The sequence below is a fragment of the Balaenoptera borealis genome (genome assembly GCF_965194805.1).
Source record: "Balaenoptera borealis genome assembly, chromosome: 1".
Taxonomy (NCBI): domain Eukaryota; kingdom Metazoa; phylum Chordata; class Mammalia; order Artiodactyla; family Balaenopteridae; genus Balaenoptera; species Balaenoptera borealis.
This window is the reverse complement of record NC_138860.1, coordinates 33,407,965-33,474,312: the sequence shown is the minus strand read 5'-3', so window position 1 is coordinate 33,474,312 and position 66,348 is coordinate 33,407,965. Positions and strand designations below refer to the sequence as shown.

At 53.3% G+C, this 66,348-nt stretch overlaps 1 protein-coding gene and 1 long non-coding RNA gene across 6 annotated transcripts; one reads left to right on the top strand and one right to left on the bottom strand.

Annotated features, from left to right (window-relative positions):
* Positions 1 to 27,303: 27,303 nt before the first annotated feature.
* On the bottom strand, positions 27,304 to 36,176 carry LOC309634199. Its single transcript, XR_014247899.1, has 3 exons — positions 36,088 to 36,176; positions 35,291 to 35,409; positions 27,304 to 34,934 (listed from the first exon to the last, which is right to left on the bottom strand). It is a non-coding gene; the product is annotated as an uncharacterized lncRNA (long non-coding RNA).
* On the top strand, positions 35,953 to 61,350 carry CDK18 (cyclin dependent kinase 18). 5 transcript variants are annotated; one of them, XM_082404091.1, is made up of 16 exons: positions 35,953 to 36,221; positions 52,119 to 52,269; positions 52,533 to 52,609; positions 53,176 to 53,301; positions 54,133 to 54,189; positions 55,017 to 55,131; positions 55,319 to 55,413; positions 55,640 to 55,702; positions 56,178 to 56,301; positions 56,417 to 56,537; positions 57,522 to 57,619; positions 57,844 to 57,949; positions 58,079 to 58,121; positions 58,795 to 58,885; positions 59,128 to 59,205; positions 59,884 to 61,350. In XM_082404091.1, exons 2-16 carry the CDS (start codon positions 52,146 to 52,148, stop codon positions 59,916 to 59,918), a joined length of 1,353 nt encoding a protein of 450 aa, XP_082260217.1. In that variant the 5' UTR covers positions 35,953 to 36,221; positions 52,119 to 52,145; the 3' UTR covers positions 59,919 to 61,350. The 5 variants fall into 5 exon arrangements, 4 of the variants coding, with proteins under 4 accessions (XP_082260217.1, XP_082260215.1, XP_082260216.1 ...); XM_082404089.1 differs by having other exon boundaries at positions 52,470 to 52,609; XM_082404090.1 differs by lacking the exon at positions 35,953 to 36,221 and adding an exon at positions 49,227 to 49,375 and having other exon boundaries at positions 52,470 to 52,609.
* Positions 61,351 to 66,348: the final 4,998 nt, after the last annotated feature.

The window sequence follows — 66,348 nt, the reverse complement described above, 5'->3', positions numbered from 1 at the left end:
TTCTACAAACCTACACCACTCCTGAGATTCACTGCCTCCTCATTGCAGTGGATGACTTTGTTTTCTATTTCACAGAGAAAATTGAGGCCTAGACCAGGAACTCCTGCCTTTACCTTCCCTTTCCTGCCTACCCTTCTAGAAAGAGTGTAGCTTTGCGTTTAAGCAGGATGTGGGTGCCAGCCCTGGGTCTGTGAGAACTGGGGACAGATCACGTAACCCACGAGTCTCAGTTTCCTCATCCGTAAAATGGTCATAATGACACCAGCCTCATTAGCTTATCCTGAGAACTAAACGACATCCTATATCACATGCCTGTCTATTCATAGATGCTCATTAAATGTTTCATTTCCTTCCCGGCCCCTCTCCCCGACACCCTATGAGGTAAGTGTTATCGTTCCTGTTTGACGGATGGAGGAACTGAAGGCAAGTCTACTGATGTTCAAGTGTGCTGTTTAATTTACCCACAGTCACACCCTGCTAAGTGGCAGACCCCAAGTGAAATCCCAGATCTCCGAATCTGGGCCCAGGGCTTCTTGCTCTGCTGCAAGAAGCAAACATAAAGACAATCTTGTGACTTTTTAATAAAGCCAAATTAATTCAATCTAAAGGATCGTCCTTCAGTCTGACATTTTGTCCTCTCTCTTCTTCTCTCCTTTAGTGTTAGAATGTCCTTCATCTTAAGAAATTATTGTTGTATTTTTTTTTCTCACTTGAAAAGAAGCCAGCTACACACCACCCAATGCCACTAATTACAAAACTGCCTCAAATATGCCACGTAGGTGGCCCCTCACTCCCCTCTGGCAGAGGCGTTCGATGGGGCTGAAGGGGATAGTTTGGTTGGAGGGAGGGGGTTTAGGAATGGAGTCGAAGCTCGTTGCTATTACCTTTGGTTTGGAAAGATTAACGGAGATTTCAAGAAGTTAGAGTCCCACCCCGGCCACCCCCTGTGACTGCGGTGTCACGCTTACACAGGCACAGACCCTTCTGAGGAGGAGCGCCAAGCTGCTTGGACATGCTGCACCCTCCCTGCACTCCTCCTTCCCTGGCTGGTCCTGGAATGGTCTCTTCCTTTTTCCTCTGAATATTTTCCAGCCTGCCCCATGGGGAAAATTTTGGATTTGGATGAGGAGCATAAAAATGTAGTCAGCATATTGGCCCTGGTATTTTATTTTCTTTATTCCAAGCAACCGACCCCCGGAGGTGACTGACAAGTTGGGCAAAGTGCACAGAAAGCCCGGTCTCTGTGAGCCCATAACTCCTGAGCCGCACAGACCCCTGAGGACCCCACAAGAGGGCAGAGAGCCATAAATCCAGCAAGCTGGAGGCTGGGAGCTCACTGATTGCACTGGGGAAAAAGCAGCCCTATCTGATTGCTACGTGAGCTGGAGAGAGAAAAGGTGGTAACTGGAGTGCTGGAAATACAACCCCTTTGGAACAAAATGAAGCAACAGAGGGATAGCATGGGGGACTGTGGTTTTTTCATCTGCACAACAAAGGGGCTGCATTAGACTGCATCTAAGGCACTTTCATCACAGAAATTCTGGGTTCCACTTTGCAACCAAGGTCAAGTGTGATCAAGCAGATGTAGGAGAGGTCAGGGCAGGAAAGCAGGATTGGGGGACCCAGAGAGGCCAGAAGGAGGCAAGGAGGAAGAGGAGACATTGTTAACCAATTACTATCACTTTTAATCCCCCAGATAACAAGGAAGTTAGATACAGTTATCCCCACTTTACAGGGAAGAACCCTGAGGCACAGAGGCTAAATTAATTTTCCAGGGTCACATTGCCAAGTGCTCTGGCTGGGATTATAGCCCAGCCAGTCTGACCCAGAGCCTCCCCTCCTGGGCATGGAGCTGTCTTGCCCGAGTATGTGGTGTGACCAGGAGAACACTGGAAGAAGCATGTTATAACCCCTGCTTCTCCACTCTGCAAAAGAGGAATGGAAAACAGACAGCCACCAAGGAGTGGGCTGTCCAAAATGTGTGCTTGTCTTCTAGAGGACAGGAGTGTGAGCGTGTGTGTGTGTGTCTGTCTGTCTATGAGGGATATGGCAGATAGAACCCAAATGATACAGGTGAAAATATTCAATAGGGATGAATGTAAACTTCTGTCCCTGGGCACAGCATCCCTATTCTATAAGAATAGGATGGGGACGTTAGGACCAAAAAACATCAAGTTAGGGGTTTCACCTGACAGTGATCTCAAACTGAGCCACCAGTGTGGAAAGGCATCCAGAAAAGCCCACCATAGGGCTGCATCAACAGAAGGACAGTGTCTTGAACCAGAGAGGTGAGAGCCCCCGGGAGCACCCGTGCTGGGTTGAGTCCCAGACCCCTTGTTGTAAGAAGGGCGGGGATGGGCTGTGGAGGATGCAGAAAAGAACTGGGACCAAGATGGATGCCTAAGGAAGTGGTAAAACACCCACCAGTTGAAAGAACTAAGTGACCTTGTGCAAGTTATGCAATATATGACAGTCCCAGTTTTCTTTTTTTTTTAATTTATTTATTTTATTTATATTTATTTTTGGCTGCGTTGGGTCTTCGTTGCTGCGCGCGGGCTTTCTCTAGTTACGGGAAGTGGGGCCTACTCTTTGTTGCAGTGCGCGGGCTTCTCATTGCGGTGGCTTCTCTTGTGGAGCATGGGCTCTAGGTGCGCAGTCTTCAGTAGTTATGGCACACGGGCTTAGTTGCTCCGTGGCATGTGGGATCTTCCTGGACCAGGGCTTGAACCCGTGTCCCCTGCATTGGCAGGTGGATTCTTAACCACTGCACCACCAGGGAAGCCCAGTCCCAGTTTTCTTATCTGTAAAGGGGTTTAACAGTAGGAGTGGCATAAAGAATAAGTGAGGTAATACATGTAAAGTGCTTAGCTCAGGGCCTGACACAATAAATGTTAGCTGCAGGAGCTGTTATTAAACACTGGGCATGCTCATCTCAGACAAGGGGAACCATCAGAGACAGGCTGGAGGGTCAAGGACAGGGGTCTCCATGTCATCAGTGTGTTCAGAGACACTAGCTTTGTGGAGTAGATGAGGCTATCCAAAGGCCTGGGGTCTTGTTTCTCATCTTCTGACATTAGTCCTGTTAAACCTCAACAGCCCATTCTTCTTTGCGGCCTGGCGAGCCCTCGTGGTGATTAAAGCAGAGAGGTGTCTAGGTAGCAGTGTTCCCTCTTTCCAGGCAGGCTGTTTGGGTGGGCAGGGCAGTGGGAGGGCATGGGACCAGCAGGCAGCCAGTTACTTCCAGGGTCTGAGTGCACCTCCTGTTTGCCCACTCAGCCCTTCCCACCCTGGTCTCTCCCCATACCCAGCCCACTGCCCCATCTCACCCTCACCCCCGCCCTCCCCACTTTCCTGCTGGGAGCAAGGACAATGTTGCTAGTCTACTCTTTGGCTAGTCCCCTGAGCCCTGGCTGAGCGTCAGTCTCCTACACTGGCAAGAGCGAGGCACACAGTAGGCTCATAATGACTAGGAAGATGGAGACTGAATGCTTAGGAGATGGAGATGTATGTTACAAGCTGTCACATTGGAAACACCTATGGGATCACCTAGTTTCATCCTTAGTCTGGATGGTTTTCTAACTTTACAGAGCATAGGATTATTTGAAAATATTGTTAAAATGCAGATGCATGGCCCCCACCTGCCTCCTCTATTGAAATACAATCTCTTGGATGGCTACCTGGGAAGGTCATTTGTAACCAGCTCCAGCAGGAGGTAGTCCATGCAGCTGGTCTGGGTGGATACTATGAGAATCACTGCTCTGATTCATGACTCCTCTCTGTATTTCTACTACATACCTGGACCCATGGGGAAACCATAGCAGCTACAAAAGGCACCATCCCCAAATGGTTCACAGTCCAGTTGGATAAAGAAGACAGCCACAGGAGCAAGCAGTGCTAAGGTCCTGACTGATGGTAACTGCTGTGAGAGTTTAGAGGAGGCAGAGTTTGAGTGGGACAAGGACAACCAGGTACAGTTTCCTTCCCCGAGCAGCTAAGATGTGTTCCACCGTGGAGGTGCTCAGCTAGCCACACTCATGAATTCCGTATATCTAGCCTGACTTCCATCGTCTCCCCCTCCTCCCTTCAGACGGGGCCCTCTGCTCCTTGGGACATAATTACAATATCCGGCCTGTTTTCTTCAGGTCTTTTGGTTTTTTTTAGGCCGCACCTCAGGGCATGTGGGATCTTAGTTCCCCCTGACCAGGGATGGAACCCGAGCCCCCTGCCTTGGAAGCGCAGAGTCTTAACCACTGGACTGCCAGGGAATTCCCTATCTGGCCTGTTTTAATGAAAGCAAACATATTCAGTATCTGTATGTGGCTTCTCCTGTGTTGGAGAGGGTTGGAGGGGGCGGGGCAGGCAGTTCTTTGGGAGAACGAGAGACTGATAACCCCACCTGACCCTTCCATCAAGCATCTCAGTTCACGAGCCCCATTCACATATATCTTCTTTTTTTTTTTTTTAACTTTTCATTTTGAAATAATCATGGATTAAAGAAAAGTTGTAAAAATAGTACAGAGAGTTCCTGCATAATCTTCACTCAGCTTCCCCTACTGCTAACAAATTACATCACTACAGTATAATTATCAAAACCCAGACGGGCTTCCCTGGTGGCGCAGTGGTTGAGAATCTGCCTGCCAATGCAGGGGACACGGGTTCGAGCCCTGGTCTGGGAAGATCCCACATGCCGCGGAGCAACTAGGCCCGCGAGCCACAACTACTGAGCCTGCGCGTCTGGAGCCTGTGCTCCGCAACAAGAGAGGCCGCGATACTGAGAGGCCCGCACCGCGATGAAGAGTGGCCCCCACTCGCCGCAACTAGAGAAAGCCCTCGCACAGAAATGAAGACCCAACACAGCGAAAAATAAATAAATAAATAAATAAAAAATAAAAATAATGGAATTCTTTAAAAAAAAAAAAAAAACCCAGAATTTAACATTGGTGCAATAACTAAAAAACTATAGACTTATGGAGAATTTTACTAGTTTTCCCACAAATGTCTTCCTGTCTTGGGATTCAATCTAGCATCCCACATTGCATTTAGTAACCGTATCTCCTTAGTCTCCTCCATCTGTGACATTTCCTCAATCTTTTCTTGTTTTTCATGATCTTGATACTTTTGAAAAATAACAGCAAGTTATTTTGTGAAATGTCCCACTGTTTTCTTTCTTTTTTTTTTTTTAAAAAACAACCCCTAATGTCTTTTTATTTATTTATTTATTTATTTATGGCTGTGTTGGGTCTTCGTTTCTGTGCGAGGGCTTTCTCTAGTTGCGGCAAGCGGGGTCCACTCTTCATCGCGGTGTGCGGACCTCTCATTATCGCAGCCTCTCTTGTTGCGGAGCACAGGCTCCAGACGCGCAGGCTCAGTAATTGTGGCTCACGGGCCTAGTTGCTCCGCGGCATGTGGGATCTTCCCAGATCAGGGCTCGAACCCGTGTCCCCTGCATTGGCAGGCAGATTCTCAACCACTGCGCCACCAGGAAAGCCCTCTTTTTTTTTTTTTTAACATCTTTATTGGAGTATAATTGCTTTACAATGTTGTGTTAGTTTCTGCTGTATGACAAAGTGAATCAGTTATGGATATATGTGAATCAGCTATGTATACATACAGCTGATTCACATATATCTTCTCATCCACTCCCCCACTCTATCACTGTGGCCAAGCATTTTAGAGCCATTTGTGCCAGCAACATGTGCCCACATGGTTTTTACAATGATGTTGAAGTTACGTCATTTGAAGTAAATCAGTATTTCCATCTCAATTAACTTTTTTAGCTGGGAGTTCACATACCAGGACATGGGTTAACTCACATGACCCCATCATCAAAAATAAATCATTAAGGGGGCTTCCCTGGTGGCACCGTGGTTTAGAATCCGCCTGCCAATGCAGGGGACACGGGTTCGATCCCTGGTCCGGGAAGATCACACATGCTGCAGAGCAACTAAGCCCGTGCGCCACAACTACTGAGTCTGTGCTCTAGAGCCCACGAGCCACAACTACTGAGCCCACGCACCACAACTACTGAAGCCTGCACGCCTAGAGCCCGTGCTTCGCAACAAGAGAAGCCACTGCAGTGAGAGGCCTGTGCACCACAACAGAGAGTAGCCCCCGCTCACCGCAACTAGAGAAAGACCACATGCAGCAACGAAGATCCAACTCAGCCAAAAATAAATAAACAAATAAAATAAATTAAAAATAAAATAAAATAAAACAAGTCATTAGGAAGTCTGTTTTTACTTCTCTTATTGTTTATAGTGATATTCACCAGCCTCTGCCTAGCATACTATGCAAACCTTGGACCATTGATTGTAATGAACACAATTATTTTACAAACCACTAAGAAAATAAATAGCACTGCCAATTACTACACAACTACTGGTTGTATGATGCGTGTTGATCTCAAAGATACTAAAATCTGAAAAATAATGCATGTTAAAACCAGTGAAATGGAATGAATGACAGAGAACACAACAGTATACATCAGTCCATCCAGCCTTGGCATATAGATTTTTTTAATTGACCATGTATCCCAAATTCAATAGCAAATGGGTAGTGGGTACAGGAAGAGAGAAATGAGAGGTGGTGCTTCCCTGGTGGCACAGTGGTTCAGAATCTGCCTGCCAGTGCAAGGGACACGGGTTCGAGCCCTGGCCCGGGAAGATCCCACATGCCACGGAGCAACTAAGCCAGTGCGCCACAACTACTAAGCATGACCTCTAGAGCCCACAAGCCACAACTACTGAGCCCACGTGCCACAACTACTGAAGCCTGCACGCCTAGAGCCCGTGCTACGCAACAAGAGAAGCCACCGCAATGAGAAGCCCGTGCACTGCAACGAAGACCCCACACAGCCAAAAATTAATTAATTAATTAATTAAAAAAAAAAAAGAAATGAGAGGCAGTTTCCAATTTTTCAAGCTAAAGGACCAGCTCATTTTTCTTATCCTCTGAAAGGACATGAGAGATTTAAATATTTACTGTTCCATTTTACAGGTGAAATTGTTAAGGCTCAAAGACATTCCATGGCTGCTTAAGGCCACACAGGTAGGAGTGGTATGGGACTCAGTGCAAGGGCTTCTGTTTCAAAATTCAGTGCCTAAACAACCCATGTCCATCAGCTGATAAACAAAATGTGGTATAACCGTATGGTGGAGTATTATTTAGCCAGAAAAAAGAATGATGTACTGCTACATGCTCAACATGGATGAACCTTGAAAATATGCTAAGTGAAAGAAGTCAGATACAAAAAGGCACATATTGTACTATTTTATTCATATGAAATGTCCAGAATAGCAAATCTATAGACACAGAAAGCAGATTAATTGTTGCCAGGGGCTGGGGGAGGGCAGAGAGACTGTTAATGAGTATGGGGTTTCCTTCTGGGGTAATGAAATGTTCCGTAACTAGTGGTGATGGTGCACAATCTTGTGAATGTACTAAAGGTCTCTAATGATAAATTTTTATGTTATATGTATTTTACCACATTAAGAAAGAAAGAGAGAGAGGGAGGGAGGGAGGAAGAAAGAGGTACAATCAGGCAAAAAAAAAAAAAAATCTGTTCCCTTTCTTCCCTGGAACTGCTGTAGCCACAGTATATAGGCTGGCATGGCCAGTGCCTAGCACATAGTGGGCACTCAGTAAATTGTGATAGAATGGGGAGAGGGGGTGGCTTCTATTTATAGAGAGTTGCCAGGGGACAGGAAACCCCAGAGAGAGAACTGCACGCTGTTCTGGAGGCCACAGTCAGGGAGGCTGGGGATGGAGGGGGCAAAGAAAGAGAAAAGGGAGAAGGGAGAGCTGCAGAGAGGTGGGCAAAGGGAGAAAAGGGGAAGAGAGAGGAAGGAAAAGTGGAGAAAGGGGAAAGGGACTCGTCCCAAGAGTAAGGAGGGGGCAGGAAGGAGAGGAGGAAGGACTAAGGTGAGAGGAGGGCGGGGGCGGGGGCGGGGGGGGGGTGGCAGAGAAGGAGAAAGGATGGGGTGCAACGGGCTAGCCACAGCGCCAGAGCAGAGGGCCTCCCCCACTCTCCCCAGGCCACTTGGCAAGCCCTCCCCCCCTCCCCCCACCTGGTTGTAACTCTCCCTCCTCCAGCAGGAAGATGAGCTGAGCTGGCCTGGGGTCATCTGTCTTCATTACACCATCCCCACCAGCTCCGTCACTTCTTGCCAGAAAGCTCATCAATATTCCCCTGTGGCTTGGCAGACTCAGGCCCCTCCTCCCCTGCCCCGACTCTGGCTCCTCCTCCCCCTCCCAGGCTGTGTGTCTGGAGCAGCTGAGGAGCACAACCCAGTCTTCCACTCTGGGGTCCCTCTGCCTCCTCGGAGATCCAGCTGTGCCCTCCCTCCAGCTGCGAGGTCCCTGGATACATTCTCTGGAGGCGGGGAGGAGGGTTCCGGGAGCCAGGCTGAGAGTGCTGTCTCAGTGTTATCAGCCCCTTCAGAAGCCATACTGACCCTTCTACTTGAAATATCTAAGCCCCCCAGCACTCTGTATTCCTTGTGTCCACTTTTCCCTGTAGTCTAAAACCTTGATCATTTTCTAATGTTATATGTTTATAACTTATAGTACATATTTACGTTGTTTACTTGTCTCCTTCTATTAGAATGTATGCTTCGTGAGGGCAGAGCTTAGGTCAGATGTTCACTGCTGCACACTCAGAGCCTAGACCAATGCCAGGAACTAATAAGTGAATGAATGAATGTTTGGGGCCTGGGTTTGGATGCCCAACAGTAGGTGTTAACACCTTTGGGAGCCTAACAGGCTCACTAAATGTTGGGTTACGCAGTTACAATACTTCTGGAACCCAATGGCTTTGATAGAAAGAAACAAGTGTAAATTAGGTCAGAATTCTCCTGCTCTCACCCATTCAGTGGCCTCTGTTTACCCTTAGGACAAAATCCAAAATTGTTTCCCAGCTTGGCCCCCGGCTGTATCTCTGTTTCTTCCTACTGCTCTCTGTCTGCCTCGTTCACGCCGAATCTCTTGCTGTTCCTCCAGCACGCCAAGGTTATTCCCCGCTCAGGGGCTGAGCACTGGCTGATCCCACGGTCCAGATTCCAATGCTCTTTCCATCAGACATTTAACTGGCCTTCAGATAGCCTGTCCCTCGCTTCATTCAGGTGTCAGCTGAAATCTCTTCTCCTCTGAGATGCCTGTCCTGACCACCTGAGCTGACACAGCTTTCCTCATCCCCCTCCATCCCCTTACCCTGCTTTATTCCCCTTATGGTGCTACCTATGTACTACATATATTTGTTAATATCTCTCTCATTGAAGGGTAAGCTCCGTGAGGGCTGGAACTTTGGTTCACCCAAGGGAGCAGGTGCTGTCGATGCCCTTTCTTCCCTACCACCATCACTGGCCAGCAGGCTTGACTCCAGCTGCCAGCATCTGCATTTCTTTGCTTTCTCCTGCTGCACTTGCTTTGCTTGCTTCTGCATCAAGCAAAAGGGAATTGACAGGAAATTCACACACACACACAAACACACACACACTCAACCAAGGCTGCTGGGAAGTGGTGTATACATACCCCTTCCCCCTTGCTCCTCAGGTGGGATGACTCTAAAGTGCTAGTTCTGTACTGACTCCCAGACTTACTTGAAATGGCCTTAAGCTTCAATTACTCTCAGTGGTAATTTGCTTGATAATGATCCTTTATTGGCTGCCTTCCTTTCTTTTTTCTCCCTTCCCTTTTTTCCTACTGGTGTTTCCTGGGACCACTTTCCAAATAAAATCTTGTCTCAGATTGGAATGCTCATGCATTGATGCTGGGGATGTAAAATGGTACAGCTGCTTTAGAAAACAGTTTAGCAGTTTCTCAAAATGTTGAACATGGAGTTACCATATGACCCAGAAATTCCACTCCTAGGTAGATACCTAAAGGAACTGAAAACATATGTCCACACAAAAACTTGTACACAAATGTTCATAGCAGCATAATATGTAATAGTCAAAAAGTGGAAACAACTTAAATGACCATCAACTGACGAATGGACAAGGAAAATGTGGTCTATCCATACGAAAGAATGGTATTCAGCCATAAAAAGGAATGAAATGCTGACATATACTACAACATGGGTGAACCTTGAAAACATTATGCTAAGTGAAAGAAGCCAGTCTTGGGACTTCCCTGGTGGTTCAGCGGTAAAAAATCTGCCTTCCAATGCAGGGGACGCGGGTTCGATCCCTGGTCGGGGAACTATGATCCCACATGCCACGGGATAACTAAGCCCATGCGCCATAACTAGAGAGAGAGAAAACCTGCATGCCACAACTAGAGAGGAGCCCGAGTGGACCGCGCTGTAATGAAAAGATCCCGCATGCCTCAACGAAGGTCCTGTGTGCTGCAGCTAAGACAAAACTCAGCCAAAAAAAAAAAAAGGAAAATAAGTAAATATTTTTTTTAAAAAGCCAGTCTCAAAAGACCACATACTGTATGATTCCATTTATATGAAATATCCAGAATAGGTAAATCTATAGACAAAAAGTAGATTCATGGCTGCCATTGAGCAGGGAAAGAGGAAAACGGGGAATGATTGCTGATGGGTATAGGGTTTCTTTATGGGGTGATGAAAATGTTCAAAAATTGATTGTGGTGATAGTTGCACAACTCTGTGAATACACTAAAAATCACCAAATTATTCCCTTTAAATGGATGAACTGTATGGTATGTTAATGATATCTCAATAAAGCATTTTTATTTTTTTAAAGCCCTTGTCTCAATATCTACCTCTTGGGAAAACCAGCTGAGATCCCCAGAACCTAGAATTGTGCCTAGTACATAGTAGGCATTCAGTCAATAGGGAAATACATATTGAATGATTAAATGAATGGAAAACAATTGCAAACACAGGCTGGATGATAGTCACACAAACAACTTCAAACAGAACTACAGCCACCATTCCCTCAAGCTTGTCCTCGGCTATCCCTTCCTTCCCCACTGGAAACAAGCTCAAATCTCACAGGCATGTCTGGAATTGTCTCAGCATGTGAAGGGGGCAGAGTGGTGTGTGTATGTGTGTCAATGAGATGGTGAGGGTGCGAAAGGGGTGTGTGTGCAGGTGTTTGTGTATGTGAGTGGAGGTGTGCGCATGTATGTGCATATGTGGCTGTGTAAGTGTGTGTGTGTGAGTGTGTGTGTTTGCGTTACAGCGTGTGGGGTGTTTATGTGTGCATCTGTGTGTACGTGCATGTGTGTGGTGATGCAGGAGTAGCCATCCTAGCGTAGGAGTTGCCAACAGAACCATGGATGGTGGTGAAGGAAATCTCTGAGCAGCAGGAGACCACTTCCTGATACCTTAAAGTCAGCCAGCGCCCTCCAAGCCCCCTTCTTGTCTCCCTCTGACCCATGAATTGCGTCCTATTGGAGTCCCTGCCCACGGGGATGTTTGCAGCAGGTCACTGTCACTTCTGCAGGATGTTCCCAGCCAAACAGGGGCTTGGTCAACATTCCCAGCTGTTCATTGCTTGGCTGGTCCCATCTATAGGGGTCGAGGACTAAGAGGAGAAAAAGGAGCCCAACTTTGAGCAGGTTTAGAGAGCAGAGGGACACCCCCCTCCACCCATAACCCAACACTTCAGGCCTTTTCTTGTCCACTAGCAATAAAACTAGTTCTTAGTCGATTAAGAACATAATCTCCATTAGGATGTGCTTCCGATTATCTGTGACTCATCATCCCACTCAGCTGAGTGAGGCTGTCAGGGTCGCCTGCTCCACCTGTCCAGGGCTCTGCTGAGCTTCAAGGGCTGAGGTCCAAGAGGCCCTTGTGCATTCTGCAAGGCTGTGTGAAAGGGTTGGAGCACACCAGTGACCGGAGTGTGAGCCCTGGCCCTGCACTGAGCCCTGGGAGGCACGGAGCAGGCCCCAGTTTCCCTACAGTGTGGTCAGGGCATAGGGCTGGGCATCTGTTGACCATTCCTGTCCGACACGGGACAGCTCTCCCTTCCATCTTGGTGGTCACCAGGACCACCCCCTCTTTCTTCACACCCTTGGCCACTTCAGGGGTGCCCCATCCATTCTGCAGGGCCACGTGGACTCCCTCTAACCATCCTCGGTCCAGGAGCTCAGTGGCAGAAGCGTAAATCCTCTAGGCTGGCTCCAGACTCTACCTCCCTGGGCACCTGCCCTTCCTGCCCCCAGCAGATGGTCACAGAGCCCTTGGAGGCTGCGAGCAGGAAAAGAAGAAGCATAGCACCCGGACCAGGCGTTCCCTGACGTTGCCTCCTGCGACTCTGGCAACTTCCCTCAGGCCCCTCCCAGACAGAGAGCCCCGCCCCTTCCTGGCAGCTTAGTCTCTCTACCCAGCCCGTCCCAGCACTCCTACTGACCTTTTAGTCAGTCGTCACTCTACAAATATTTTTGGCCTGTCTGCTCTGAGCCAGGCTCTGTGCCAGGTCCTGGGGATACCAGGATGAATGAGGAAGTCAGAGGCTCCCTGCCCTCAAAGGCTTCAGAAGAGGCAGACAAATAGCACACAGTACATCATGGTAAAAGCAAAGATAATGTTCATAAAACACGGAGAGCTTATCATGTGCAATCACTGTTTGTTTGTTTTTCTGTGATTACAGTTTTGAGCACTTTACATATATTGTCATGTAATCTTACATGCGTGGATATTACAAATACAAAAGCTGAGGCTCAGAGAGGTTAGGTAACTTATCCAAGGTCACACAGCTAGTAGTAAATGGGGTGAGGAGGGATTCAAACCCAGGCAGTCCAGCTCCAGAGTGGAGCTTTTGAACAATGCTAGATTGCTTCTGGATGAGTCCAGAAGGGAGAAGCTCAGGGCCCGGGGTGTCCCAGCTGCCTGGAGGGGTAGTGGAGGATCGTGGATGGTCTACCTTCTCTTCCAGCCATCTTGAACTACCTTAAACTTGGGTCTAAACACAAGGGACTGGAAGGAGACTTTGAGCTTCACAATATTAAGTCCTAAAAGGTCAAAGCTCTTTCATGCACTGAAGGGCAGCAATGTCAGTCCTTGGCATGGGAGGGCAGGGAGGCAGTAGGATCATCGTGCCAGAAGCCTGTGACCACAAGAGACCACAAGACCCCATGTCTCTGGCACCAGTTACCACCAGGTGAGCAGAGCAGTCCAGGGACCCCTAACGAGGGCTGCCCCCATTTATTTCATTCCTTCCTGTTATACTCTATTTCTCAGTCGTAACTCGCCGCACTTCAACTTCGTGGTTTCATCGTCTGTTTCATAACTCTCCAAGTTCCCCGGGAGCAGGAACTGCGCGTGTCTTAAGCAAGGTTGTGTCCCCCACAACCAGTGCCATGCCTGGCATGGAAAATATTTATTAAAGTTATTGAATGGCTGGCTGGCTGGCTGGCTGGCTGAATAATAGGTGAGTGTATGAATCTGAGCCATTCAATAGATACTCTGGGAAGGTGGAGTAGCTATTATTATCCCAATTTTATGGGGTTCGGGGCAGTGGCATGGCAGAGCTATGGGACCATCTCCTTGATCTGACTCCAGGAAAGGGAACTTTGTTGGGTCACACTAGGGACAGGTCCCCAGAGTCACAAGAATCCCTGAAGACCCAAGGAAAGTTGGGGGACAGCAGACTTCTCGCCACCTCATGTCCTGTTATCCTTTTTCTTTGCCTCTTCCCTCTGTTGGTCCCCTCCAGCAGCACATCTGTAGACCCCGGAAGGTTCCAGGCCCTTCCCCGGGCTTGGACCATCGTTGTGTTTTTGATGCCCATTACCGTGTAGTAGACGTGCCTGGGGGAGGGACACAAATATTGAGGTGTATCTCTGGGACCATGGTGACATCGCAATATCCCCTTACCTGAGCACCCCTCACTACGATGAATACCCAAACCCAGCACTCTCGGGGCAAAGGTTTCACTCCTTCATTCAGTCAGCACACATTCCTTGGGGGCATGCTGGGCGCCATGCAGAGTTCTAGGCACCAGGGACCCAGGCCTGCCCTCAAGGGGCTCTCAGTGCAGCTGGGGAGACAGACAGGAAATCAGGCAAACAAGCCAGCGAGACAAGCAACAAGCATGGTAGGCGCACTGAGGTGGGGAAGAGGAAGTTACCTCTTTGAAGGGCCCAGACGCTGGGATGAGAAATAGCACGATTTGCCGGCAGAATTCTTGTAACTAATTCTACAAGAGCCCAGCTGCCGAAGCGAATGCGTGAGGCAGGGAACGGCAGAGAGGAAGGTGGAGGAGGAGGTGGTAACAATCCCAGCTCTAACTGCTTTGCACAGAGAAACGCACTTCATCCCCACAAGTGTATGAGCCGGGTACTCTTCACATTCTGATTTCATAGATAAGGAAATGGTGGAACAGAGAAGTTTAGTAATTTGCCCTTGGTCACACAGCTAGAAAGTAGCAGGCAGGATTTGAACACAGGAAGTCAGACTCTAGCAGCTGTGTTTCTGCACTGCTTTGGCAAGATGGAGTCCAACCACCTCCGTCCTTTTAGTCATGCTAAAGAGCCCAAGATGATCCCTTGGGATGGGGAGACCCTGGAGATTTAAATGGAAAAACTGCTCAGCCTGGCCCTTTAGGGGGACGGTCATGGAGGCCACATGGAGGATGGATTTTTTTTTTTAATTAATTTATTTTTTATTTATTTATTTTTGGCTGTGTTGGGTCTCCATTTCTGTGTGAGGGCTTTCTCTAGTTGTGGCAAGCGGGGGCCACTCTTCATCGCGGTGCGCGGGCCTCTCACTATTGCGGCCTCTCTTGTTGCGGAGCACAGGCTCCGGACGCGCAGGCTCAGTAATTGTGGCTCACGGGCCCAGTTGCTCTGCGGCATGTGGGATCATCCCAGACCAGGGCTCGAACCCATGTCCCCTGCATTGGCAGGCGGATTCTCAACCACTGTGCCACCAGGGAAGCCCGAAGGATGGATTTTAGGGGCAAGGCAGAGAGAGCTGTTAGGAGACTGTTACTTTGCTCAGGTGAGAAGAGAGCAGAGGGGGCTGGTTGGAGAGCAGGGGGTGGTTTTGAGAAAAACTGAGAAGGTAAACTCGGCAAAAACGTGGTGACTGGCAGGAAGAGAAGAATTGGGAAGAGGGAGGCATGAAGGTGGACCTGATTTCTGGCTAGATGCCTGGGGTGGTGCTTCACTGGCCAGGATACAGAGCCCAGGAGGAAGGTTGTCAGGGTGATGAGTGGGCTGGGACAAGTTACCTTTGAGGTGACTGTGGGACACCCAGGTGGAGACGCACAGCAGTTACGTAGGAGTCCCATAGCCCTCTGCCTGCCTCTCAGGCGCCACTTCTCTCATCCACCCTGCCCTCTCCCCCTGCCGCCCACCGCCCAGCGCTGCCTTCCTCAACCACCCAGAGCCACCGGCTTGCTGGAAAGCCCCAGTGTTTACTCTGGGTTCCCAGGGCCCCCTCCCTGCGGCACAGACACTCCCCCATTTCCGGGGGCCCTCAGAGACTGGGATGGGACTTTTCCACTCTGGTTTCCCCTGGCAGTTGCAAACGTTACCTGCCTCCATGTGACATGACCATGGTCTGTGACTCCACCCCTATAAGTGAACCAGCGCCAAACTGAGAAAGGCCCTGTGCCACTCTACACCTGGGAGCTGCCAGTCACCCATCAGGGTTCCCAGAGAGCAGCCCCTGGGTCTGCGGTGGGAGATGGAGGAGAATTGAGTGTGAGGGGCAATGCTTGGGGTGGAAGGACCCCAAGGCACACAGGAGTGAGCACTCACAGGGGGTCAGGAGACCTAGTGCTAATCCTGACCCTGCTACAGACGTGCCGTGAGACCGTGGGCCACTGACTCACTTGCATGGGGCTCCTCCATACTATTTAGGCTGAAGGACAAAAGCTTTCAGCTGTGCACTTCAGCTCTCACCCTCCTGAAGGGCCGCCTCTCCCACCTTCAGGAGGAGAAAGCCCTTGGCCCCAGAGTTCTGGAGCGGGAGGGGCACCGGCAGAAAACTCTGCAAGGTGTTTTAGCAACAAGCAGGATAATGGAGCGGCTTAGGGCTGGGAGCTTATTCTGCTTATTTTCCCGTCTGTGTGTCAGGACACGCCAGCGCTGGGTGTCTACATTTCGGTAAGCCCCTCGTTACAGTAGCATTCTCGGCAGCTTCAGTCACTTAGACCGCAACGGTAATCCACTCAGGAAGAGCCTGGCCCTGCCACAGCGGCCGGTGGGTGTTTGGGGCAGGGTGCCCTCCTTCCCCTGCAGCCACTCCTGCCTGCCTGCCTCCTCTCTCCCCGAGCCCTGTGTGTCACCTTCAGTTGCCCTACAGATCCACCAACAAGCCCTGGTCAGTGGGAGGGCTGACGGGTCCTTCTCAATGGAAAGGAATTGAGTTAGACACTAGGAAGAACTGTCCCAGTGTTGGCGTGGTTGAGTTAGGAGCCATGTGGTCTTTCTTTGTCTAAAGAGAGTTTAAAAAATATGAGATATTTTCTTGTCTGAGGTCAAAGTTAGATGAGTAGAGGTTTGGCATGAGGGCAGGGAAATGGCCATTAAATCTCCAGAACTTTCTGGAAAGGAGTGGGAGCTGGGGGGGACTACACCAAAGCCATGGGTGGGGAAGATACCCTGGAATAGCTCTCCAAGACATAGCTCCCCTTTCCCTCTTGAGGTAATGAATTGTGAATCCCGAGTCCTGGGTGTGGGTCTGACTACAGGAACCTCTGTGACCCACTGTTTCCTCTTCTGTCACACAGTTTTTGGTCAGTAAGACATCTCTGACCTGACACTCAGCATGTGATACTATTCACTTCTCCTTCCATTTTGAAGTCTTCTCCTCCCTCAATTACCAAAAAGTGACTTTCTTCAGGTTTTCCTTCTTCCTTGGTATGAGTTAGGAATATTCCATTTGCAGGAAACAGAAAACTCTACCTCACAGAACAAAGGGCAGTTAGTTGTTCACCAGTGGTTCAGGCGAGGACTGATGGAGCAACTCAGGGATGTCACCCAGGGCTAAGTTTCTTTCCATCCCTGCCTCTGTCTTCCTCAGCCTAAGGCTGGCTCCTCTTGGGGACACAGAAACTGCTTCCTTGTTCATGTACTGATGGAAAGAGCTTTTTTGTCCATCATGTCCATCAGAAGTGCTGTAATTCTCTGACTGGCCTGACTTAGGACAAATGTCCCCCCTCCACCACCCAATCATGGTTGCTAGAGGGGTGCCACGTGTTCCACTCGAGAGCCTCTGGGATGGGATAGGGGGTGCCCCAACATACACTCTTCCCCTGGGCCACCTCTTCTAGTTCCTCTCCCTCCCCGGCTGCCTCAGCCTCTCTTCAGCCGCTCACCTGGCACCCAGACTCCCTCTCACGGATTCAGAGATCATGTCCATGTGACTGATTCCCTCCTTTGCTGCGTCTTGAGCTCTGACTCTCTTCTAATATCTCATGCTCTATCCTGATGTATTCACAGAGCATTTCTACTTGATGTCCTCAAATTCATCCTCATAGAAAAAGAATTAACCATTTTCCCTACTGTCACCCACTCTCACACATACACACCTTAACTCTCCAGTTACTCCCATCTTGGGCTAGTCCTTCTCCTTCAGCCTCCCACATTACATCAAGCTTGACACGCTGGCAGTTCTGGAACCCATGTCCTCTCCACTGTGTCTACAGTCACCTCAAGCCTGGACCACAGAAACATCTTCTTCTGCTTCCTTCCCAAGGCGCCCAGTCTCCTTAACACTTTCATATCAGCCTTCCTAAGACACCATTGGGAATTCCTTGGCAATCCAGTGGTTAGGACTCTGTGCTTCCACTGCAGGACTGCAGGGGGCACAGGTTTGATCCCTGGTCGGGGAACTAAGATCCCGCATGTTGCGGTACGGCCAAAAAAAAAAAAGGGACCCTAAGACACCCTCCTTCAAAAGCCTTCTATGTCTCCCCATTGCCCACATGACCAAATCCACTTCCCTGAGCCTGGCATTCAAGGCTCCTTGTGAAGCAGCCTCCTCTAACTTTTTGGGCTCACACTTTGCCCTCTAGTCTGCTGTCTGGTACACACTCCTGTCTGGTTCACTGCTTACCCTGAAAGACCGTGAGCATTCCTGCCTCTTCACTTGCCTTCCTGCAGCTTCCCAAAGGCCATCCTCCCAGCAGCCTTCCCTGACTACTTCCGCCCAGCAACCTCTCTCTCACTGTCCCCTGCCAGCACACATCTGGGTGTGTATGTGCCCATCTGCCCTTGCGTTCCTAAATGCATCAAAGCCCCTGGACAGAACAGTTGCTGCTGCCCTCGAATCCCCTGGGAGAGCCTGTTCTCAATAGAAATGAGCTCACGTGTGTGGAAGCACTTGGAACATTCCGAGTTCTGTTGGGTAGACGTGTGCTTTGGTGTTTCACCAGCCTGGAGGGCAGCGGCAGTGACACTGGAAGAAGCTGCAGAAGGTGGAGCCTCAGGGAGAGCGTGGTCGTTAAGGACAGCCTGCCAATCCGGCGAGAGCCACACCCAGCACCAGAAGATGTGACATGAGCTACAATCCCAGCTGGCCTGCTAACTAGCTGTGGGATTTTGGGCAACTCACTTAACCTCTCTGAGCTTCAGTCCCCTCACCAGAATGAGGGGCATTATTCCACGGCTCTGCCTGCATCCAGGGTCGTTGGGAGGATGATGTGAGGTGATGTACGATAGACTGGAGGAGTGTTTATCCAGTGAGTGACCTGGTCTCAGCCTGGCCTGCCTCTGAGGGACAAAGAAAGGGCAAGAAGGAAGCCTGGGCCCCCCTCCCCCAGCGGGAAGCTCTGCAACAGTCTGGCCCTCAGCAGGCTGTGGGGAGAACAGGAGCAGATCAAAGGCCAGGGTTGTAAACAGCAGGGCAGGCACCTCTCCCCAGGCAGGAAACCTGCGGACCAACTCCATCTGACACCCTCCTGGCCGCCAGGAGGGCCTTCCTGCCCTCTAGTGGACACAGTTAGGAGGTGCACGCACTTATGAAGCCGAGCTGCAGGCAGAGTTGCCTACTCTTAAGAGCAACAAGGTCTTCAGAAAGCCACTGTGTACTGAGCTATAAACTTTGTCATCTTATAGAATTCTCAACAGTCCTTCAAGGTCTGCCTTATCATCCCCATCTTACAGATGGAGATCCTAAGGCATAGAGGTTATGGAATTGCACAAGTCCACACGGTTCATAATGGTGGAGCAGGGATTCCCAGGCCAGAAGGTATGTGGAAGGGTCTGGGACCCTCTAAGACCCACCCTGGGGAGAGCTGGCTAGCGGCTGGAAGATACAGGTTTATTGTCGAGGAGTTTTGTCATGGGAAAATCAGGGCAGCTGGCTCTGCAGAGGCCTCCTGAGAGCTCCCTCCGTCCCTTCTGCTCCTTGCTTGCCCCTCTGTCTGCAGCCTCAGCTTCCCCCAGGCAGCTTCCCCTCCAATAGGGGGGCAGATCCTGTGACCCAGGGCCCTTTTTCTTTAAGGTAGGGGTCCACAGACTTTCTGTTAAGGGCCAAAGAGTAAATATTTTAAGCTTTGTGGGCCGCATGGTCTCTGTCTTCACCCACTCTGCTGCTGTAGCAGGAAGCAGTCATAGACGATACATAGTGAATGAGTGCGCGGCTGTGTCCCAATAAAACTTTATCTGTAGACACTGAGGTTTGAATTTCATGTAATTTTCAGGTGTCATGAAATATTATTCTTCTTTTGAAGTTTTTCAACTATTTAAAAATGTAAAATAACATTCTTAGCTTGCAGGCAGCACAAAAACAGGCAGTGGGGCCTTAACGACCCTGCCCCTGCTCTAAGTTGAAAGTCTGTCTCTAAAGCATTCGGGCTTCAACTCTTCCATCTGATTGCTCCTTCTTTGTCCATTGTTCCATTTCCCCTTCTGATCCCTCAGTGAGGCCAGAGCCCAGGAGCCCACCCCTCCTCCTGTTCTCTCTCTGTTCTTCTCTCCCACCCCTCCCCATGGACCCTCATTCTTGCCTCTTGTGTCTCCATCTCCCGAGTCCGGGGCAGGGAGTCCCAGCATCAACCCCTTTCCCCCTTCTCCTCAGCCACAAAGCCTTTGTCTAGCCGCCCTGGATTGCTCAACCCCCTTCAGCTTCACACTTCCTTACCTGTATGTTTTAGAAGGCTTATCCCTTCTCCAAACCCCCAGCAGTGACATGGAATGCTCCAGAAAGTCCCCCCGCCCCCCTGGGTATTGCTGCCACCCTGGCGTGGGTCTAAATCCTGACTCTGGCACCAGCCAGCAAGTGATCTTTGTCTTGTCCTTCTCCAGACCCTCATTTTGTCTGTGTTTTCTGCTGCCTTGTTGAAGAAACAGTGTGGTGCTGTGATGTAAGAACTGAGTCAGGAGCCAGGAGCCCTGGGTTCTAGTGCCAGCTCTGAACTTAGGGGAGTTACAGGGTGTTGGGGTACGAGAGCCATACACATCAGAACACACAGACCTGGGTCTCAAAAGAGATATAGATTTGGGCAGAGAGTTCTCATCACCAAAAAAAAAGTTAACTATGGGAAGTGTTAACTAAAGGTATTGTGGTAACCATTTCACAATATGTATGTATATCAAGTCATCACCCGTGTATGCCTTAAACTTACACAATAGTGAGATATATATATATATATATATATATATATATATATATATATATATATATATATATATATATATATATATATATCTGAATCACTTTGCTATACACCTGAAACATTATAAATCAACTATACTTCAGTTAAAAATGGGGGAAAAACCTGGTGTTGACAAGGATTTCTAGATTGTGTTTCAAGCTACGTTATGAGTCAGTAAACATAATCCAATCTTTAAAAAAACTTACACAATGTTATATGTCAGTTACATCTCAATAAAGCTGGAAAAAATCTGGAATAACAAAAAATATATATATTTGGGAATCAACAGCTGAAAAACACCCACAGGGGCTGTCTTAACACTCTGTGGCCAGAAGGTGGCAGCATAGGCCACTAAGGGGTGTTCTGAGGGGCAGGAAAGAGGGGCTCGAAGAGAGAAGTAGCTCCCCCAACTGTAGATTTACCTCCTGGTTGGACAACAGTGCCTGTCACCCAGGTGTGGGAGGAAAGGGGAGCTGAATCAGAGGGTAAATGTATATGTAAATAGAAATATACATAGCTTTTTCTAACTAAAACCCTACTGGATGGGGATCAAGCAGGTGTTACACTGCCAAGAGCACTGAACTAGGAACCCAAAGGTAGCACTCATCTGGGGAGTGATGGAGGAGCACAGGCTACCCACTCCCAGGCTGCCTAGGTTCAAATCCCAGCTTTACTGTTTACTAGCTTTGTGACCTTGGGCAAGTTACTTAACCTCTCTGTGTTTCAGTTTCTTCAACTTTAAAATAGGGACAATGGAACTTCCCTGGTGGCACAGTGGTTGAGCATCCACCTGCCAATGCAGGGAACACGGGTTCGAACCCTGGTCCGGGAAGATCCCACATGCCACGGAGCAACTAAGCCCGTGAGCCACAACTACTGAGCCCACATGCCTAGAGCCCGCGCTCCACAACAAGAGAAGCCACTGCAATGAGAAGCCTGCGCACCACAGTGAAGAGTAGTCCCCTCTCGCCGCAACTAGAGAAAGCCCGCACGCAGCAATGAAGACCCAACGCAGCCAAAAATTAATAAATAAAATAAATAAATTTAAAAAATAAAAAGAGACAATGAGAGTATCTATCTCCATAGGGTTGGGTAGGTATTAGATGAATTGATACATGAAAAGCTCTTAGAATGGTGCTGGCATATACTAAGTGCTTAGTATATATTAGCAATTAATGTTATTATCTTTAAAACCCACACTAAATGGGAAACTTTCCAGGTCCTTCCTTCCCATGAAGAGGCCCCAAGATCTCAGCCTGGGGACTCAGAAAGGTAGCAGCCTTGTCAGATCAGCCACTGGGAGAAGGGTCCTGGCAGAAGCATAGCACATCATGCCACCCCAAAGCCTCAGATTCAAGAGGCCATGCCAATGGTATGGTCAGAGGGCACGTACCTCCCTACCCTGATGCCCTTTTTACCTGACCAGGGTCTAGCACCTCCCTTTACCAGTCTCCAGGAGGAATTAGTGTTTGTTTGTGAATATGTGTGTGTGTGTACAGAAGATGAGGGGAGCTGTCTATTTTTTTCTCTCACTACCCCAATTTGTTTCTGAATCTGAAGACAAATGATGTGATGGAAAGATCCCAGGCTGGGCATTAGGAGACCCAGGTTCCAGTCCTCACTGTGTGACTTTGGGTGACTTACTTTCCCTCTCTGAACTCAGTTTCTCAAAGGTCCCTTCTGACTCTGATATTTCACGGTCTTTGGGTGGGCTTATGATTCCTCTCCCTGGTTGTGCAGCTGCACCCCAGACTCCTCTTCCACTATCTTCTCCCTCATCTTCCCTCACCCTGCTCCAGCGTTCTTGTAAAAGGCTCCTAGACCTAGAAATGGGGTAAGTCTTTTGAGAGCGAATGAGAGAAGACAGACAACCTTGCAGCCGATCAGTTTCTATTTCCCCTGCAGGATGCTTCTCAGAGTTCAGAAGGTGGGCCCAGGCTGCCAATTTAGCAAACAGCTGGGCCCCTGGGAACTGGAGTCTAAAAACAGCTAAGGGGCAGAGCCTTGGAGGTCAGAAGCCTCGGAGCAGTCTGCACCGAGGGAGGGTGGCCTCTGGCTCCACCTCGGGTTCCAATCCTGGGAACTGCCATGTCTGGAGGCCTGCCCTGCCCATCATTTCCTGACATTGCTCAGAGCTCTACTTCTGCCCGGACCAGCGGCCCACGCCCCAGGAGCTGGGTAGGGGATTAAAGTTCCCAACCTTGCGGAGCTTTAATCCTAACAGGGCTGCTGGCATCAGGGAGACGATGCTGACTCCCAGGAGCCCAGGCTCACGGCTCTCCTCGGAACGAGGAGGGGGTGACCTTCTCCCACCACCCTAACGGTGCTGGAAACCAAAGGGAGACACGGTTCTGTCAGCTCTCTCTGAATTTCTTGTAAGCAACAGCACGGGCAGAAAGGGTAGGCAGAGAAATACTTCCCGGGGCCTAGAAAACCATGAAATGATGAAACGGAATTTTGTTCCAGAGTGTGGGATCCAGGAAACTGAACCCAGACCAATAAGCAGGATTGGGGGACCCAATACAACATGAAAATGCTGGGTCCCTTATTCAAAAAGTATTAAAAATTTCAAGAAGGCAACAATAAAGCATTAAACCAAGCATGAGCCTCCTAAGTGTGGTGCCATTCTGAGCACAGGGCCCCGTGAGATGCATGATTACATGCCCGAGAAGTCAGCCCTGCCAGAAACTATCATTTATTAAGCACCTACTGTGTGCTAGACTCTTTATATCCAGTATCTCATTTAATTCTCAAATAGCCCTATGAGGTAGCCATGATTAGGTCCTCTTCATGGATGAGAAAATTTAGGCTCAGAGAAGTTAAACCACTTGCCCAAGGGCACAGAGGCTAATGAGTGGTATCTGAATCAAGATTTTTCTGAGGCCAGAACCTGTGTTCTTCTCTTGAGTGGTGCTGCCTCTGATGTACAGTCTCTGGGGGCTGCCGGGGTCACGACATCTGAGTGTGGGCGCTCTGAGGTGTGGCAGAGACTCCCTCCCCTGGTTTGACATGCCCTGTTCTGGACTGTGTTATCTGGAGGGCACCTGGAGCCTGGCTTGAGCATCAAGGCATTGCAGAAAGCACACATGCTCTGGACTCAGTCAGACCTGGATTTGTATTCAGCTATGCCTCTCACTAGGTGACTAGGAAGGTCACTCGAACTCTCGTAAGCTTCAGTTTCCTCATCTGTAAAACGGGATAACAATATCTACTTAATGTTATCATGAGGATTAACTATGATCTACATAAAGTGCCTGACACACAACAGGCACCCAGTAAAGTCAGTTCCCATCAGGAAAACACACTGGCGGCCACCCCTACCCCACCTTTTCTTTCTTCAGCAAGCCCCCCAACCTTGCCCCCCTCCTCGCCCTCTTTGAAGCAGCCTAAATTCACTCTTCTCTCTAGGGCTTCTCCTCCAGGCCTGGCCAGTGAGGGAGATCTCTCAGCTCCTCTTTCTTAAAGAAATTGGCGGTTTACATCAGGTTTCGAGGTTTATTGCTAATCATGCCAGGGAGAATTACAATGCCTAATGTGGGGAAATTACCAGGTTTCTGGACTCTTACAGAGTCTCGGTGGGTCTGACTCCTTTCTGGGGCGGCAGCCCAGCCCTGTTGCTCGGGCACCACCTACTTCCATTCCTCAGAGGGGCCTCACCCCAGTCCCCTGCTTTCCTCTTCCCCGTCCCCTTTCAGGGAAAAGCAGGCTGACCATTCCCTGCAGGGAGGCCTCCTTCCATGGAAGCCTCCCACTGGGTCCTGGGCAGGACCTGGGGGCCTTCTTGTCTCAAGGGAGAGGTTTGGGTTTCTGACAGCTCCTGGCTGAGGTCCCTCATCTACTCAACTTTCACCCTCTTAGGGACATTTCCCTGGGGACAAAGTCCCCTTCCAGTCCCTCCCAGCCCATGCCAGGAAGAGGAGGGAGATGGTTGCCTGGGGGCACACCTGAGGTCTGAGAAACCCTCTGGTACCCAAGTAAAGAGAGCACATCCTCCCTTCCCCTCCACTTCCCTCCCCCAGAACCCAGCCAACTGCAGCTTCAGCTGCCTAAGGTGACACCTGCCCTTTTGCCCTCTCTCCAGGAATAAATATTGGATCAGGTTCAGTCACCAGCTGTTTAACTAAGAGTGGAGCCGTGGGTTCATAAATGGCTGGGATCCTGAGGAAGAAATGCTGAGTGGTATTAATGTCTCAGAGGGACCAGGGGCAAACTCACTGGGGCAAACAGTAGGCCTGAGGGTCCAGACTGTTCACAATCCCTTCCTTCCCCTGGCTGCACCAGACACTGCCAGATACCAACCTATGAGTCTGGGCTGTCACCTGGAGTAGCTGGTTCCCTGGAATAGGTCTTTCTTGCCAGGTCATTTGGCACTCAGGTCTGATTTGGGGCAGCCTGGTATATTCGGGTATTGTACCCAGTCACACCTGTTCACAAGGAGAGACTTACCATCAGTGCCTGGGCACTCAGGTGCATTTTCACCTGGTAGTACCTGGCACAGTCAGATGTATTTTGATCAGACATTCCTGTTCATTCAGATGTAGGGGCCCTGGACCCAGCTGATCATTCAGGTATACCTGAGCTGAGCAGGTCTAGTATCTGCTCCATCACTCAGACAGCGTGTGTTCCTGGGAGGCCCTGCTAATCCACACCATTCTGGTCATGGGCTCACCCCAGAGAAAAAGGGATTGTGAGTATAACTCCCTACTTCTTCCTCACTCCTCTAGGCGTGCCCCCCAACCCGGGGCCTGTCCAGATTGCTTCTGGTTCCTGACCCATGCTGACCCTTCCTGTCTGCCTGGCTCCCCTCCCAGCCCTCAGGCCACACCTGGCTGCTCTGGAGCCCCAGCCCCTCCCAGGCTGCAGGAAAAGGGGAAGCGGGCCTGGGAGGAGCCCCCAGGAAAATGAGCTGTGGCTCCAGGGAACAATGGTCACCGGGCTGGGTTCACAAGGTGTGGTGGCAAAGGGCTCCCAGCTGGTCCCGGCAGGATAGGCTGGGTTGGGAAACATGGTTCCTCCAGGCTGAGGTGGGAATGGGGCAGCTGCTTTCCCTCTGCCCTGGGCACCTGCCCCAAGCCTGGCCCAGGGCTGCTGATGTGCTGGGATTCTGAGAGGGGGTGAGAGGAGCACGGCCCACCTTGGCATTTCTCTGGGCTGTGCCAGCCTCAGAGGCCAGCACTGTGAGTCACCACTGCAAGGCTGTCCTCACCCTCCTGCCGTCCCCAGACTGGGGAGGGCTAGAGGGGCAGCAGCCTTGGTCTGGGGCCAGTCAGAGCCAGGAGAACCACCACGGGGGAGGGGCCGGCCCGGGGCTTCTGTGCACTCTTCTGACTCTCAGCAGAGTTAGTTCCCTGGGCTCTAGCTGGGCACTGGCCACCAATCCAGCTGCCCAGTTTAACATGAAATGCCTTGCAGATGTATGCCAAGTGGCATCTACCTCTATTCATGCCCCAGTTTCAGCAGCTCTGGCCTCTGGGTCTCCCTGTCTCTGGCCCCAGTGAACTGGCCATCTTGCCTGTGCTAAATGTTTTCTCTATGGTGCTGTCCTTCTCCATCAGGATCCAGCTGCCAGAGCTGGAGCTTGGAACATCACACCATCCAGGCCCAAGCTGCTCAGGCAGGGGGAGAGGGGAGAGAACTCTAGGGGGTGTGGTGCTCCCCTCCCCAGGCCCCAGGCAGCTGCCTCCTCTCCAGTCTCCTCTCTCCTGCCCCATCCTCACTCTGGGCCCTGCGCAGCAGCGTGGGAAGAAGTGCTACAGGCACCTTGGAGCGTCTTCTCCATCCTTCGGCTGGTGGTCGTGGTTGGCTGGAGACGTGTGGGCGTCCAGGGCAGGCCGGTCAACTGGCACCCCTTCATGAGGATATCTCTTCACTTGTTCAAAGTGGATTTAGAAGAGAGGCCAGGGGCTCTGTGGGGGTGGGCAGAGAAGAACTGCTGGGACCACGCTTGGCCCCTCTTGCCTTCCCAGTTGGTCTGTGCTCCCCACTCAGCAAAGCAAAAGCTCTGCTGTTTAGCCCACCCCACTCTCTTGTCACTAGAGCCTTCTTGACGGTGAAGGGTGCTCACCTGTGCCCTAAGTGGCTTGTCAAATGATTTCTCCTACACATATCTTGTTATATTTCCATCTTGTGCACCTGTCTGCTGGCCCAGCCGTTACTCCAGTTCTGGCTACAAGGGCCTCTGGGGGCCATATTGTCCCCCCCCCGAGTCCTCCCCTGCCCCAGCTACCATCCCCATCAGTCCCTGGATGACTGAGAACCAATGATGTGTGTGTGTGTGTGTGTGTGTGGTGTGTGTGTATGTGTGTGGTGTGTGTGGGGGGGGTGTGCGTGTGTGGGGTGCATGTGTGTGGTGTGTGTGGGGGGGTGCGTGTGTGTGTGGTGTGTGTGGGTGTGTGGTGCGTGTGTGGTGTGTGTGGTGCGTGTGTGGGGTGCGTGTGTGTGGTGCGTGTGTGGGGGTGCATGTGTGGGGTGCGTGTGTGGGGTGCGTGTGTGGGGGTGCGTGTGTGGGGTGCGTGTGTGTGGTGTGTGTGTGGTGTGCGTGTGTGTGGTGTGTGTGTGGGGGGGGTGTGGGGGGTGTGTGTGTGTGGGGTGTGTGTGTGGGGTGTGTGTGTGGTGTGTGTGTGTGTGTTGTGTGTGTGTGGGGGTGTGTGTGGTGTGCGTGTGTGTGGTTTGTGTGTGGTGTGTGTGTGTGGGTGTGTGTGGGGGTGTGTGTGTATGTGTTGGGGGGTGGGGTCCTTAGATGTTTTCAGACAAACCTGGAGCAAAGACTTCACGGCCACCCCCCACTCCCTACCTTTCCCAGACTTGCCTTCCAGAAGTCCAACTCAGAATCTCCTGGGAAGCCAGTCTGGCCCATTTGCTCTCGATCCTGGGTGTCCAGGTAGAAGGTGGGGTCCCTTCCCTTGTTCCATGCCCTTTCACTTCCTTTCCCTGAGGACTTCTCAGATCTCCTCCCAAGGTCATGGGGGGGCCTGGGACTCCCCACTCACAACTCATGCCCCTCTAGTTTCCCTTCCCCTGAGCAGGGCTCATAGCCAGGCCTTGCCCTTGCCCTTGCCCTGCCCTGTCCACTGCCTCCCTATCCCCCAGGAGGGGCGGGCGGGTGCCTTGAAGAGACTGGGATTTTGTGTTTAATTATGGAGCAGGCACTTGGCAATGAGGCGGCTCCCGGCAGGGCGTGCAGCGTCTCTGGCACCCTGGCTAATGAGATAGTGCCGAGCCAGCTGACAGAGGAACGCTCTGTAATTTACGGGGGCCTAATTGCTGTGGAGGCTATTGTTTTTTAATGTGATCAGGAGCAAAGGCCTTCTTCTTCTTTTTTTTCCCCCCTTTAATCCATCCAACTGGGAGAAAGGAGTTCTGGTCTCTCCTCACATGTTGTTCCAACCTGAACATGCTACTCAGTGGCCACAGGGGGTCCATTCAAAGTCTTTACTCCTGAGCCATTGTTTAGAGCAGGGTCCTGAGCCGCTTGGTGCTTGGGAGAGGCAGAGAGGAAGTTCAAGGTGCCCTGACTGCCCCTCAGACTAATGCCCCTTTAGCACCTGTCACAGCATGCCCCACTGTCAGCACAGGGGTCAGCCTCACCCGCTGGACCACTCGCTCTCGGTCTTTTCTGGATCATAGAACCCTTTGAGAGTCTCACAAATGCTTCTCTTGCTCTCTTTCAAGAAGAATAATAGCTAACACTGATTGTCCTCTTATTCTGTTCCAAGCACCGTGCTAAGTTATTTACATACATTTCCCATTAAGCCCTCCCTCAGTATGACCCTATGAGAAAGGTACTCTCTGATCACCACCTCATAGATTAGGGAATTGAGGCACAGAGTGGAGGATAATTTGCCACATCACACAGATAAGACTTGAATCCAGCAGATTGACTCCACTTGAATACATTCATTTGTAGAGTTTCTCTCTTTAAAACCGTGCAGTCTCTGTCTCTGACACACACACACACACACACACACACACACACACACACACACACACACAGAGTCAATATCAGCCTATAACAGTATGGATTTTCAGACTCTCTGAAGCTCTCCGCTGCTCCAGGGTATAACATTCCCCACATTCAGGAGCCCTGAACCCAGACTGTGAGACACCTGAGAGCAGCAACTGTACCCATCATCATGACTGCTGGAGAGGCAGCACTTAATTAGCGTTTACTGAAGGAAGGAAAGGGGGAGGCAAGGGAGGCAGGGAGGGAGGACGTGATCCCTGCCTTCGAGAAGTTCAGCATCTAATTAGTTGGACAAGATACCCAAACGCAAAGAAGACTTTTAAATAACAACTCAGAAGAAGAGAGGAGCCCCGACCCATCCATGCAGGACCCATTGTGCTCACTGGACAAAACACACAGACACAGAGAATGGGAAGCTGCTGGTGCTGCAGGGATCTCAGGGTGGTGGAGGACCAGCTGGGTGACAGAGGTGGCAGGCTCGGAGCCGCTCAGGAAGAAGTCACCAGATGCCCACAGTGCTCCTGACACCAGCTTTGTTTGCTTTCTCTCCAGAGTGGCGGCACCAGGAGAGCCCCCCAGGCTCCTCCTGCTCCCCACTCCTGCACAGCCTAACAGCTCAGCAGTCGCCAGTACCCCCAATCTCCCTTCCCTACCTTCCAGTCACCCCTCGGCCCTCCACATCAGGCCCCATCCTCCAGAACTGCCCTCGTCAAGGTCACCAATGTTGGGTGACCAACTACCTCCATTTGCCCAGGACTTTTCATCCTACAACTAGACGAGTCCCAGGAAAACTGGGACTGTTCACTTCCTAGTTGCCAAATTCAATGATGCCTTTCAGTCCTTAACTACCTTGACCTCCAGGCTCCTCCTGATGCCTCTTTCCTTCTTGACACCCTCTCTGCTCCTGACTCCTGGCTCGTTCTCCACCTCCTTTGTCAGCTGTTTCCTCTGCCAATTCCGTTCCACCGTTTTGGTTCTCCAGGCTTATTATACACTAGGTACTGGGAATACAAAGGCTAAAGATGTGATCCTTGGCCTCAGGAAGCTCATACCCCAGTAAAGAAGACAGATGCAGAGTCCCCATGTATTGGGGGGCACTCAACGAGAGAAGTGTGTAGACAGAACAGAAGCGCTTCAGACTGCTGAGTGATTAAGCCTGTCTGGACAGCATCGAGGACCCTGTCAAGGAGGTGGTGACTCCTGAGCTGGGCTTTGAAGAATGAATAGGAGTTAACTAGATACCAGGAGGAAGCCCCTGTAGTTGGTGAGAACAACATATGCAAGTCATGAAGCAGTGAAACACAGTAGGTGTGCAAGGGAAGCTCATGCAGCTGGATGTGGCTGGGCATAAATCAGTGGGGGAGGTCAAGATAAGCTGACGAGGCAGGCAGAGGCCGGGTCACAGGGGACTCATAGGCCATGCCTCCACAAGCAACTCCATGAATGAGATTGAAGAGGCCCAGAGCTCCCAAAAATGAATGAAAAATAGTGTGCATATGTGTTTTTGATTCTAGGAAGGAAGTTCCTCGGCGTTCGTCAGATTCTGAAGGACGTCTTAGGGGCCCAAAGGCTCACTGTTGAGGCGCTATCAGATGCAGCTGGGCAGAGGAGCCCATTGTCAGCTTTCCGTTTTTAACTAAGATAAACGCTCCGGTAGCTGAAAGGAGGATTCTGGGGTATGGAAGCGAGAAGCCAGTTTAGCAGTGGGGCACACAGTGTCCAAGCCTCAGCTTTCTCGTTGGCCCTGAGCAGAGTCTCCCTAAGGCAGTCTGCCATCCCTACCAGCACCTGCCTCCAGGTCCACCCAGCGGGTCTCCTGGACTTCCAGACTTCTCCACCAACACGCTCTGCAGGCCTCTTAAAGTCCACCTGGCCATAGCCAAAGTCAGCATCTGTGCCTGGCAAACGGTAGATACCAAGTAAGTGTTTTCAAGTTGAACTGAGTTCCAACTCTATAATCTACCCATGAGCGGAATTTTAGGGTTTGATTTTAGGTCTTTCTGGGGACCAATCAACTTTCTTTTTCTCAGAAGATTCAAAATTCTTCAGGTTTTCTGAAAAGAAAATCTGTAGTTCCCATCCTTATTTATTAGTTGAAAAGTAATTACATGCTCTGAGCACATACTATAATACAAGCAGGAGCCTCTGACCCCGTCTATAGATGAGCAAACTGAGGCCCATGTCTAAAAAAAAGCTATTTAGAAAGCCTAGGTGGACCAGCTGCCTCTCTTCTCCCTCATCCTGCAGGGGAACCCTACTCAGTGACCTAACCCCAGCCAGTGTTGCCTGCATTCTCACCCCAGTGACTGTCAGTCTCGTTGCTGAGGAGGGCCACTTTCCCATTTTCTCAGCTCTGGGTGGTGGTTTCATTGTCGTGATAATGCAGCGACCTGAAGGGTGTGTGTGTGTGTGTGTGTGTGTGTGTGTGTGTGTGGTATGTTTGGGAGGCACTGCTGGATACAGGGGTGGGGTTCTAATTGGTCTGATGGTTGCTAGGGTCAACAGGGCTGTGATTGGCTAACTCTGTTTATGTGTCCACCCTGTCCTAGAACCCTCTAGGGATGCAGCTGTTGCCCGATCTGAGGTCTGGAGTGGTCGTGCATGGGGGGCAGTATGTGTGTGTACATGTGTACACACAAACAGTGAGGAGAGGATGCTTGGTGCAGTGATAAAGTGGAAACTTCCAGGCTCTCTACTGGAATTACAATGGAATCAGGTAAATGATATTTTTCTCCTACTCATCCCCACTCTCCACATATCACTGGAAAACAATGGCCTGGGTTTCTTCAGTGGAGGAGTAAGAACTGGCTGAGTCCAGCCACATCCTGCTTTTCCAACTGACTAGTACAGCCTAAGGAGCTAGGGCATAGGGGATTGATCCATGGGCTCAGGTCTCTGCTGCCACTTTCCCTCCTCCCTGCCAAGGACATACATGCCCTTGGGGAGAGTTTCTCTCTGTTCTTACTTAGTTTCTCATTTCTCTTGTCTTCACTTGTCTCCTAGAACCCTAAGAAGGGCTCTTTGGTCAAACACTAATGATCTCACACACATGCAGATTTTTTATAGTTTACAAAGCACTTTGACATTCACACTCTCATGGAATCCTCCTGAGAGTCAGGCATTCACATTATTCCCATTTTGCAGAGGAGTAAAACTGAGGCCCAGATAAAGAAATGACTCCTGCACCTTAGGGGCAGAGTCAGGTCTCTGGGCCTTCCAAGGGTTCCTGCAGTGCTCCTGGAGACTGTGCCTGCCTGGGTGCAGGAGGGGCCAGAAAGGAGGAGAGCCTGCAGCAGTGTTGCAGGAAGGAGATTCTCTGTTGGCTGAACTCTCCCTGTCTGGATGCTGCGCCTCCCAGGAGAAAGTGGGGCGGGCTTGAACTTTGGTTTTTCAGAAGCTATTCAAATGTGCTGCCCGCACAGTCTGTGAGGGAGAGCTGTTTCCAGCTTCCCCACTCAGCCCTCAGGCACCCAGGGATGCCTGTCCTATCTGCAGAGCAGCAGCATGTCACTGGCAGTGGGGAGGAGGGACAGGATCAGAAGGAAGAGTGGGTTGGGCTGCCCCTGGGGCCCCCATTGTCATGCTGCTCAGGCCTGCCAGCCTGTTGTGCTAGGGCCACCAGAGCCTCCCAGGAATGCCGCAGACCCTTTAGGCTAGCAGAGGGGAGGGGCCTGCAGGGGAGAGGCCCCAGGAGCTGGGGCACCAGGGGAAACCCCCAGCTGAGAGAGTCTTGTCTGACCCTCTGCAAGGAGGCAGTTATTGGGCTGCAGGGAAGGGAAACAAGCATTGATAGGCGCTAGGTTTACATCTCATGAAAACCTCACAACAGCCCCAAGAGAGAGAGACTATTACCATCTCCATGTTACAAACGGGCAAACCAGAGATGTGAGTAACTGCCCAAGGTCATACCATCTACGTGACTTTAAAGCCTGAGGTTTTGGTTGGTGGGGCAGCAGCGTGGGCGTCCCTCCTTAGTGGAGGACACAGGTAGTGCTGCTTCTACTAAGCTGGGCTTGTTGAGAGATGTATGGAAAGAAAATTGGCATGGAAGAAGGGTGGGGTCACCAAAGGATTTGGAGGCAATTTTCCGAAGGGCAGAGAAAGGGAGCAGAAAAATTAGGATGAGCCAAACACACACACACACACACACACACACACACACACACGTAGGCTCTTTATCCTGCTAGCAAGCTCCACCCACATGCCTATGGTCACTCTTACCTGGCTCCCCCTTCTACCTGTCCATTTGCTCATGCCCTTCCCTGGGGCTCCCAAGGCTCCATTTGCCATACAGACTCCATACAGACACCCATCTGCAGCCCATCTCCCTCCCCCAATCCCAAGGAGCAAGGCATTGCCTTCAAAACTGAAGATGTCAAAGACTCTGAAATGCAATCCCATGTCAGGGGGTGGGGGGCTGATGTGATAGTCTCTGAGCAGGTAGCTGACCCTACATCATTTAAGCTGTCACCTCTCCTCTGTGAAGTTGTCCCTGATTCTCCTGGGCACAGTTAAGGGATCCCTCTTGGAGTTACCTTTGCCTTGCTAGGTAGCTCTTCCTCTACACATCTCTCTCCCTGGGATGCCGACCTGCATAAGAATGGAGACTGATTGAAATCCCAAGGATCCATCCGGTACAGACCCTGGCACATAGCAGGTGCTCAATAAATGTTTGTTGAATGTATAAACAACAGTAATTACATCTACTATTTATTGAGTCCCTGTTACAAGCCAAGCCCTGTGCCTTGGCATACATTATCTTTAATATGCACAACAAGCACACACATCAATTTTAGTACCTTTGTATACAGATTGCAAAACTTGGCTCAGAAAGTTTAAGTCACTTGCCCAAGGGCACACAGCCAATACAAGGAAGTTCTGGGAATCAAGGCATCCCTAAGGAGCTCCCAGCTTGGCCTATCACACCAGTGGTTCCAACCTTGACACTCTCCACTCCCTTAACTTCTAGGTGCGAAGTTCCGTGACCCTGTCTCCTAACTATCTCTCCTCCTCTCCTCCCTGCTGCCACTGCACTAGTCTAAGCTTGCATGATGTTTCACCAGATTCAGCCTAGAAATTGGGGTTCGCATGTCTAGATTTGACCCCACCATCAATCCTCCACTTGACTGCCAGAAGGATTGTCCTAAATCACAGACCTGGTGATACCGCTTTCCTCTGAAATGCTCCAGGTTGCCTTGTATTGTCAGGAGAGGGTCCTGGCTCGTTAGCCATGGTGTACGTAGAAGGGTCTTCAAAATCCAGCACCTGCCTCCCTTTACGAAGTCACCTCCAGCCCCACCAACTCTAAGCTCTGACCTCACAGAGCTGTGTAGCCATATTTTCTCACCCCTGCACTGTGTACATGTTATCCTTGCTGGAAAAACAGAAAAGCCCTTCCTCCCCTCCATTGTCCTCTCATCCTGTAACCCTCAGTTCAAGCAGCAGAACCACACCTCCAGGCAGCCACAGCTCTAACCTTGGCCCTCCAGCCCCGGAACTGGTCACTTACTGCCCCATGAGACAGTGAGCTTTCGGAGGGGGAGGACTGCATTTCATTCTTCCCTCGTGCCCAGTAAATTGGCCGTTATTTGGCATATAAGAGATGTTCAGAAAACTTTTGTTGAAACCTCTTGACCTCATCCATCCCCCTGGTTCCTTTGGCTTCATTCTCTCTCATCCTCTAAAATACAGTTGCGTAGCATAGCTCCTTCCCTGCCTCCGCATGGGCTCCTCCCTGCACCCCTAGTACGCTTATCACACACGTGGATTATGGAGCCAAGAAGGTTGCTTCCTTTCCTGAAAGCCTGGAGGCTCTGGATCCATCCGCTCTCTGCAACCCTTCAACACTCAGCAGTTTTATTCTTAAAGTGCATGTGCCTAGGAAATCTGCATGCCCTGGCAGGGAAAACATAGGTAGCAAAGAGTTGGGAGGCCCTTTGCCAGGTGGCCCTGCAGACTCCCCACAAGTCACTCTCCTGATGGGCCCAGTGTCTTCCTTCTCCCTCCCAAGTCCAAGCCCTGTGGAGTTGCGAGAGATCTTGTGCTACAGGTTGGATGCAGGCTGACGTTGAAGGGCAAACCTCAGGCCCATGTCTTCCAGAAAGAAAATTTTCCTATTCTCAACAACTCAGTCTCTCTCTCTAGGGAAAGGCCTCAGGCTCAAAGCCTAGGACTTAAGAAGTGGCATTCACTTTTTTTTTTTTAATTAATTAATTAATTTATTTATTTTTGGCTGTGTTGGGTCTTCGTTTTCTGTGCGAGGGCTTTCTCTAGTTGCAGCAAGCGGGGGCCACTCTTCATCGCGGTGCGCAGGCCTCTCACTATCGTGGCCTCTCTTGTTGCGGAGCACAGGCTCCGGACGCGCAGGCTCAGTAATTGTGGCTCACGGGCCCAGTTGCTCCGCGGCATGTGGGATCTTCCCAGACCAGGGCTCGAAGCCGTGTCCCCTGCATTAGCAGGCAGATTCTCAACCACTGCGCCACCAGGGAAGCCCCTGGCATTCACTTTTGATCAATCGTCAGAAAGGGTTCAACAGAAACACATCCCCACTGTAGACTACCCTTCCTCAAGAGACCCCTGACAGGGCCTCCAGACTGCAGAGGCCATGTCCACTGGCAGGGCAGAGGCCACAGACCTCCCTGATTTGGTGCCCATCTCTTCTTCAGGAGGAAGCAGGGCTGGGAGGGGCCTAGATGGGGCCACTTCATTCCATCCCAGTTTTCCTTTGATCCCTTAAGTCCGATGGTGGAGGGGGAGGAGGAGAGGCCACTGGCCTGGATCCTAATCATGGCTTGCCACTAACCTTGTGAGACTTTGGGCCAATCCAACATCCTTTCTGGGTCTCAGTTTCTCCTTCTCTAAAATGAAAGCTGGACTAGCACTAGCTATTCTGTAAGGCTTCTTGGATGATTCTCAGTTGGCCTGCGGGGTTTAATTCCAAAAGGACAAACTGCATTACTCATCAGGGTAGGAAGTGGGAGTGATGAATACCTTTACTTACCTAAAGGTAAGTGACAAGTTCCACTGGACAGGACAGAGGGACAGCCCTGCCAGGAATACTGTTGTCAAGAACTCTAAGGGCGAAAATGACCAACAGGACCTGGCCATGCACATTAGCTCCTGGGGTGCCAGGTGCTGGGATCCAGGTTCAGACTCAGAAGGTTGGAAGGGCTACACGTAGGGGTGGACACTCAGCAAATCACCCCGTGACCTGGCCCCAGTCCTGGGTGAATCCGGAGGGCCTCATCCCCTAGTGAAGGCTCTCAGGGCCAGTCCCAGAGGGCTGGTAGAAGCCAGGCCTAGGAACGAAACCGGAAGAGGCACTTGGACCCTGGTTCCCAGAGTGGGAGAAAGGGGTGGGCACCCGGGCAGAGGGAGCCCTGGGGATTGGCAGCGGCTGTGGGCAGGGCGGGAGGGACGGGGGAGGAGTCAACTTATACGTGTGAAAAACTCTGGCGGGGGCCGGGCTCTTCCCTTCCTCCTCCTCCTCCCCCTCCCTGCTCTTCCCCACCTTCCTCCACCCCTTCCCTTCCCCTCCCCTTCTCCCTCCTCCTCCTCCTCTTCTAGCTCAGGTTGCAGCTTCTCTGGGGAGCCGCTCACCTTTCCGGAGCTGGGGAAGACGCCCCGAGCCCGGGCAGGGACCCCAGCAGGGCGCAGGGTACGGCGCCCAGACCCGCGGCACCCCGGCCGTCGCGGGCTGGAGCCGGCGCGCCGCGGACCCCAGGACACCCGCGGTGAGTCCCGCGGGCGGCGCGCTGTGTCCGGCCGGCTGGGCGGGCGGCGCGCCGGGGGAGGAAGGGGAGGTCGGAGGAGGGGGCACCGCGGCGCCGGGTGAACGGAGCAAAGGTAAGCGGAGCGGCTCTTAAAGGCGCCGTTCTGCTTTTGCCCTGGGGCGAGAGGTTGGAGGGAAATACCGGAGCGACATGGGGAGGTCCGAGATCACGAGGCGAGTGGACAAGAGTGTTGGGGGGTGGGCGATGCCCTGCGAAGGCCAGTCCCAGGTTCCAGGTGCTTAGGAGGGAGGACTGTTTTGCCTTCTCAGATCCTCCGCCCACCCCACCCCCCCACCGGTACTCACTTTGGCCCCCGGGCTCCTAGGAAGCAAAGTTTTCCACCCCATCGGGAACCAGGCGCTTTCTCACTTCCCTTCCTTCTGGGAAGGGCAAGGGTCAGGAGTCTCCGGTAACGGGAGAATCCGCCAGTGTGGGACCAGATCCCGCCTTGAAGGGCTTTCTGGGCTCCGGTGAACTTTCCAGAGAGGCAGGCTGGGGCTGGGTGGGAGGCCAGGGCCCTGGGGTGAAGGTGGAAGGACAGGACACGTGAAGCCCTGCAGGTTCCAGCGCTGAGGGGTGTGTGGGGGGGCTGAGTGGGGGCCTCTGGGGGTTACTGCACCTCTTCTCTCCCTGCCCACCCGGGAGCCCAAAGGGGCAGTGCCAACTCCCCACCCAGCAGCAGCGGGCAAAGGGTTAACGCAGCGGTGGGAAAGGGTGGGTGGCCTGTTGGGAGATGTGGCTTGAGGATTCTCCTGTCTCGGGGGGGAGACAATCAGGAATCAGAAATCTGAGGTCCGCTCTGGCTGGAAGCCTCTGTTCTCTCCCTGTTAGGGGCGGGGGTTTCTGGAGCTGTCTGCAGGCCTTGTGGTGGGAGGCCGGTTGTTGAGACAGTAACTGATCTTCTGTGCTTGGGGTCAACGCCCTGCTAGGCACCAGTGACGTCTTTCTGATTCTCTCTGAACCCCTTCCCAACAGCAAGGGTGGGAGAGTTGGGGCTGTGAGGAGTGGGGGTCAGCTTCCCAGAACCTCAGCCCCACCACCAGCCCGGCCCTCAGCAGTTCCCCAACTGTGTCCTGGGCCCTGTGACTCACTGACACCACCAGCCTGCCCCTCCTGTGTCAGCGCCCTGTGAGATTCGGCATGTTCGTGTGGCGTTTTCCACTGGGCATGGGCACACAGCACATTCCCCGACACTGGCCTGAGGGAGTAGAATCCTCGAGGATGAGGGTGCCTGGAATGTCTGGCTGACAGACATGTCCTCAGAGATCCCCTACCTTTCCTCTGCCTTGGGCAGGGGGCTGGGACCACCTTGCTTAGGGTTGGGGGAAGGCGAAGATGGCCCCAGGCAACACTGGCTCCTGGGTTTGGGTCTGCATCTTGAAGGTGTTCTGGAGAGAGGGTCACCTTGCCACAGCAGAGCTGCTGTCTCAGGTTACCCTGCCCCAGGCAACCTCCTGTGCCCCTGAGGAGCCTGTGAGGCTGACCTCCCCCAGCCCTGCAACCTCACTGCCCACTGGGACTCTCCCCGCTGGCCGCACACGCCCACCAGGAGCCTTCATTCTTCCCAGAGTTGCTGGGGTTTCCAGAGCCAGAGTAGACTTCAGTAAGTTACATGCGATTTCTGAATGCCTCAGTGTCTACCGTTTATTGATTTTATTTTTGACTGGGCATTTATTATTGATTGGGTGCCAAGTAGTGTGTCAGACAGCTTTATGAAGTAGGTATTATTATCTTCATTTTATGGTGAGGAAACAAAGACTCTGAGATACCAACCTTCCCCAAATCCACAAAGGTGGGATCCAGCCCACTTCATCTGACCTCAAGGCCCCTGTCTCTTAGTTCCTGCCCCGTCAAGGGAGATGCCAGCCTACTCTGGAGTTGTCTGGTTCTATAGCCGTCCTTGGAGAAGGAAGGATGGGGCTGGTGCTGTCAGTAAGGAGGCTCCCTCTTACCCTGTGCCAGGCAGGACCAAGCTTCTCCATGGATTGCAGGAGAGAGGGTACCCGGTCTGAGGAACAAGTAGGTTTTTGGTCTAAGATCTCATGGGACTGATCGAGCTGCCTGCCTTGGAAGCCTCCCCACCGGGCCTTGAGGAGATAAGCTGCCTTTATGGCTGCATTTGTTTTCTCGACAGACCCAGACTGTCCTCTGCCAAGTTGGCCTTCCTGTGCCCAGGCAAACAAGCCCCATACTATAGGGCAGAGTCTGGCTTGGCTTCTTCCAGCTCCTACTCCAACTCTGCCTCTACTTTCTGGGGTCACCCTGTTTTGGACTTTTGTCCAGCATCTCCATCCATCCCTCTGCAGATTTCTTCTTTCCTTCCCTGAGTTTGAGGCCTAAAGGAGAGGGCCAGCCCAGCTCCTGCAAGTATCAATGCCAGCTGTGTGACTTCTCTCTCCCCAGCAAACTCTTGAGCTTCTCCCAGCCTCAGTTTCCTCATCTGTGAAATGGGGATCATAATAAGGAGGGTTGTTGCATGAATTAAATGAAGTAATGCATTGGCACACGGCAAATGCTAAATAACCGGTAGCTGTGTTTGTTATTTGGAAGGGAATTCCTAGTTATCGCACTGTGCCTGGCTTTCAGTAGAGACGGAGTCAGGCTTTCCTAATGCCATCAGGCCGGGCCCTTAGACAGTATCTTTCCTGTTCCTCCAGGTTGGGGAGGAGGGCTCTGTGTAAGAGAATGGCGGGTGGGGTGGGGTACCAATTGGATGAGAACCTGCCTGGAGGGGACCAGGAGCCTGTGCTGTGGGACTGTACCTTCCCCTCTATCCCAGTTTCTAGGATGAGTGAGGTAGGCACTGGGACCTGGAAACCCAACAGCTCCCTTCTCTGAGGGCCTCTGGCAGGGCCTCCTTTCCCTGGGGTAAGAAGACCCTCCTCCAGTACTTAATTAATTGCAGTCCCTGTTCTGCTCTGTTGTCCGGGAGGGAGTGGCTGGCCTGGATCTAGACTCACCTGATTAGCTTCACCCCGTTGGGTGTGAGTCACATTTCTCTTCCCCCATCCACCCTGGACCCTTTGCCCTCCTGGCATTAGCTGCTGAGTAGGCATTTTCCCATCTCCAGGGGGTGGGAGCAAACCAAGGTCTTGTCCTGGTCCCCACAGCGCATGTGTGCGCACACACGGAACCCAGCTCTGAGGCTGGACACCCAGCAGCTCAGGCAGAGGGTCTGGGACCCAGGATCATGACAGAGCCAGTGGCTGGGCCTGGCAGGAGCTGGCCAGTGGCGCAGCAGCAGACCAGGAAGAGGGAAATCTGTAGGCGCATCTCAGCCAGACCTCCTGTCTGAAGGAGAGCGCATCTGCTCCTGAAATCTCCACGGTTCTGTCTGCAGAGGAGGAGCAATGAGGAGGCAGGTGTGAGAATTGCCTTTGAACTGAAAAGGGTCTTGAGGCTTCCGGACAGCGTGAATGACCCTGGTGAGACAGGACACCCTGGTCTTGGAGACATTGGCCCGAACTTTTGAAGGGACAGTGGTGAGACCCTCTTTCTTGGAACTCTGGATAATGGTTTCACCCTGTGCTCCCACCCCACCCTTCCAACATTAAATAAAGTCTTCCCTGGAAATAGAGGGGTCAGTGTAGACAGCATGACCCGACAATGGCCAGCTGGTGCGTTCATCATTTTTGTGTGTGGAGTGTCTCCTGCTCACCGTGGGTGGGGGCAGTGTATGGACTCCAGGGTCAGTGCAAATCCTGCCGCTGTCGCTCAGTAAGTGGTTGCCTTAGGTGAAGGAACTTGCTCACCCAAGTTTCAGTTTCCTCATTTAGAAAATGGAGAGAGTAATAGTATTACCTCATGTGGTTGTGAGAATTCCAATGAGATAATGTCCACAATATTCCTTGAATTTTGCCCTGCCTGGTGTCATTATCGAGGGTGGTGGCAGACGGAGTTAGTGGCCACATTTGGCAGTTCTCAGGACCCTGGCCGCTCCTTGATCCCTGTAGAAACCAGGGTTCAGGCCCCCAGTCGGGCAGGAAACACTGTTCTTAAAGCATTTCTACCCTCCCTTACCCTGAGCGCCCTCTCCATTTTATCATTATTGTAGGAAGCTCTGGCAAATCTCCAGAATGATTTTTGTCCTCACACCTTGCTTCCCTAAAGGAGCCTCCCCTTTCCTGCCTTTGGGGATCCCCTCAGGAACTGGGGCTCCTTCTCTCCTCTGGCCCTAGCCACCCAGCAAAGGAGATTCTTGCTGGGTGACCAGGCCCAGGAGGGGACGTGGCTGTCCTTCCCCACATCCTGGCAGGATCCAGTGCCTGGAAGCAGGTAGGTGGTCGGTCCTGCACTGGAGGGCATCACACTCATGACATCAGCGGTGCTGGGTCTCTAGACCCCCTCTGCCAGCAGGGCATAGGCTGAGGCCAGGAAAGGGGGCCCTGAGCCCCTCCCTGTTCCTGGCACGGAGCCCAGCTGGCAGCACCCCTTGCCACGGCTGGGCTGGGTGCCACATTCTGGGCTGACGCCAGACCTGCCTGGCTCCTTCCCTGTGCAAGGCAGCCCTCCAGTGGGCTGCTGATTTCCCTGATAATGGTGCCCGGGGCGGGGAATGCCGTCTCCGGCCAGGTCCTTGCCATCCCTTCCAACCCTGGAGGAGCAGAAAGGGCATGGAACTCAAAGTCACAAGCCCTCAGTTCTAGTCTCGGCTGTGCCCCATCAACCCAGTGGCCTTGGGCAGCTCGCTCCCCTTTCTGAGTCTTCCGTTCTTCACCCGAAAAACGAGGACACAGACTAGGGGATTTCTAGAGCTCTCTCCAGGACGGCTGGTTTGTGGTTCCAGCTTTTGCCAATCCTGCTGGCAAGGTGAGCTGTGCTCAGAGACCCCAGGAGGGGCTCTGCCTCTGATCCCCCAAACTCTGCAGCACAGGGCCTTCCCCCAGCTGAGGCCAGGGCCGCTGGTCCTTGCCACAGCTTCAGCGGGCGAGAAAGGCCTGGAAGACCTCCTCCTTGTCAGATAGGAGGAAAATAAGTACTTCCCAAAGGAGTGGGTGCCGGATTCAAACGCCATGCAGGCACTGATGCCCAAGGGCAAGGCTTGGCGAACCATGGCTCTTGGCCAAATCCAGCCTATATTACTCTGACCCATGAGCTAAGAATGATTTTTATAGTTTTAAGTAGTTGGGAAAAATTCAAAAGTTGAAAGTAATATTTTGTGACACTTGAATATTATATAAAATGCGAATTTTCGTGTCCACAGTGAAGGTTTACTGGAACATAGCCACACATTCATTTACATCTTGTCTGTGGGTCCTTTATGGGGATAGAGCTGTATAATGGCAGAGACCATATGGCCACAAAGCCTAAAATACTGACAGTCTGGCCTTTTACAGGAAAGTTTGCTGACCCTTCTCAAGAAAACCATAGTTCTCCCAAAGTTTGCACTAAATAGTTCTAGAATCTACCTAAAAATACTTTTTTTTTCATTTAAAAAGAAGCGTTAACTTCTTCTTTTAACATTAGCAGTGAATGTTCATTATGGAAATATTAGAAGATGCAAATAAGCAAAAAGAAGGTATTAAAATCACCCATAATTCTGCTACCCTGTTATATAACTACTGTTAGCATTTTAACTTAGATCCTTCTGGAATATATATATGTTTGTCTGTGTGGGTATATATATACACACACACACACACACACACATATATATATTTATATCCTTCTGGATTATATACAGTGTATTTACATGTATTTATATAGTGTACATGTATGACACATGTATATCTAGCACACATACAGCTTTTACAAGTTGTACACAAATGCCCTTTTCATTTAAATACACATCTCAAACTATTTGCTATCTCGGGGACTGTCTTAGGCCCAGTGGGTAACTCTAGGATCTCAGACCCTAGGGGAACATCTAGACCGAAATGCCCAGCAGGCAGTTGGGCCTGTGTGTGTGAGGCTCAGGGACTTGGTGGGGCCAGAGCTGTGGATCTGGGAGTCATCAGCACATGAGTGGTGGTTTCCACCACAGGAGAGCATGAGGTCACCAGGATGAGTGTAGATGGGGAGGAACAAAGGGCCAAAGAGGGAACTCTCAGGAGCGCCGACATTCAGGGACAGGTAGAGGAAGTAAGTCCACCAGACAAGGGAGGGAGAAAGAAGCAGGAGAACCAGAAGGCTGGGGGAGGGGAAGACAAGCCAAGAGCCTGGGACAGTGCCTGGTGCTGAGTGGGTACTTGTGAAGTGAGAGAGGGTCTAGGAGAAACCAGCGCCACCCCTGAGCTCTGGGTGGTGGGTGCCGCTGATGGGACGTTTAAAGAACAGGTGAACAACTGCAGGATGTTCAGAGGCATCCCAGAGGGGGCCTTGGAGACAGAGAGGAGCAGGGAGGTGGTCCAGGCCGAGGCGGCCGCCTGGGCCCAGCTTGGTGAGAGGGAGGCCATGCTGAGTGTGAGGAAGCCAGCTTGCCCTAAAGGATGGAGAATGTTGGCCAGGGTCCTTCAGAATGTGGGCCTGGCGTTGTTGGGCCAAACTAGTGGCGGTGGAGGGCTGGGAGTGGAGTATAAATAGAAATGTGGTCTGGAGGTGCTGGGAAACCCTCCCCTCCTGCCCTCCCTGCTCATGAGACTGAGCAGTCCCCCGGGATGCCAGAGCTTGAAGGCCCCTGCCGTTCTGTTGCTAAAGTTGGACATGGCGAGAAAACCAAAGAGACGTTAACAAAGATCCCATGACAGGTTCTTCAATCTGGACAAGGGAAGGCTGAAGGAGAGGTGACCTGGATGCCTTTATTTCTCCTCCTATTGATGGAATAGAGGATGGTGGGCATCAGCATCTGTCCTTAAGCAAACAGAGAGGAAACAGTTGTGAGCTATTTCCATTAGGATTTAGGAAGAAAGACCTAAGAAGAGGTTCCAGACTCTGGAATTTTAAAAACCCTGGGTACTAGGTGAGGGACCTTCCTTGAGGGTCTTTAATGGATGCTGCTAAGAGGAGTGGAAAAGGGTCTTCTCTGTCTGGGAGGTGAGGCAGGCCTGGTCTGGAAGCAGACATGGGAGACAGAGATCTTGCCTGCGCTGGCTCCTTGCTCCAGCCTCTGGTCTGGGATGTTATGCACGGCCAGGACCACAGTTGACAGAAGGGCACCTTGTCCCATCTTATCACTTAGAAATCCAGAGCCTCCACAAAGATTACAGGCCAGCCTTAGCTGGGTCTCCAGAAAAGGCTGAAAAGAAAATACCAGAAGATGATATACGTGACTTCATTCCTTGAGCCTCAGGAAGCCAAAAAGAGCAGAGTATCAGCAAGGCTGATGTGGGGCCCACACCAATGGGGCGGGGGGGGGGTTGGTCAGGAGGGGTCATCTGTAGGGGTTGAGGCCAAGGTCTGAGCCTGGGTAGTGCACCTGACCTGTGAGGCCCTGGAAGTCTGCCCCTAGGGGATGGGAGCCCATGAGGAGGGCCCCAAGGTCTGCCAAGCCCCCTCTCCACAAGCCCTGGAGGCCCCAACTCGGTGCATGTTCAGTTGGTACCTCTCTTTAGGATTGTTTCCATCCCCTGTCCATCCCTCACTGTGCTGTGGCACCTGCCAACCCTGAGGCCTCCACAGACCTCACTGGGGGAGTAGCTGCTGGGCAGGAAGCTGCCCCCTCTGCCCCAGCCCACGCTCCCCCCACTGCCATGGGGAAGAGTTGGCTGGAGAAGGAGGGCTAGGTTACAGATGAGGCTTGGAGTCCAGTGGGCAACTGACAGTCTCCTGGCAGCCCTCTTACCTCCAAATAGCTCCCAGAACCAGGAATTTTCAGCTTTCATAGATTTGCTCACTGATCATTTGAGGGTTTGCTTGGTGCCAGGCCCCATGTCAGGCACATGGGGGTGTAATGATGAGTCAGACCCAGTTTTTGCCCTTAACAAGCCCACAGGCAAACTAGGGAAACAGACAAACAAGCAGTTACAGTACAGGGAGCCAAGGGTGCTACTTGGGGACATCCAGAATGTCGTGGGAGCACAGACAAGGGGCCCCCACCTGGCTGGGCCAGCAGGGTTTCAGGCTAGAGAGGACATGAGGGGCATCGTAGAAGGCATCCAGGAAGAGGTCATGCCTGACTTGAGCCTTGAAGCTGGGAACACTTTGCTGGCTTTCCCCTTGTCCCTGGCCCATAGGTCCCTGGGTTCCAGTTCCCACTGAGAGCCAGGAGAACCGAGGAGGAAAGATGTCCTAGGGAGTCCAGGGCTGGTTGACGGACCCCCGGGCTTGCTCTAGTGTGCCCAGAAAGAGGGCAGGGCCAGGCCATCCCCGTGGGCTCAAGTCCCACCTGCTAAGAGTGGGGCTGGCCTGACAAGGAGAAGATAAACGTAGAAACAGGTCCCTGGCCTGCCTGAGAGTGGAAGGGTCTGCACACAGACAGACAGAGTGTTCTGGGGGTTCAAGGTGCCAAAAGGTCTTTGTCTTCATTGACCCTAAGGTTTAAATGTCTACAGAGGAAAGAGGCTTGAACAAGTCATTATGGTGCACTGGCTATGGTCTAATTCAGCCGTGTGTTCATTCATTCCACAAACACTGGCTGAGCACCTGGTAGGTTCCTTCCACCATGAGGCGCTGGGGAAGCAGAGCTGCCTGAGACCACGCTCTTGCCATGAAGACATCACCATCTAGTCACGAATGTGCACAGGCTGCTCTGGAAGCATCTCATTTTACCTTGAGGGAGGAGCGGTGGCCACGTGCGGCTTCCCAGGGGAAGCAGCACTTGAGTTGAGTTTGGCAGCGGTTTTACCTAGGGAAAAATGAGGAAGGGCATCCCAGGCCAAGTGAAGGTTCATGTGGGCCGTGAGTGTGGTTTACCCTGAGGACGCCAAGTACATTTCATAAAGCTGGACCCCCCAGGGAGGGGTGAGAGCTGAGATAAGGAGGAGACAGGGATCAAAACACAGGAGGCCTAATCTTCTGGCCACTGGAGTTTGGACTTTTTCCTGAGGGTGGCGTTAATATTGAAGGATTCAAAATAGGGAAGTGACATCATCAGAAAGCAACTGGGAAAGTTAGGTCTCGCAGCCAGTGGCAATTGGATAGGAGGTTAGGCATTATCCCCATTTAGCAGACAAGGAAACTGAGGCATGGGTGTCTTCCCAGGTCATAGTGCTAGTACGTGGGAGAGCTGGGACATCTTCCATGACTCCAAACTGTAGAGGATTTTGGAGAGCAGGCCTGGGCAGCACGTGGCCCTCACTGCGGGACTTTTGCATCAGGTAGGATGCCGTGGAGGCTGGTGGTGCATTTGTCCAGGGCAGGGGCCACCCTGAGCCCCAGACGCTTCGCCTCCTGACCGGCTTCTTGCAGGTTAGTCCTGCTTGCTCCTGGAAGGCCTTCCCTGCCTGCTTCCTGCATTCCAACAGGGGCTGTGAGAATCTTCTCTGAGCTCTGTCCCTGTGTCCAGAGCATCTGTTCACTGGCAGAGTGGCCACAGGCCTATCTGTCCCCTTAATTCTGGCCACTCAGAAGGCCCCAGGCTGACAGCCTCTCTCATCCAGGCCGGAGCTCACGGAATGAGGTGAGTGATGAGGGCTCCAGGGCTTCTGCTTCTGCTTCTGCCACTGCCTCTCAGCTCCAGGCAGTCGTGCGGTGACTGGCTTCTCCTGAGGTTTGTCGCAAACTAGGGAAACTAAAGCCTCAAGCTGTGCAAGGCAGGGTCAGTTAGAGGATGAAGGAAGAGATGGTATCTGCTGGCTCCCTGCAGGCACAGTTCTACTGGAAGGAGGGAGTGTCTCTGAAGTCTCAGTTCATGATGTCTGCAGACTTGGTCAGCCGTGGCCTCTAGTTGTTTTGAAACCTGCCCAAAGGCCCAGAGTGGCTGAGTGGCTGAGGTGGGGGCAGGAAGTGGGCAGCAGAGAATGTCATAAGGATCCTAGCTGGTGGTCAGCCTTTGGGACCAAGGGTCAGACCCTCTGGGCTTCAGAAAGTGGGCAGTTGGAAGTTACATCCTTCCTCCCCTGTCCCTGAACTCACAGAGACTGAGCGCTTAAAGAAAAGAAAACAAAGCAAAAAGAGGGACTTGAAAAAGTATCTAACGTGCCTGGAATGCAGTAGGTGCTCCATGTGCTGGTGCAACAGCCAGCCAGGCCTGCTGTATGTGACCAGCACTAGGTACAGGAATCAAAGCACCCCTGGTGAGGGAGGCACGAGGAAAGTCCCCCCTGTGATCCTGTGGGTGATGTACTTTCACCACCAGATGGGCACCCTGCGGTCCTAGGGGGTCTGGGAAGCTTCTGAAGACCCAGGACCTGAACTGCATGCTGTGTTGGGGAGTGGGGAGAGCAGAGCCCGAGAGGAACGGGAGGGCAGGTCTTGAAGGACCTTGGGTTGCAGGCTTTATTGTGAATGGGACTTTATTCAGGAGGAAGGCAAAGGGGCTTCTCAAAGAGTTCTCTGAGGAATCTCAGAGCCTGGCTTCCTGGAGGTTAGGAAGTGAAGCTGACCTCCGCCCTCTGCCCCAGTCTGCAGCCAAACTTCTGTGAGAGGGAGGCTGTGGCCCAGCTTCCCTGGATGCTCTGTCCATCTCCTTTTCTGCCTCCATGGTCTCCCGGTCTGGGTCACAGCCTAGAGGCAGGTGTTAGTTCTGGGGCCTGGCAGAGGTTGTCCAGGGGGTGGGGAGCAGCAGGCCACCTCTGCACTACCTGGATGATGGGCCCGTGGGCCGGCCTGGCCTGCCCCGTGGATGAGAGCAGTCAGCCAGGAGGCCCAGGTCCCCTGCCCGACGTGGCCCTGCCAAGTTGCGTCAATAATTGGGGGGACCCCTCCTACCTGGCCTTTCCCTCTCCATCTGGTGGCTCAGGCCTGCCGATTGCCAACCATGTTCCCTGTTCCCTGTTCCTCTTCCGTCCCAAGGCTTCAAAGTGCCTTATGGGCTATAAGAACGTCTGTGAGGGATGTGTTTGATGAGCTTTATATGGGCCTCTTTTCTGGTACATTTTTACATCTGTGCAGGAAGTTGAGAGAAAAAGAAAAGGAGAAAAGAGAGCTAACATTTTCTGGGTGTCTTCCTTGTGTCAGCTCACTCAGCATCCCCACTCAGACATCCACTGGACATGAAACACATGCCTAAAACCCCACCCAGACCTCCAATCCCACCATCCCTCATCCCCACAATGGCCTCCCATCCTTCCAGTTGCTCAGGCCAAACCCTTCAGAGTCCTGCTTGACTCCTTTCTCACACGCCATATACAATCTGTCCGCAAATCCCTCTGGCTCCACTTTCAAAATATACCCAGAATCCAGCCACTTCTCCCCACCTCCACTGCTCTACGCTTCCCCCAGCCATCACCTCCTCCTCCCATCACCAAGCTCCCTGCTGCAGCCCGAGGGAGCCTATTAAAACCTAAATGGGATCAAATCACTCATCCCCGCAAACCCTCCCAAATCCCGAGGGGCCCCAACATGATCAGCTCTCTTCTCCAGCCACACTGCTGTTCCCAGACCGTACCAAACTCAATTCCGCCTCAGGACCTTTGCACCTACTGTTCCCTTGCTGACCTGCTTCCCCCAGATTCTGTATGACTAGCTCCCTCCCCAGTGCCTACTCAGAATTTTTCCCAGAAGATGTCACCTTCTCAGGGAAGACTTCCTGACCACCCTATTTGAAACTGCAACATCCCACCTCTCACACCCCATCCCTCTTTCCTGTTTTATTTTTCTCTGTTGCACTTGTCACCATGTAACATGCCGTATATTTTATTTACTTATTTTCTTTGTTGCCTCTCCCCACCCCCATTAGAGTGTCAGGATTAATGAGGGCAGAATTAATGTCTGTTTTGTTCACAAGTGGATTCTCAGGGTCAACAACAGTGCCTGACACGTAGCAGATGTTCAATAAATAATTGTTGAATGAAAGACTAGAGCCAAAGCTATGAGCGATGGTGTCACTGAATCGCCGTCATCAGCCTGCTAGTGGTAGCACGGGATTGGAAGCTGGGGTTGTCTGACTTTAATTCAGGGTGGCGGTGGAGGAGACCTGCAAGGTAGAAAACCGCACTTACAGCCTAGGCCACAGGGAGGGGCAGAGTGGGGGAGTTCCAGTTAGGAGAAGAAAGGAGCAATGTGGTCACTGAGTCTGTGTACTTAGCAACAGCCAGGAAATTGCTGCATGATTTTGAGCAAGTCAGTTCCCCTCTGGGAGCCGCGTTGTCCTCCACGGGCGAGCCAGGGAGGGTTAGAATGGGGGTTCTGTGAGTGCCCGCTCCTGCTGACACTCCAGGAGTCCAGCCCTTTCTCGCGGGGCACATAGCGGCCTCTGGGCAAGTGTCAGTTTCCTCTCGGCCTGGCTCCTCCTTCCTCCTGTGCTACCCGCTTCTCTGGCACCAGCAGGAAGTGCTGGGTTGGCTGGTATGTGCCCAGGAGGAGGCGATGGGAGGTAGGCCGAGAACTTTATGGACTCACCTGGGCAGGAGGGAAGGCCTGGTTGGGGGTCTGCCTGCCCACCCCTGCAGCTCCTGAGGGGGACTTCTCCTTCAGCATTCCCCCACCCCACCCGGCCAGGCCAGCGTCCTTGGACGCCCATCTCCCTCTTCCCCTGGCACCAGTTGCCCGGGGACAGCCCCAGATGGCTCCCTGGCCCTGGGGACAAAGGCCACACTGTGCCCAGCCCTGGGCTGGCTTCAGGCTGGGTCACACTGAGCCCTTCTATTCCCAGATGGGGGTGAGGGGCAGACGGCACGAAGGTAACAGGCCTTTTTCCTGTCGCCCTTCCCCCCTGACCCTCAAATCTGAGGAACTGACTCTCCAAAGAAAGAAGTCACAGAGGCATCTTGTGTCCTGAGGTAGGGAACAACAGACCATTCACTGCCCAGCCTGCCCTGTCACACCCAGACCCTGCCGGGTTCAAGGCCCCAATTGTCCCCATCCGAGGGCAGCGTCCACTCTGCATGGTCACCACCCCTGCCGCCTGCTCCCCTGCCACCCTCAGGAAGTCCATCCCTACATCTGACCGCCATCGCTCCTGCTACAGTGACAGCCACTTCCTCTCAGTCTCTTCTCAGGCCGGGTGCAGAGCAGCTGGTTCCCATCGTCCGCATTGCTTGGCTCCACGTTCCTGCTCAAGTGAGCCGTCCCCAGTTTCACCGTCCACATGCTTCCTGGTCCCACTGGTGTCTCCTTGCTGCTAACAAGGAGGGCAGGTGCAGTTCAGGCTGCTTCTCCTTTGTCTTGTAGAGATTGGGGGCCTCACTCACAGAAGGCTTTTGATGAGCTCCCCTCTCCCTCCCCTACAGGCAAATGCAAGGGCGTGAGATATATGGCAGCTACTGGTGGATTCCTGAGCCACAAACCCAATGTGCCATCCCATAAATCCCAGACTGTAGGATGGCTTTATGGGAGGCCTCTTTTTAGAAGAGGGCGTGACTGGCCCCTTTTGGCAGAGCCCAGACCTCAGGGAGCCAAGTGCCCAGTCGCCCCACCCCCTAGGATGACCATGACTGAGCTTGGGGCATCGGTTTGTGCAGGGCAGATATTTTCTCCCCTTCTGGTGGGTCTCCTGCTCCACTCAGCATTCCTCCACCTTCCTGTGCCTCCGCAGCTTCGAGGATTCCTCATCTCAGCCCATTAGTGCGATCTGGAAACCTGGGCAGATTACCATCCCTTACCTAGACCTCAGGTGCTTCCCAACCATGGCTCCAGTGTTCAGATCATTGGGCATGGGTTTTATTCATTTGTTTGTTTGTTTTTTGGCCACCCCATGCAACTTGTGGGATGGGGGATGATTTTAAAAAATGAATTTTCCCAGGCACCATCCTCAGAGCCTCAGTTCCAGAATCTGAGGGCAAAGCCCAGGCATCTGAACGTTTCCCAATACTCCCTGCTGATGCTGATGTTCAGCCAACTTGTAAACAGTTGATCTGTGCGATGGGGACATCTCCACTCTCCTGTCGTGTGGGAAATATGAGTCAACAGGCAGGGCGTGTCGAGGTCCTCTTGTCACTGGAGCCTACACGCTGCCACCATCATGAAGCCCCCCTATGCACCCCCATCCCCGGCTGGCTGCTCACAGGAGTGAGGTGGGTGGAAGCCTCTGGGAGCTTCCTGTCCATGAGAATCCTGCAGATGACAGGCCCGGACACCGCACAGAGCCAGGAGGAGTGGCTGAGGTTGGCTGGCAGGAATGAGCTTGGAGATGGAGAAGTAAGAAAGTTCCAGGCTGGTGGGCTTTGCAAGGAAGCTGGAAGAAGAAGAGCTTTCAGCTACCTTCTCATCAAAGGAGGCCTCACAGCCCCCAGGTTCCTTGAGAAGAGGGACCAGGCTTTACTCACCGCTAACCCCAGTGCCTAGTGTAATGCTTGGCACTTCATTTGTTGAGCCAAACTGAGTGAGACTTCATAGCCCACTGACAGAGATAGGCTCGGCTGGCAGTGCAGACCCAACGCCTGTACTCTGAGAGGTGCCAGCCTGACGAAGGAGTGCCTGGCAATACCCAGTCTCTGGGCTCAGGGGAGCTGGAGGGCCACAACTTAGCTGCATTTGGGGACAGCCAGGGAAAGGACCCTTTCCAGGCTGGCTGAGTACAGAAGGATGTGATCCATAAACAAAGTAAACATGTTACTGACCCATAATCCCTTAAACCAGGATTCAGGAGGGGCCTGGTTGCCTTGGCAACTGGTTACTGGCCAGTGCCAGTGCTGAGAGCATCCTCTGGAAATGGGCTGTGCTTGGTGCATGGGTAAAAGCTGGGAGAGGGTGCAGGATGGCCCCCTCCCATCACAGGGCTAGCCCTGATGGCTTCATGGCAGGCATGGGTGGGGGCCCTTGTGAGGCCTCTTGATCCCAGCCCCACTGTAGCTGAGGGAGAAGGAGGCAGAGTAGAAATGAGGGGGTGGCCACACTGGGAGCTTATGAAACCATGGAGGGGAGGGGAGGGGAAGGGGGGAAAGGGAAGGGAAGGCATGACAGCCCCACTCTGAGTTTTCAGGGCAGAACAGAGAAGGAAGGGTCTATGGGAAGAAGCAGTTGCACAAGTCTCATTGGGAGGCCAGCGGGTGTCCCCTCACTCAGGGGGCAAGAGGGCTGAGGAGCCGCAGGGAGGGAACCTCTTCTCGCTGGGGAGGGGGCCCTGGGGTGAGCAGAGCAGCCCATCCCTCTCCTTCATCATGTTCTCTGCAGTAGACACCCTGCCTGCTGGGGTTCTGGTGCGGAAGGGGCCGGCAGTGCTCAGCCTCCCCTCCCTGGGGGCCCTGTCTGTTTCCGGTAAATTTCTGTCTTTCCCTTGAGACATTCAACTGCTCCTGACCTCCCATATTTCAGCAGGAGGGATGGGGCTGGGCCAGCTCAGATGCATACATCCTCTCCCTTGTCCCTTTCCTCTCTTTTCCTGTCTCCTGGGGATCCAGGACAAGCGGGAGAGGGACTCCCAGGTGTCAATATTAGGATGAAATGGGGTTTGGACCAGACTGCGTTACAAGGGTGTAGGCTAAGCTATGTTCAGCTTATGGGCATCAATCAGTAAGGCTTACTGGCTGTTGACATATTCAGCCTCCTCCATGCAAGTTGATAAAGAGCTGCTGGCCCTAGGGCCACCCGGTTCTGGTGTCTTCCCTGCCACCCCTGGCCTCCTTCCAGAACTCTCTAGACCTCCAGCAGCTAAAAGGTTACCATCTGGCCCTGGGGAGGCCTTCAGGATCCTGTTGGCACATCAAGCTGCTATTATGAGCAGTACTTTGCTGTGCTTCCTTAATATTCCCTGTGAATATCTCCCCAGGGACAGGGAATCCTGGGGGGATGAGATTCCCGAGGAGGAAGAGGGTTAGGAAGATGCAACCCTGGCCCCTGAGTGCGGGGCGACAGAGCTTGATGGGAAGACCCAGAATTCACATTTGGTGTCGACTGGACCCATTGCCGTGTTCTCACCCGCTCTTCTCACTTTTGTCCCAGGACCCTGCGGCCTGCTGCCTGCTGATCATGAACAAAATGAAGAACTTTAAGCGTCGCTTCTCCCTGTCAGTGCCCCGCACCGAGACCATCGAGGAGTCCTTGGCCGAGTTCACAGAGCAGTTCAACCAGCTCCACAACCGGCGCAATGAGGGTGAGGGGTCTGGGGCCCTTCCCCCGCCCCTCCCCACCCGGCATCCCCCCTGCCCCTCCCCACCGTCCCTGACACACCGTGACACACAGCACGGCTGGCCTCGGGGCTGGCCTTGGTCCGGGAAGGGCAGAGTGAAGTCTCCTCCCCACCCCTGTGCCGGGGCAGAGGCAGGGAGGGTGGCTGATGCCTCTCCGTCTCAGGCCTGCAGCTCCGTCCTCTGGACAGAGACCCCCAGCCAGAGTCCAGCACCTTCTCCCCCGCAGACAGAGGGGAGGACCCCGGGCAGCTGTCCCCTGGCATGCAGTACCGGCGGCAGAACCAGCGCCGCTTCTCCACGGAGGTGAGGGGCTCCAGGCTCTACGACACATCCACAAATGTATGCCCAGGAAGGTGGTTGCCTTGGAGCCAGACTTCATGGGTTCAAATCCCGGCTCTGCCACTGATTAGCTCTGTGACCTTGAGCAGGCTACGCAACCTCTGTGTACCACAGTCTCCTTGTGTTAAAATGGTCATCGAGAAGATTAAATGAGAATATATGCCACGTGCTCAGGACATTCCTGGTACATAGCAAGGGCGAGACAATTTGACTATTGGTCTTATGACCCACATACATGTGCCCAAGTGTGTGAAAAATATGCTTACAGAATCGCAGTGTCTGCAGGAATCTCATTCTACAGATGGTGACTCTGAGGTCCAGAGAGGGAAAGGGACCTCCTAAGGTCACACAGCAACCCCTGGATGTCCATGTATGTCTCAGCACATCTTTGAAGCCTCACAGCCTCACAGTTCAGTCCTGCTGGGGTTGTTCACAGGGAAAGCCAGGCCCAGGGCCAGAGGCGAGGGTCCCACAGCCCTAGCTACCCTGGAGCAAACACTGGCACCCCTGTCTCATCCTGGCCACTGCAGGACATCAGTAAGAGGCTCTCTCTGCCCATGGACATCCGTCTGCCCCAGGAATTCCTCCAGAAGCTGCAGCTGGAGAGCCCAGACCTGCCCAAACCTCTCACCCGAATGTCCCGCCGTGCCTCCCTGGTGAGTCCCAAGAGGGTCAGAGGTCGCCTGGGTGGAACACCCTCTCCCCTGCAAGACATCAGTCCTGGTTTTGCATGTCCTAGCTGAGGCCTGTAGCAGTTTCCAAGGAGGTTTCTGGGCCTCTGGCGCCACCTGCTGGCCGAGAGGATTCCCATAGCTGGTGCTCTTGGTCAACCTCCATTCCCTAGTTGAGCCCCACCAGTGCTGGAGCTGAGCTCCAAGCCCCCTCTGGGTTCCAGAGTCTTCACCAGGGTGAGGTCAATAAACCAGCTGGCCCGTGTTTCCAAGTCTTGGCTGCCTATCAGATTTCCCTGGGAGCATCTTACAAAACACAGATTCTGGTCCCCAGTCCAGATACCTACAGAATCAAACTCTGGGTGGTGGGGCCCAGGAATCTGTATTGTTAAGGGTTGGGTACTACTGAGCTGGAGCAAGTGTGCTGATGAGAGAGGCTGTAGGGAGGTGGGTTCTGAACTGGACCCCAAGGTACAGTGGAGAAAAAGGCACAGTTCCTGCCCTTGAGGGACTTCTGAGCAGGATGTAGACAGACAGGTGATAAAGGCCTGTGGCAATCCCAGGACTACAACCCTGGGCTCTGCACCCTCCACTGCCACAGGAGAAAGAAACTCACACTTCCAAGGCCTCCCTCCTGTATCACAGGGACAGAGAGAAGCGGAGAGGGAGGATTTGGGGCTGCCCTCACCCTGCTAGCCTCAGACCCCCTGGGGGTCTCATTCCCTTTCCACCTGGAGGCTGGGGGTGGGGAGGTGTACTCTATGTGGGACAGCTGGGGCTTTCAAGCTCACAGGACCCTATGTCTCTCCCTCTCAGTCAGATATCGGCTTTGGGAAACTGGAAACATACGTGAAACTGGACAAACTGGGGGAGGTAAGAGGCTGGGTTGGGTGTTCTCCAGGCTGCCAGGCGGGATGGCTAGGAGGAGGAACAGGGTCCTCCCCAGCCTTCCCCAATCTGCGGTCACGCTACCCCTGTCCCACAGATCTCGCCATGCAGTCTGGCCCAGCCTTTGGCAGGTGTTAAGGTGGGCCCAGGTCCTGGAGGAGGGCATGAGGATGGAGTGGCTGATGGGCTCTGGGGCAGAATCCAGTCTTTTTTTCCCTGCAAATATTTCTTGTCTGGGATCAAATCCCAACTCCTCCTTTTACCAGCTCCGTGGCCTGGTGTGAGCTATGTGACCTCCCTCTGTGCCTTGGTTTCTTCCTCTGCCAAATGGAGATCCCTAATTGTTCTACCTCATAGGGTGTTGTGAGGACTGAGTAGGTCACTATAAGCTTTTGTGCTGTGTAATTATTAGCTATTTCCGTAAACACTGTGCTGGGCTTTGTGTTCCAGGCTGGGGGTGGGCAGTGGTTTACAGAGAGGAGGAGGATGTGGCCCTTTCCTTCCAGGAACCCAGAGGAGACCTATATGTAAACATCAACAGAATATAAGGAAGAACAAAACTGGTGTTATAATAGAGGGACATCTTGCCTGCTGGGGGCTTACAGGAAGGACAGTTCCTTCTGACCGGGAAGGGGTTAGGGACAGCTTCACAGAGAAGTGGGCTTTGGAAGAAACAGAATTTCAGTGAAGGGGGGGTAGGGAAGGGCGGTCCTGCCAAAGTCATGGCCCAAGCAGAGGCACAAAGAGGAGGACATTGGACAGAGGAGAGCGGGGCCTGAATGTGGCTGGGCTGCTGGGGTTCTTGTTCCCAGGGAACCTATGCCACAGTCTTCAAAGGGCGCAGCAAACTGACAGAGAACCTCGTGGCCCTGAAGGAGATCCGGCTGGAGCATGAGGAAGGCGCGCCCTGCACTGCCATCCGAGAGGGTACAGCATCCTAGGGTCCTGTAGTCTTGGGGCTCCTGGCAGGAGGGGTTCTTGGCCTGAGCCCTGGTGGCAGCCTGGGGGCCAAGGATCATTGCTGGAATGGGGACTCCTGAGGCTGATCCCAGGAGGAGAGGGTATGAGGGGCATATGGGGCCTAAGGGACCCAGGCAGGCCTGTCTCCCCATAGTGTCTTTACTGAGGAACCTGAAACATGCCAATATTGTGACCCTGCATGACCTCATCCACACGGAGCGCTCCCTCACCCTGGTGTTTGAATACCTGGTGAGTTGGGGTAGGGGTGAGGGGGGGAGAGGGTGGGGGTGGCCCAGGCCTTGTTCTGGAATCAGGTTCTCAGATGCTCCCGTGCAGGAATGGTCCAAGGGCCCAGGCTTAGGGGCAGCTCAGAGCCAGGGACCTGTCCCACTCCTCGGCTTGGGCCCTGCCCAGGGAAGGGCTCCTGGCCAGGCGTCAGGTCAGGGCGAGCGCTGAGCCAGGCCCTGTGTTCCAGGACAGTGACCTGAAGCAGTATCTGGACCACTGTGGAAACCTCATGAGCATGCACAACGTCAAGGTAAGAGCCTCCGTGTCATGGACCTCCGCGCTCTAACGCTGAGCGTTAGGTTCCCTGTCTGTCAAATGGGAGCATGAGTTACCTGCCAGGGTGAAGAGAGGCTTCCGGGGAAATTCAGAGGGATGAATGACCTCGTCTGTGTGCGTACATCCCCACACAGGCAGGCTTCCTGGCCCAGTGTGGCGCCTCTCAGCTCCCCGGCTGGGGTACTCTCTCCTCCCCCACCCTCCTGCCTCCTCTGTGCACCTGGTGCCCTGCCCTCTGGATGGGATTCCCTGGGGTGGATGGGGCCCGGGATGCGGCTTCCACGCAGGCAGGAGAACCAGGTAGCTCTCCAAGTACCTCACCTCCACCCAGTCTTGTCCCCATCGCCGTCCCAGCCACGGGGAAGAGGCGCAGGGTTCCTCCCTTCCCCCCTCCCCTCCGTGGGCCATGCTCCCACCTTGCACTGCTTCCTTTCTTTTCCCTCCCCAAGATTTTCATGTTCCAGCTGCTCCGGGGCCTCGCCTACTGCCACCGCCGCAAGATCCTGCACCGGGACCTGAAACCCCAGAACCTGCTCATCAACGACAGAGGGGAGCTGAAGCTGGCCGACTTCGGTGAGCGCCAGAGCCCACAGGGCTGGGGCAGGGTGGTGGAGGAATCTGACGCAGTCTCCTCAGGATGTGGGCACTGTCCGGGGTGGGGGCGGTTCAGTGACGGGTCTGTCCCTAGGACTGGCCCGGGCCAAGTCAGTGCCCACGAAGACGTACTCCAATGAGGTGGTGACCCTGTGGTACAGGCCCCCCGACGTGCTGCTGGGGTCCACGGAGTACTCCACCCCCATCGATATGTGGTAAGCAAGCGCTGTGGGACTGGGCGGGGGGGTGGGGAGGTGGGGCAGGGGCTTCCGCACCTGCGACTCGCTTTTGCTGCCCCAAGGGCCTCTGCGAAGGACTGTCTAACCTCTTTTGAATAAAAGCCATGTGGTATCCTGTTGAACTGGATGTTAAAGAATTGAGGGCTTCCCTGGTGGTCCAGTGGTTAAGACTGTGCTTCCAATGCAGGGGACGCGGGTTCGATCCCTGGTCGGCAAACTAAGACCACACATGCTACATTGCATGGCCAAAAAATAAAATAAAGAGAAGCAAGTTTACGGGGGGAAAAAAAAAAAAGATGCATTAAAAAATAAAATAGAATTAAGTCAGAGCTACATTGGGGTTTCCCTGGCTCTAAATAGACTCTCTTAGGCTGTGCTTCTGAAATATTCGCCCAGGGGTACATAGGGGGTTACCAGAGGGTACAGGAGGGCCCCCACAGTAAATATGATGAATCTTACCCAAGCATGAGTTCTACTGAAAAATTTAGAAGGGATACTTTTTTTCTTAAAATTAACGCACGTATGATTCAGTGTAGAAGGAAAAGATGGCCGAACTTTAAAGGTAAAACACAGTTTTCTGATGAATGGCTGCTGTGCCCTACAGCAGGGGTTTCCTTGGAGAGTGGATTTGTGGACTTCTCTCTTCCAGAGGGGCACATGATGGAAAGTTTGAGACAACACTGCTTGAAGAGCTCCCTCATGGGTGCTGGCTATGCAGACCCAAATCCTATAGAGTGAAAGGGGAGAGATCAAAGCGTCCTAGAGCCCTGAGAAGCCCCCAGAGGGAGGCTGGAGTGGGTGGCTGTGCTGTGCTAGGAGCCTCTGCAGCCCTGGGCCACCCACCCCGGTGCCATGACCCATTTGAGTCACTGTGGCAGGGCATCGTGGTGGAGCAGCGCTAGGAAGCGCGGGTGCAAGGAGGTCCAGCCTAACGCCGCCCCTGCCCATTGCTCCCTGCAGGGGCGTTGGCTGCATCCATTACGAGATGGCCACAGGGAGGCCCCTATTCCCCGGCTCCACGGTCAAGGAGGAGCTGCACCTCATCTTCCGACTCCTTGGTCAGTCTCCTGCCGCTCCCTCCCTCTCACCACTAGGGGGCGCCGGAACTCTGTCCAGCCCGGGCGCATATCTGGACTGGGAAGAGCAGCTCCCACCGGATCTCTACAGGGCGGGGCCCCCGGTGGACTCAGTCATTCTATGACCCCACCTCCTACCTTGCACCCCTCCAAGTCGCCCTCGGCTCTGGCCTCTCACCCCTCCCCACCCCTTCTCATCTCCCCAGGGACCCCCACGGAAGAGACGTGGCCTGGTGTGATGGCCCTTTCCGAGTTCCGAGCCTACAACTTCCCCCGATACCTGCCCCAGCCGCTCATCAGTCATGCTCCCAGGTAGCCCCTCCTCCCCACTCCTCCTCTCTGCCTGTGGGCCTGGCCGTCCCTCCCAGAGGTGGCTGTGAGCCCCACCCGTCCCACCCCACCCCCATAGACCAGACCTGTGCCAGCTCCTTCCTCCCGCAGGTTGGACACTGATGGCATCAACCTCCTGACCGGCCTCCTCCTGGTGAGTGTGCCCCCACGCCGACCAGGGCCAGGCAGTCAGAGAGCTGAAGCCCCAAGATCCCAGCCCAGCCCTCCGTCCCACCTGCATGCTGGTGGGCTCAGGAGCCTGAACCGGCTCCCTCACGTACCCTCCACCCACCAGGCCCGAGGGGAGTGCTGGCTTCCACAGACTTCAGAGCAGGTGCACTCCCAACTCAAACCCCAATTCAGACCCTAGCTGTGTAGCTGTGGGCAAGTTACAGAGCTTTTCTGTGGCTCAGTTTCCTCAACTGCAAGGTAGAATGAATCATTCACATTTTGTAAGATGGTCTTGAGGATAAATTGAGGTTACGGAATACACTTAGAATGGTGCCTGTCTTGAATAAGCATACGATAAAGGGTAGTTGTTAGCATTACATGTTAATATTACTATTAAAGCTATGATCTTAGATGCCTCAGCATCTGTATTTCCATCCCAAGAGGAGGTCATTCTCCGAAAGCCCCATTTCTGGTTTTCTCCTGGTGGCTGGAGACCTGAGACCCTGAGTTCTGAGACTGCCTTGGCTTGAGCGGGCAGCTGACCCCAGGGGCTTCTCAGGTTAGACTCTGGCCCTTCCCTTCTTGGTCACATAACTTAGCATGGGAATAGCATTGCCCAGAGGGGTCCCTGCAGTCCCCCACCCTCTGCTTTTCAGTACGAATCCAAGAGTCGCGTGTCAGCAGAGGCGGCCCTGAGGCACCCCTACTTCCGGTCACTGGGGGAGCGTGTGCACCAGCTCGAAGACAGTGAGTGTGTAGGGGAGGTTGGGGGAAGGGGGCTGGGCCACCCCAGAACCAGAGAAAGGGAGCAGCTGGTGTACGAGGGGAGGAAACCCTGTGGATCCAAGGTGCTGCCTGAAAGGCCCAGTTAGGTGCTCCTGGGCCAGTCCTAACTAAGGGGGTGCTCGATGGGTGTGGGGGCCTCAGGCTCCAGGAGCAGGGCCAGCTCCACTCAGCTCTCTCCCGGCCTTTTCCCTCTCTCACCCCAGCTGCTTCCATCTTCTCCCTGAAGGAGATCCAGCTCCAGAAGGACCCAGGCTACCGGGGCCTGGCCTTTCAGCAGCCAGGTAGGGGCTCGTGCCTCCCCCACCTCCTCCTCTTATTAGAGGAGGCCAGGGCAGGCGGCTCCACCCTCTTGAGGAGCAGAGATAGGGCCCAGCAGCCCCTCCTGCGGTGGGAATCGGCGTGGCCTCCCTGACACTGGCCTGTCTTCCGGGGGCCCGTGGGGAGCAGGGAAGGGGCTGGTTTCCCTATCTCCTTGCCAGGCTTCCTCCTCCTGCGTTTCCCTCCTCAACCCCCACCCTAGACAGAACGCTGCATCTGACAGTAGCCCTGATGAAGGTGCACGCTTTTCCTGGTGCATTCTCTCTGCAAATTCTGAGCTCTCTGGCCTCCATCCTGGGAGAACTGTACTTTGTTTCTAGACTAGCTGATGGCCGCAGACATGATAAGTGCTTTCCATGCAGTATCTCATTTAATCCTAAAATACCCCTTGAAATTGGTACTATTAGTTAATGCTCCCCATTTCACAGGCAATGAGACTGAGGCTCTGGGAGGCTAAGGTGCAATTTCACATAGCTAGTAAGCAGAGATGGGATTTGAACCCAGGGCTGACCAGCTCCCAAGCACATGCTCTTGCTGGCTCTATCAGAGTAGCTCTGGAGGATGCCCGTCCCTCCTGATCTCAGGTGACCTTCGGCCCAGCCTTCTCCCTGCAGTCCCACATCTTTCCTTCCATTCTCCAGGGCGAGGGAAGAGCCGGCGGCAGAGCATCTTCTGAGCTGTGCCCACCCTGCTGTGGCCCAAGGGACGAGAGGTCACACTGAGCACAACTGCGGCAGGATGGGGCCCGTGTGGCTTCGGAGGACTGAGGAGTGAGGGCTAACGGCCGGTCCAGAAGACCTCTCGGCAGCCCTGCTGGCCACGGCTGTTTCCTCTCCCTTCTTCCCACATGCCTCCCCAGTGGCCTTGGCCTGGCCACCAACCCCTCCATCACCTTCCCTGGGGCTGGGCATGAGCTGCTTCCCTGGGAGGAGGTGAGGGGACAGGAAGCGATCTCAGACACTTTCCCACTCTAAAGTGCTCAGACACCAGCATGGAACCCACATGGACAGAAGAGTCTAGAGGCTGGGCAGAGCGCTATGCCTTGAACATGGGCACCACCATGCCCAGGGTACCTGCCTGCCTCAGGTTTGGTCGAGTCCCTTTCAGGCCCCTTGGAGCCCACACGTCTTTCCCCTTCTTCCCCCCTGAGAGCAGGAAGCAACATGGCACCTTGTCTGGGACCCTGGAATCCTGGGTGCCAACGTGTGTGCCAAAGCCCACCCCCACCTGAAGGGCGGGTGTCCCCAGAGCAACAGAGAGAGTCGTAGCCCCACCTCCTCTTCTCATCATCCCCCACTTGTCCCCATTCCCCACTCCTCGCCAGAGGCCCCGTATGCTGCTGGACGCCCAGTTGAGTCCAGCGGTGGCCTGGTCCCGCCAGCTGCACTCCTGCCAGCTCAGCCGGGCCCGCCCGTCTCCCCAGTCTGAATGGGATTGCCTTAAATTGGCAGGCGGTAGAGCACGCACTGCCCTTGGAGCTCTGACCCAAGCTCCTACCTTCCACCCTTTCCCGAGAGTGGCTCCTGCTTATCATCCCTGAGCGCTGGTAAGCCAGCCCTGGGCCAGGGTCCCGAGGACGGTACCCAGATATGCAGGGTCACCCTGACACTGGTGCCAGCTCCCTGGGGCTGGCACAGCCTCCCTCGTCCCCTCCTTCCCAGCCCCCGTGGCTCTGTCCTTGCTCCACCCTATCTGGGCACCAGCCTCCCCATGCCCCTGGCCTCCCCAGAGGGCGGTCACCAGAGAGAGAATCAGCACCGCAGTCTGAGGTACAGGAAGGTGGGACAGGACAGGATAGACTTTGATCCCGAGCCCCGAGCCCCAGGGGACTGGGAGTTTTAGGGCCGTGGCCCCGCGAGAAGGCACCCCCCCCCACCCCTATGGAGCACACCTATTCTATTCCCAAAGTCTCCTCAACACTTGGCTGAATCTTGGATGGCGAGGCCAAGGGGTGGCCAGGTCCCCTGCACACCCCCCTCAGCCTGAGGAGCAGCCCTGGAGGGTCTTGGCTTCCCCACAAGTCCCTCCACTCCTCCCCCGCTGTACTGTGAATTTCCTGTGACTCAGCGCAAAGACAGATAATATATTTAATTCATGTTGTACAGAAAGGAGTGAGCAGTCTCATGCTGAAAAGCTGATTTTGACAGATTGATGCCAAAGATGGAGGACAGAAGGCCCTCTCCGGGCCTTCTGAGTGCAGGTGGGGCTTGCTTGTATGTGTATATAAAGTGGAGAGGGAGTTTGGTTTGTGTGTGTCCCTGAACCCACCCTGGGCTATGGGCATGGTGCCCTGCACCCTCCCTGCTGTATTCCGGATGCTGCTGCATTCAGGGCTGGAAGTCAGCTCTGGGTGACCTGGGGTGGGAGCAGAGGAGGCCTGGGGCTCTGTGCTCGGGGTCCCAGCCGTGGCCCAAGCTGGTGCCTGAGGGGTGGGGCCAGCCAGGAGTCCTGAGGAAGGGTCTGGGGTTCTGGCTGCTGTAGCTGACCCTTGTGCTCTCCCAACCAAGTGGCTCTCTGACTTATTAGGGGGGCAAGGAGGAAAGTTCAAGAGAGGGTTGACATGGGGGATGGTCAAGGCCAGGGCAGCAGAACTAGGATACAAACCTCCCTATAATTCTGGCCCAGCAGTAACTGCACAGACCTGACTCCCCTTCCCGCTGCCCAGATGGCCTCTTACCTTGGGTCTGTCCATACCTCCTTTCACACACATCTTCCGGAGTTCTCAGCATCCTGCTCTGTTTTCCATTTCAGTGTCCAGGTTGGTTCTCCCCAAGACCACCCTGAGAATGTCAGGCCCCAAACCTCCTGGCCTTACCTGACCAGTGGCCTTATGTCTGGCCATAAGAACTTTCCAGTTTGCTGGCACACTTGAGGAAGCTTATGCTGAGAGGTTGGGTGATGTCCCCCAAGATCATGGAAGTAAAGAGTGGATCAGGGCCTGATTCTCAGCATGGATTCTGCCAGCCTAGACCTCCTCACCTCTCAAAGGCAGCCGGTCACTAAACTGGAGGACAGTGAGGGCAGGGGCCAGGAGACACATTGGTGGGCACCTGAGTCCGGCCTTTTAGTTGAATTTGGGAGGAGGCTAGCCAAGACCTAAGGTTTGCTAAGCTCCCTACTATGTGCCAGGCACTATGCCTCTCATTTAATCCTCACAACAACCCCGTTTCTCCCCACTTTGCAGGTGAGGACAGTAAGAGTCTCAGGGGTTAGAGGACTTGCCTGCGGTCATGTAGCAAATTAGAATCCCAGGTCTGTCTGCCACTCCAGCCCATGGTCTTCAAAGAGGAGAAGGAGTGAGGAGGGGAGGTGTAGACCAGGCAGAGCCCCAGGAGCCAGAGAAACACACAGCAGGGAAGGCCCCAGAGCAGACACTGCTTTGCTGGAGTGCCTCTTGACACCAGAGACCACCGCTGTATCACAGACAGCAGCACCCATCAGTTTACAGAGGCTTCTGCCCCGTTAAGAGTCTGGGGGCGCAGGGCAGCTGATCTTGCTCAGCTTCTGTCAGGGAGGTTCACTTGGGTGGGGGGTACTTTGGAGGTCTCTGTGGAGACATTAAGGCACGCTGAGCTTCTGCTCTAGAAAGCTTGGGGGTGTTCAGCTGGACAGGCTCCTACCAGCCCTTGTATGTAGTTAGTGCTCAAGGAAAAATGATGTTTCTGGAGAAGGAAGCTGGAGGGGCGGAGTAATTGGTTATGAGCTGCTGGGGCAGAAGGGCTTCGAGGGTCGCCATTGGGCTCTCCGGTGGCCAGACTGCTGCCACACAGGGCACGTGTCCTGGAGCCCTCTGTTTCCTGGGCACCCCCAGCTTCATTCCCACATGCCTTATGGCTGGCTCTCACAAACGGCAGCCTGCCCCATATGCTGGAGTCCCTGGCCAAACCCCCCAGCCAGTCATTTCCCCCTCTGGCCTCACTTTTGCCATGGGCTCCTGGGATGGGTCAGGAGTGCCTGGGGCCCCCGACTGGTCTCTCCCTTTACCATGCCCACTCAGTGAGGTCGTTTGTGCTTTGCCGCAGCTCTGCAGCTGCCGGACAAAAGGTCCTATTTGAGGGTGACAGCAGCTCTCATGCTGGGCTCTGCCCCAGTCCTCTCCCACCCTGGTGGGACCTGGGGCTGGCTCTCCCCTGCCCCACCCCTCCTGTGGGCTCTCAGTCACCCTTTCCCTCTGGTCTGGGCCCAGTGGTCAGGGCTGATGCCCCACAAGCCACCGCTCTCTTTGCCCTGCTAGGCTACGTGGGCCAGCCAGGTGTGAGACACTTGCCAGACCTCCTTTCCTTCCTCCTCAAAGCAGCTCAGCTCCTTTTGGGCCACCTTTCCACCTTCATCTTTGCTCAGACCCCTGCTTCCAGTCTTGACACTCCACAGCACCCGTTGGATCATCAAACCATCAGCCCCATGAACCGGTCACAGCCTGGCCCTGTGCTGGGTGCCAGCACACCGAGGTGCAAGACTCTCCACCCTTGCTTTCCGGCAGTGGGAGCTCAGACCTCCTGGCGTTGATGGCCTTTCATCTCAGCAGATTTTTATTAAGCACCCACTGTGTGCCAGGCACTGTGCTGGGCGCTGAGGATGGGCAAGATCGCCATGCCCCTGTTCTCACAGAGCTTACATTCTAGTGAAAGAGAAAGCATCACCCAAATAAATGGGACACATCAAGGGTCAAATGTGATGAAGCAGAATCAAGCAGAGTCAGGGGAGATGTGAGGGCACAGGGTGGGGGGCTGGCACACAGTATGGTCAGGGGCCTCACTGATAAGATTGGGGAGCAGTGACTTGTAAGGGGGGAGCCATGTGAACCCCCAAGGACAGAGTATTCCAGCAGAGGTCCTGAAAGGAGGGTGTTTGAGGATGAACAAGGAGGCAGCCAGGTTGGAGCACAGCATCTGGGCGGGGTGACAGGAGGGCTGGCTCACGTGGAGCAGTGGTCCCGCGCGTTAGATCCACCAGGGAGCATTTAAGAAGTACGGATGCCCGGCTGCAGCTCCAGTGATTCACACGGATTTTCCAGCGGGGGGGCTGGGCATCAGTAGTTTTTTAAAAGCTCCGCAGGTGACCCCAACGCGTAGCCAGGGTTAAGAAGCACTCACGTGGGGTGCTGTGGGGCATGGAAGGGACTCTGGATCGCGTTCTGAATTGCGAAGCCATTGACCTCTGTTTTTAAAGGCTCAGAGACGAATAGGAGAAGTCAGCCCCCGAGAGGAGGGTGCTATGGGCAGAGGAGGGAAGGAACCCCCACCACATACGGGCACTAGGAGGAGGCTTCAGTCGAGGGGCGCAGGTGGGGGGGAGGAGCCTCTTCTCGGGGGCGGTGCCCTGAGATGGGGGCTGTCGTCACACTTACCGGGAGGCGCCTGAAGCTCTGGGCAAGGTAGCTTGCTGGGCCACACAGAGCAAGGGAGAGTGTCAGAATTCAAACCCAAGTCTGCCTACCTGAGCAGTGCAGGGCTCGCACGATACGTCTGCCTCCCAGGTGGGTGTGGGCGGGCACTGGAGGCGCCGCCTCACTGTCTGCTGGGTTCCCGGGAACTGGGAACAGCACCCTCACCCTCCGGTCACCTACAGGCATGGCTGAGAGGCGACCAGTAGGCCCCAGTGAGTTAGCTGAAAGTCACTGTGCCCCACCCCACCACATGTGCCCTGCCATCGCCCAGCCCCTCCTCGGGACCCTCTGGACCTCCCCACCAATTCAAAAGGCAGCACTGAGCACCGGGGGCCCCAGTTCCTGCGCCAGAGCTGTGACCGGCGTCCTTTCTGATGGTCGGTGCCCAGCTCCGGAGAGTCAGCGCCGACTCTCCTCAACAGGATGGACGGGGTGGGTGGGCGGCTCCAGTGGGATCGCAGATGCCGCTAAGCCACTTCCTTCTCTCTCCTGTCCCCCTTTTCCCTCTGCTACCCCCTCTTTCTGCCCCTCACCGGCCCCTTCCTCTTGCTGGGGTTGCCCTGGGTAACACAAATGCAGAGATCGATCATCTGACCGGGCCTCTTCCCGAGGGAAGCCTCTCCTAGCTGTCCACCCCAGCCCCAAATCCCTGAGAAGCTCTCCTGATGCCAAGCGGCATCTCTGTCTCCTGCACGCTTGTCCGTCTCATCCTGGTGATGTCAACACGAGGCATGGCGGTGCTGTGGCAGCAGCTGTGTGAGCAAGGGGATCCAGCCAGAGTGGTGGATACAGGGCTCGGCCCTCCGGGATGCAGTCAGCGCTCCTCCCTGCCCAAAGCTTCTAGCCCAGCTCCTCATCTTCCTGTCTCCTTCTGAGCTCCTCCCCGCCACGTTCACTCATTATTCATCTGAGACTTCCTGATTACATGCCAGGCTCTGTTTCCAGTATCTGGGATACAAACTTGACCCTTAGACCCCGCTTGCAGGAGCTCAGAGCCTCAGCGTCAGATAGGATGCGATCTTTGCTTCCTTCTCATGAGGTCTCAGTTTCTTGGGGGAAGGGGAGTTGTCCATTAGTCATTTTTTTTCAAATTTACCAAGGTTTTTTGTCTTTTTCTTTTTTTGTTTTTTTCAGACACAACAAAGACTTTTTATACCATCCATGTTTTCCCTGGAGGAGAGATCAGCTGGGTCCCGGGTCCCTGGGGAGGCATCTTGCACATCCAAGGCTCCAAAATCCATGAATCTGGATTCAAATCCTAGCTCTGCTGTTTGCAAGCTGTGTCACCTTGGGCATGTTTCTTAACCTCTCTGTGCCTCAGTTTCCTTCTCTGTAAAATGGAGATGGTGACAACACCTTTTCCATGGGGTTGTAAGGATTCATGAGAGAATTCCCATGAGGGGCCTGACACGAGTGCTCGGTGAGCAGTAGCATGAATATCACTCTGCACATGCCCAGCCCCTTCTCCACCAGCAGAAATTCCATCTCCCGCCTTCCCCCAGGGATCCTAGTCCTGGCATTTAAATTAGATCATACTTTTTCTTGTCTTGCATTCTTCACCCTTGATAAGATCTGAATTAGCAAGAATGTATTAAGCACATTCTACCTAAAAGATTTTGCAAGACTTTAAGTTTACCTCATCCCAGAGCTTTGTTTCCACAGAGTTTAAAATGTAGCTGGGGAAGTAAACATGGAAAGAGAGTTTAGGATAAAAAGCACT

Excerpts from the sequence above, each read along its gene's own strand:
- CDK18 (XM_082404089.1), top strand. The coding sequence starts at position 52,146 with ATGAACAAAATGAAGAACTTTAAGCGTCGCTTCTCCCTGTCAGTGCCC. Across the intron at positions 55,414-55,639 it reads CCCTGGTGTTTGAATACCTG|GACAGTGACCTGAAGCAGTA; the intron begins GTGAGTTGGGGT and ends CCTGTGTTCCAG. Across the intron at positions 57,620-57,843 it reads CCTCATCTTCCGACTCCTTG|GGACCCCCACGGAAGAGACG; the intron begins GTCAGTCTCCTG and ends TCATCTCCCCAG.